The 72,089-nt window shown below is 38.2% G+C and overlaps 2 protein-coding genes across 2 annotated transcripts; both read right to left on the reverse strand.

The window, feature by feature from the left end:
- Nucleotides 1–5,715: 5,715 nt before the first annotated feature.
- On the reverse strand, nucleotides 5,716–57,962 carry NEIL3 (nei like DNA glycosylase 3). Its single transcript, XM_053595774.1, has 10 exons — nucleotides 57,819–57,962; nucleotides 49,073–49,200; nucleotides 27,043–27,177; nucleotides 26,548–26,761; nucleotides 23,508–23,582; nucleotides 21,750–21,916; nucleotides 15,653–15,822; nucleotides 13,439–13,859; nucleotides 8,055–8,229; nucleotides 5,716–6,176 (listed from the first exon to the last, which is right to left on the reverse strand). The coding sequence occupies exons 1-10, from the start codon at nucleotides 57,960–57,962 to the stop codon at nucleotides 5,994–5,996; spliced, it is 1,812 nt and encodes a 603-aa protein (XP_053451749.1). The 3' UTR covers nucleotides 5,716–5,993.
- Nucleotides 57,963–68,537: 10,575 nt separating this feature from the next.
- On the reverse strand, nucleotides 68,538–69,129 carry LOC128588955 (60S ribosomal protein L35a-like). Its single transcript, XM_053595789.1, has one exon. The coding sequence runs from the start codon at nucleotides 69,027–69,029 to the stop codon at nucleotides 68,697–68,699; it is 333 nt and encodes a 110-aa protein (XP_053451764.1). The 5' UTR covers nucleotides 69,030–69,129; the 3' UTR covers nucleotides 68,538–68,696.
- Nucleotides 69,130–72,089: the final 2,960 nt, after the last annotated feature.

Genomic DNA, 72,089 nt, shown 5'->3' on the forward strand with positions numbered 1-72,089 from the left:
GCATTTTCCAATGCACTTATTCCACTCCAGGGTCAGGGGAGCCCCTGCCCTGGCCAGGAGCCATGGGACCCACTCACACAGGGACCCCGGGGGACATGTGCCAGTGCACCTGAGGGCATATCTCTGGGGAGTGGGAGGAACCCCGGAGAAAATCCACGCAGATGTGAGGAGAAAATGCAGACTCTGACAGGGGGACTGGCTGGGAAGTGATTTTTAAAATCAACCAACAAAAGGATGTTGAATTAAAGGACATTATTCAAGGACCAGAAGTATTCTTCTAAAGAAGCTTGAGTGTTTTTGTCTCCTTGGCCAATTAATTTCATTCGATTCAAACCACTGCTACTTTGGTGGCAGAATCAATCTAGCTTAGTTCCCTCCCCCCATATACTTTTTTTTCTCCTTTTATTAAGTCATATACACATAGATCATGAATACATTTGTGCATTTGTGGGGTACATGTTGACTTTTTATACAGTTTAGAGTGCTTACATCAGACTAATCAACATAGCTTTCACCTTATTTGCTTAATGTGTTAAGACATTTATGTTCTATTCTTGATAAATTTGACTTGTACCCTTGCAATGTGCTCCATAGGTGTGGTCCCACCATTTACCCCCCCACACCAAACTTCCCCCTCCCTCCCGTTCCCCTCCACCTCTCTCCTTCATCCTGTGCTATGGTTGTGATGGATCTTTCATAAGAAAGTGTAATTATAAATTGGTTTCATAAACTACTGAGTACATTGGATACTTTTTCTTCCATTCTTGAGATACTTTACTAAAAATGTGTTTCAGCTCCATCCATGTAAACATAAAAGAGGTAGAGTCTCCATCTTTTTTAAGGCTGCATAGTATTCCATGGTATACATATACCACAATTTATTAATCCATTCATGGGTCGATGAGCCCTTGGGCTTCTTCCATGACTTGGCAATTATGAATTGAGCTGCAATGAACAATCTGGTGCAAATATCTTTGTTACAAAGTTATTTTTGATCTTTTGGATATACACCTAGTAGAGGAACTGCAGGATCAAATAGCAGGTCTACTTTTAGGTCCCTGAGCGTTTTCCAAACTTCTTTCCAAAAGGGACGTGTTACCTTGCACTCCCACCAGCAGTGCAGAAATGTTCCCTTTTCTCCACATCCATGCCAACATCTGTAGTTTTGGGATTTTGTTATGTGAGCTATTCTTACTGGAGTTAAACGGTACCTCAAAGTGGTTTTGATTTGCACTGGATAAAAGACTTAAACTTAAGATATGAAACTATAAAGATTCTTGGAGAGAGTGCAGGGGAAACACTTGAAGAAATTGGCCCAGGGAGAATATTTTATGAGGAGGACCCTTGGGCAACTGAAGCAACACCAAAAATACATTACTGGGATCTGATCAAACTAAAAAGCTTCTGCACAGCCAAGAACACAGTAATTAAAGCAAGTAGACAGCCCTCAGAACGGGAGAAGATATTTGCAGGTTATGTTTCTGACAAAGGTCTGATAACCAGAATCCAAAGAGAACTCAAAGTTATCAATAAGAAAAGAACAAGTGATTCCATTTCACTGTGGGCAAGAGACTTGAACAGAAGCTTCTCTGAAGAAGACAGGAGCATGGTTTACAGACACATGAAAAAATGCTAATCATCTTCAATCATCAGAGAAATAGCTTAGTTGTTTTATCTTTAGCTGCTCTGGATTCCATTGGTCCCAAGCATACGTGGTCCAGGGATCAGTAAACAACAAAGACTCAGAGCTCCCCCTGCTCTTAATAGATCTTTTCTGGGGCTCTCTGCTGTGGCCCAGTGACTGATTGCCAAAACTACTTACTCTTCTGGTGAGAAAGACTTTGGGTTTTCTATTGAAATTTTGGGCAGCATGCTCAATGTTTTCTTCTGCTCTTAGGATAAAAAGCTGTAAAAAATGAGAAATCACCTCCAGCTGGTTACTTCCTCCAAATTTCACACCCTTCAAGAACCTGCCTATCTTAGTTAACTCTCTAGTATTGTTTTTTCTTTATTTTATTGTTTTATTTATTTGCTTTTTCTTTATTTTGTTTTTATTTATTTGCCTTTTGAGACAGAGTCTCAAATAAATAGAGTACCCTGGCTTCACAGCTCACAGAAACCTCAAACTCAGGTTTGAGGTTCAAGTAATCCTCTTGTCTCAGCCACCACCCCTTCCTCCCCCATCAGTAGCTAGGACTCCAGGCACCTGCCACCATGCCCAGCTAGTTTTCTATTTTTAGTAGAGACAGGGTCTCACTCTTGCCCAGGCTGGTTTTGAACTCCAGAGCTCAAGTGATCCTCCTGCCAGCCTCCCAAAATGCTAGGATTATAGGTGTGAGCCACCATGCCCAGCCTTGTTTTTTATTTTGTCCAGAATCTAGAGTCATCTGTGGAAAGTTTGGGTTTAGTTAGAGTTTACTACAGCACTATGAAAGCATGAACCAACCCCCTTGAAATTTTGATGGGAAATTTTGTTAAAACTCAAAATTTAGTTTAGGAGAATACTACCTTTTAAACATTCATCCTTTCCATTTAGAAGCCTGTTTTTGTTCTTGTTTGAACCAAAATCCATCTGGGTCTTTGGTCATCACAGTAAAATTTTCTTCATATAGATCCCGAGCATTTCTGGGGGAAAGACTCCCTATTCAATAAATGGTGTTGGGAGAACTGGATGTCTACATGTAAAAGACTGAAACTGGACCCACACCTTTCCCCACTCACAAAAATTGATTCAAGATGGATAAAGGACTTAAATTTAAGGCATGAAACAATAAAAATCCTCCAAGAAAGCATAGGAAAAATACTGGAAGATATTGGCCTGGGGAAAGACTTCATGAAGAAGACTGCCACGGCAATTGCAACAACAACAAAAATAAACAAATGGGACTTCATTAAATGGAAAAGCTTCTGTACAGCTAAGGAGACAATAACCAAAGCAAAGAGACAACCTACACAATGGGAAAGGATATTTGCATATTTTCAATCAGACAAAAGCTTGATAACTAGGATCTATAGAGAACTCAAATTAATCCACATGAAAAAAGCCAACAATCCCATAGATCAATGGGCAAGAGACATGAATAGAACTTTCTCTAAAGATGACAGACGAATGGCTAACAAACACATGAAAAAATGTTCATCATCTCTATATATTAGAGAAATGCAAATCAAAACAACCCTGAGATATCATCTAACCCCAGTGAGAATGGCCCACATCACAAAATCTCAAAACTGCAGATGCTGGCATGGATGTGGAGAGGAGGGAACACTTTTACACTGCTGGTGGGACTGCAAACTAGTACAACCTTTTTGGAAGGAAGTATGGAGAAACCTCAAAGCACTCAACCTAGACCTCCCATTTGATCCTGCAATCCCATTACTGGGCATCTACCCAGAAGGAAAAAAATCCTTTTATCATAAGGACACTTGTACAAGACTGTTTATTGCAGCTCCATTTACAATCGCCAAAATGTGGAAACAGCCTAAATGCCCACCAACCCAGGAATGGATCAACAAGCTGTGGTATATGTATACCATGGGATACTATTCAGCCATTAAAAAAAATGGAGACTTTACATCCTTCGTATTAACTTGGATGGAAGTGGAAGACATTATTCTTAGTAAAGCATAACAAAAATGGAGAAGCATGAATCCTATGTACTCAATTTTGATATGAGGACAATTAATGACAAGGTTAGGGGGGGGGAAAGCAGAAAGAGGGACGGAGGGAGGGGGGTGGGGCCTTGGTGTGTGTCACACTTTATGGGGGCAAGACATGATTGCAAGAGGGACTTTACCTAACAATTGCAATCAGTGTAACCTGGCTTATTGTACCCTCAATGAATCCCCAACAATTAAAAAAAAAAGATCTAAATTTATCATATTAAAACCTATGTGTTCCATTTGCACACTTGTGGACCCCGGGCTTTGCAGTGGCCTTCTGAATGTGCACACTCTGTGCTTCACACCAAGTCAGCTCAGACTGTCAACTGCTCAGTCCAGTTCCTGGTCTGCCCTGCAGTCATTGTCCTGGTGGGCTCCTTGGGTTAAGATCACCGATCTTGGGTTAACTCTGTCCTTTTAGTGTAGCATTAAAGCTCTTTAAAAGACTATGACACATGCTCTGTTCTTGCTGATAACTTCAGATGCTGTTCAAGCCATCTTCAATACTGTCCTTATTATTATTATTAAACAGAACAAACCAGCTCTCAAATGTTCATAGACATACCTTAAAGATCGATACTGTCTTTTTGGAGGCAATCATACAATGACCTGGACTAAATTTTGAATAAAAAAAGGAGAGGGGGCATTTAAAATAAAACTAGAAATTAAAAAAATAAATTATGAAGTTTTTGAAATTGACCTTTTTTTTTTTTTTTTGTAGAGACAGAGTGTCACTGTACTGCCCTTGGGTAGAGTGCCGAGGTGTCACACGGCTCACAGCAACCTCTAACTCTTGGGCTTACGCGAGTCTCTTGCCTCAGCCTCCCGAGCAGCTGGGACTACAGGCGCCTGCTACAACTCCCGGCTATTTTTTTGTTGCAGTTTGGCCAGGGCTGGGTTTGAACCCGCCACCCTCGGCATATGGGGCCAGTGCCCTACTCACTGAGCCACAGGCGCTGCCCGAAATTGACCTATTTTTAAAAGTAACATGATAAAATGAAGATTAGAAAAATATAGGGCGGCGCCTATGGCTCAGTCAGTGGGGCGCCGGCCCCATATACAGAGGGTGGTGGGTTCGGACCCAGCCCCGGCCAAACTGCAACCAAAAAATAGCCAGATGTTGTGGCGGGCGCCTGTAGTCCCAGTTACTCGGGAGGCTGAGGCAAAAGAATCGCTTAAGCCCAGGAGTTGGAGGTTGCTGTGAGCTGTGTGAGGCCATGGCACTCTACCGAGGGCCATAAAGTGAGACTCTGTCTCTACAAAAAAAAAAAAAATAGAAAAATAGAAATCTATATCTTTTAAACATATACATAAAGCCACTTCTGTTCTTAAATGTTACTGTTATAGTGTGAATCCCCACAACTTTTTATGAAAAATGCACATGAAGTTATACAGAGGTTTGGCATATCCCTGGCATTTAATGAGAACGTAACATTTGTTGAACAGAATAAAAAGTGCATATCCTCTTTTTCATAAAATTAAAACAATTTTATTAAAGAAAGTAAGAAGTAGTGTTTTTTTTTGAGATACAGTTTCACTTTGTTACCCTCAGTAGAGTGCCATGCCATGGCATCACAGCTCTCAGCAACCTCAAACTCTTAGGCTTAAGTGATTCTCTTGCCTCAGCTTCCCAAGTAGCTGGGACTACAGGCACCTGACATGAGGCCCAGCTATGTTTTAAAGATGAGGGTCTTGCTCTTGCTCAGGCTGGTCTCAAACCTGAAGCTCGGGCAATTCACTCACCTCGGCCTCCCAAGTGCTGGGATTATAGGTGTTGAGCCACTGTGCCCGGCCAACAAGAAGTAATTTTAATCATATATTATAAATAGTGGTGGCACCTGAGAAAAGTATTCACATAGACCAGAATATCTTACTTTATTTTGCTTCATAAGCCTCTCCTAAAAAAAAAAAAAAAAAAAAAATTGCTGCTTACCTAGACCATAATATCTTATTTTATTGTGTTGCCTAGGCCTCTCCTAAAAAAAAAAAAAAAGGAAAAAAAAAATCGCTGCTTCCTTAAAGATACAGAGACTTAGAACACACTAAAAACACTTTATTGCCATTACTAAACACATGAAATATACATTCTACATGGAATATGCTGTCCAGCTAATGAAACTCTCAGAGCATCCATCAAGGTAAAAGGAAAACACATAGCCACAGCATGGAAAGAAGGCGCACATATTTTAAAAAAGAGTATTTTCAAATATTGCAGTAACTTTTCAATATACCATAGATATCCTACATCCTTTCTATTCAACAAAAGGACAATACACATTATACACAGTTTGAAGAGATTGAAGTCAGATGTTCTATAGAAAGAAAAAATATTAGCATCCTGGAATAATTTTTATTCCTGGCCCATTTTCTTCCCACTGGAAAAAATCACACTGTTTTTCCTTTCCAAGAGGACACACAAAGAAGTTCTTTCCATTATTAGGTCCAATCTTCAACACTGTTCTCATGATGGAGCGTTTGCCATGGCTGCAAAATGGGAAGGACAAATCTGCCCACTGTGGTGGGGGAAAGGATAAGAGAAAAGTTAGAGTGACCTACAGGCTCAGCCTAGGAGCACGTGGTTGTTGCCATTTTGCCTTCTCTGCTGTCACCATTACTTTGATTGCAAAAAAGACATAAGTCATTAGTTACTACCCTTAGAAAAGTCTATGTCCTATAAGAAGCATCTAACAAATTTGTTTGCATTATATCTGAGCTTCCTTTTGTCTAAAGGGATATTTACAGAAGTTCCTTCACATTATTAAGAGTAAATGAAAACTACCAGAATCTTGCTATAATCACCAGTGTCTCTGCTATAGATATGTTTTATTTATTTATTTATTTATTTATTTATTTTGGCTGAGGCTGGGTTTGAACCCGCCACCTCTGGCATATGGGGCCAGTGCCCTACTCCTTTGAGTCACAGGCACCGCCCTATAGATATGTTTTAATTAAAACTGTAAGAGCAAAGATTTCTCATGATTCTAATATTAAACTTCCTTAGTCTCTTAGGAAAAGAAAACCCAATAGGGACTTACTCGGACTAAATTAGGCAGATTGCATTCTTATTCTTATACTTATTAATTTTGGCCTCATAAGAGGTATGAAGTAGGTGATAATACTTTTAGCAATATTACGAATGTTGCTAATACTTTTGTCCATTACATCTATAAAGGCTTCATAAAGAGGAAATCAATGCATTTAGTAGGATAGAGTCACATCCTGTTCAGGGATTGAGATCTAAAATCACTATCCTATTTTCCCTGGGAAATCCTTTAGGAAGGTGTCACATTGAAGACACATTATTTTATCTTTCAATAAGCTCAACCAGAAAATTTTTATTCCTGCACTGAAACAGAACAATATTTTCTTTTTTTCATTTACATTTCTCATAAGGCATAACTTGAAAAAATTCAGGATGGCCTTAAAGTTCATGTGCAATTTTAAATTGGACACTATTTTAAATCGCACGTGAACTTTATGACCACCCTGTATTCATCTTTAAACATTAGAATCACACTCAGCATGGTAAGATGTCACGCTGAGGAGCACAAAATGAAATTAAAAGGATCCCAGGTTTGTGTCCCCCATTTCAGATTCACTTTCAAGGACATGCTCAGATATTGGGATGGCATGAGAAATAACCTATCAGGGTGTCCAACCTTTCTTTTTTTCTCTGCCTCACCTTGGAAGAAGAAGAGTTCTCTTAGACCACACATTAAATACAGAATCACTAACAAAAGCTGATTAGCAAAAAAAACCCAAAAAACAAACAAAAGAACAAAACAAAAGAAACCCATAAAAACAAAATGATCCATGCATACTTTTTATAATATCTCATACCACAGATAAGCAAAAAAGTCCTCATAAAATTGGTTGGACACCCCTACCTTAGCCAAATTGTTATTGTGCCATCATTTTTTTGGTTAAGCTTATATAGCAGGATTTGCTAAGATTATTGCAAATCTTAGATATGTAATTTTTTTTTTTTTTTGTGGGCCAAGGCATAAATCATAGTTTTAGATACAGTGCTGAAGTCTGAAAGCCCAAATTCTTATCCTGGATTATTTAGCCACATAAGTATTACTGATACTTACTTTTTGCTTAATACCTTCTATTTTATTTACAAGTCAAGAGCGACAACACTCCTAGACTTGTGGTTACAAATGTGGCATCATGAAATATACTAATAACCTACTCATTGTTTTATTATTATTATGTTTTGGCTGAACATCTTTGAATTTTCAGTTCTTCAACATTCACATTTTAGACTCAATACCAATATGTCTATTTAAAATTTAAGGGTAAAACTAGAAAAGCACTGCTATTTGTTACATTTTAATAACTTAAGTGGTCAATTACATTGCAGAAAGCTAGATGAATCTTACACATACTTGAAAGAATCCACATTGTGCTTCCCCACGTAGGGGACAAGCATAAAACTGCCTGCCCTTGTTGTTGCCATCTTTCCTCACGACTCGGAGAACGCAGAGGCGGTTGTGTTTACTGCAGTGAGGACTGCCGGAATTTGAGGTACAAGGACCATCTGTCATTTTAATCTGAAGTTCACTGTAATGACAGGTTACAAAATAACTACAGCGTAATACTGCTAAAGGGGTCATTCACATCACCTCATCTCTGCATCTTAGAATTTTGCTCACAAAAAAAAGAAATCATATCAAAAAGTGGGCCATGATCGACTTTAGGTAATTACACAAATTAATTCTTTGTTTCTTAGGTAATTGTAATTTACTTCCAAATCTATCTATGTGCACCAAACAATTTAAATTTCTAAAGGATAAAAACAACCAAAATGTGTACCCAGAAGGTCAGATTTTCTTAGTTTTCATTGGTAATGCTCAGTTCTTGTCTTAGCCACATAAAAGTGTGGCTACTTTATTTCCTCTGAAACATTCTCAAGTCCAACGGTCTCCCATCCCCCAAGGTAAGGAGAGTGACAATCTTCTCTAATTATTTTCTCATTGGTAGCAAACTTTCATCAGTGGCTATGACAAGGCCATGGAGATCACTCTCTCCACTGTCCACCTTAAAGACAATTTTCTATGCTTTTCTTTGATCAAGGCTACTGTAATAGTTGCAATCATATTCCAGCAAGAAACAGGCTGCCTGGCAGGGCAGAAATGTGAATTCTGCAAAGCTAGTGGGGAAGCTTTATTCTCCCCCACAATTAGAATCAAGGGTATTTGGAGGTTTTCCCCACACACCTCGTGCAGAGGCTGGCCTTGGACTGCAGCTGTAGCAGCAGAATTTTCTCTTTGAGAAGGAGCTTTGTTATAATTTTCAATTTCCTGTATTGTGCATATGCTACTAATATCTTTATGAGAGTTAGTCTTTTAATAAACCAGATGAAGAGAAAAAAATGTTCACATTAATTAAAACCAGAAATCCCTTTTAAATATTCCCATTTTTTAACTTTTTGATGACCAAATAGTTTATCTTTTTTATTTCTAAATAAAATTTCACTATAAAATAATTTTTAAAAATACTTAAAAGTCAGAGGTGTTTTCCCTTTTTCCTTAAATTGCATTTTTCACATTTTTTTCCATAATGATGACCTAAGGCATCATATCTAGTTGAAATGTTCAGAGAAAGTCATCTATTGTTTGTGATGAAAATGATTTAAACTCATTTATACAACAATGCTCTGCTCAGTGGACCATACCCTGGGTACAAAGAATAAGAGCATATGGCTGGGTATTGTTATACTATACACCAAGAAAGGAACGATGGTATAAACTTGAAAGAAGACATTTGGGCCTTTCCCTTCCCTTCCACCTCAATCTCACCTTTCACCTTTGTCCATTCCCCCCAGGAAAGTTCTTTTGGAAGTCAGAGTTTCACTCTGTTGCCCAGGCTAGAGTGCCCTGATATCTTAGCTCACAGAAACCTCAAACACTTGGACTCAAGCAATTCTCCTGCCTCAGGCTCCTGAGTACTTGGGACTACAGGTACTTGCGACAACACCTGGCTAATATTTCTTTGCTTTTCTTTAAGAGACAGGGTCCCAGCGGTGCCTGTGGCTCAGTGAGTAGGGCGCCAGCCCCATATGCCAAGGGTGGCGGGTTCAAACCCAGCCCCGGCCACACTGCAACAACAAAAAAAAATAGCTGGGCGTTGTGGCGGGCGCCTGTAGTCCCAGCTGCTTGGGAGGCTGAGGCAAGACAATCGTGTACGCCCAAGAGTTAGAGGTTGCTGTGAGCCGTGTGACGCCAGGGCACTCTACCTGAGGGCAATACAGTGAGACTCTGTCTCTACAAAAAAAAAAAAAAAAAAAAAAAGAGACAGGGTCCCACTCTTGCTCAGGCTGGTCTCCAGTTCCTGAGCTCAAGGGATCCACCCACCTTGGCCTCCCAAAGTGCTGGGATTACAGGCATAAGCCCCCATACTTGGCCTTAGAGTATTTTATTTTAATAAAAATACTACCTGAATTCTTTTCTTAATTAATTAATCACATTGTATGTATTTTGTCATCCAGGATTATTTAAGAGATCAAACAGACGTTAAATGGCTCATCCTGGATGGTCTCAGGTGGTTCTGAAATCTTTAGGGACTAAAAATTCCAAAAAGTGACCCAGAAACAAGTATACAGTTCCAATGCTTACACTCATGATCAAAGTCAGACCTCCAGCCCCCATGATGCAGCAGACATGAGAAAATAGTAACAATTTTGTTAGTGTCATTTCACTTTTTTATATCAGCCTTGGCATCAATTCAGGAAATATTTCAACCTAAAACACATGCTCTTTAAAAATACATCACTTTGTTTGCTGTATTTATAATAATTGGATCAAAGACTTAAACTGTTCCTAGTTGTTTTTCTTAACTGCTTAAAAAAATTGGTTCAATCATCTAATTTACAACCTAGTAGCTAGATGGAATTCACAAATATTTAAAGACCAAACTGAAAATGTGCCTCATCAACACTGTGTGTATTGTGTGGTAATGTGATCCATAATTAAGAGCACAAAAGCCAAATTACCATATAATTATTAAAGAAAAAATAAACTAGCCATAAATTATGAGTAGACTACCTGCTTTAACAGTATTGTGTTGTGAGCTTCTGCTAAGCATCTTGTCCACAAGATGAACACTATAGCTGCCAGACAAGGGGAAAAATGAAATAAATGACAGTAATTTGCAATTTATTCCTTGTAAAGTAGCTGGGTGCAGAAGGGCTACTGGGTGAATTTATTTCATCACTTGACATTTATTCTGCTAGTTGATCTTGATTGATTGTGGAGTCTCAGTCCTGGTGTTCTTATATTCAATACATACACAGGCTGCAGCATTTCTAAGTAATGCTGTGCACTGTGATTAATCATATGGTCCTACTACTAATGGCTTATGAAGAAACCATTTAAGGTTAAATTAATGTTTTTTTTTTTTAATCTCTAATTCATTAGTTAAATTGTCTAAGATTTCCTACAAAGCATGGAGGGGATAAAAATACACCAAGATATTTTGCGTGGGTACAAATACCATAATATTTTAAGATGATCATCTCTATTCTTTAAGCCACAGAACAGAAAAGGCTATTCAAAAATGACCTGCTCCTACAGGACAGCATCCCAACTCAAACACTCTTAACTCCTTCGAGAGATTTCATCCTGAGACATTAATTAGGGTTAAAGTGAAAAACAGGTATATTTACCGAGGAAGTTAAAAGTTTGGCATATAGAGTAATTCAAATGTGAGTACATAGATAAAAGTTAAACTGGTTATCATAAATGATTATGAACACAACATTTACCAAAAAAAAAAAAAAAATCAGTCAAAGATAAATCATTAGGATTAACTGATGTCAGAATAAGAAACCTGGAATAAATTTATCTATTAGGTAAAAACTGCCTCAGAATTGCTAAGAAATAAACTTTAGAGATTCCTAGAGGGTGGTTTGGAATATACACAGGTGGTTCCTCATCCCACTTCCCTGAGGAGCAAGCTCCCCGTCAGTAATGAAGGCACAGTAAGGGAATAGAGGAAAAGGGAGCAACCAGAATCCCACCTGAAGGTACTACAGATTCCACCCGAAGAACAGTCAGCTAAAGAGTATTCACATCCATTGATTCAACTAACATCGAATCAAAAATATTCTGTGAAAGAAAACAGTGAAAAATAACACAAATAAAAAGTATGGTATAACAACTATCAACATTGTATTAGGTATTATAAGAAAACTAGAGATGATTTTAAGTATACAGGATGTGCCACATTTATATTTGGGATTTAAGAATTTGAGAATTTTGGTGTCCTGGTGGTGTGGGAACCAACCCCCATATATATCCAGGGATGACACTAACTCTTTCTCTGCTTGTCTCCCAGTGGCAAGAAAAGACACACATGGGAAGAATCTTTGCTTCACATGTTAAAAATTCTTCACTTCAAAATGCTAGATTAAAGACTTTTGCTTTATAAGGGGGAAAAAGCTTAGAAAAGAAAATTTGGGGGCAGTGCCTGTGGCTCAGTCGGTAAGGCGCCGGCCCCATGTACTGAGGGTGGCGGGTTCAAACCTGGCCCCGGCCAAACTGCAACCAAAAAATAGCCGGGCGTTGTGGCGGGCGCCTGTAGTCCCAGCTACTCGGGAGGCTGAGGCAAGAGAATCGCTTGAGCCCAGGAGTTGGAGGTTGCTGTGAGCTGTGTGAGGCCACGGCACTCTACCGAGGGCCATAAAGTGAGACTCTGTCTCTACAAAAAAAAAAAAAAAATAAAATAAAAGAAAAGAAAATTTGGGGCTGCGAATCGTGTCTCATGCCTGTACTCACAGCACTCTAGGAGGCCTCAGTGGGCTTATCACTTGATCTCAGGAGTTACGGACTAGCCTAAGCAAGAGCAAGACCCTGTCTTTACTGAAAAAGAAAAAGTAGCCAGGCATTTTGGTGCCTGTAGTCCCAGCTACTTGGTATACTATAAACCAACCTCTAGGAATCCTAAAAGCTTATTTCCTAGGGTGACAGAGTGAGACTCTGTCTAAAAAAAAAAAGAAGATGAAGAAAGGAAAGTTTTAGAGAAATGCCTCTCTGATGGAAGCTTAACATCAAGTTGTGACAGTTAGGAAGCTCAGATAAAGAGACTAGGTGAGACAAAGGATGGTCAGAAGAAATTGGTTCAGGAGCTGCCAGTAATCATTAAGGAAAAGGGTTGATGACATTGTGTCTTAAAATTTCTGCAAAAGTTCCATAAAACATATCTGCTCTGGCAGTATTTGTTAACTGGAATCACGACTTCTGAATTTCAGATACAAAAGTAGCAAGGATGCTCTTCAGGACCATCATCCCTAAATGGGTGGGTGTCGAGATGCAGCCAAGTTCTGTAACAGAAAGGTCACCAAAAAAAGCCACTCAAATCCCTCTCTGCAGAACACAGGATACTTACTAAACTTCTATAAATGACAGTTTTCCTTCTATCTTCCACTGGAAGGAAATACAAAAAATGCTAAAAGTGGTTATTGATAGCTGCTATGATTATGAGTGACTTAAGTATTTTTCTTTGTATTTTCCAATCTTTTCCAAATATTCTGTATAGAGCAAGTGTATGTTTGCCATCAGAAAAAAAGAACTTTTTATAGATGGAGGTAAGCAATTCTATTTTTCATTTCCTTCCCATCTCTAACATTTTAAACTAGAGAAGGGAAAGGAATCTTTGAGTGTTGGATTTACATTACCCAAATCAATTCAACTTCCTTAGCAATGGATAATGTTTCTGTCTTCTTACAACTTAATACAAAATACCTAAAAGATCAAGGTTAGAAGCATCATACCTTTTAGATAATCCAGGGTTGCAACTTTTGAGATCTGGTGATGAGTAGTGGGTTGTTTTCAATTTTTTATGTGCTGGACTGAATAATTTAGACTCAGTGCAGACTGCAGGTGATATGTTTACTTTGCTAGATAGTTGAGTTAGACAGTTTCTTCTCTCCTTGGAGGGGTGCTGTGTATCACTAAAACAAACATTAGTAGGAAGAGAGTTGGGAAATTCCCCCTCTGGCATCTGGTTTTGGCTTGTTTTTCTTTCCAAAGTACTGGATTTATTGCTAAAATCACTCAAGACAAGGGTTGTGGTTCCAAATGCAGTTTTCCTGTTGATTTTCACTTCTCTATCTGGTTTTCTGAAGCTATTACAAGGAAATTTCATTAAGTTGTTAAAGGCAATAAGATTTTCTTCACTCTTGAGCACTGAATCTGAAAGAAGACATAAACAGTTCTGTAACATAAATATAACATATTGACTATTCAAAACATTTTTAACTAAAAAAATTAGTTTACTTTCTTACAATGAACTGACATATAAAACTACTATTATGAAGTCAGCTTGAACAGGTCAGAATTAGGTTAGGAAATGAAACATTATTTAAAATGCAAAATTTCAACAACTTTTAGGGACCCAGAGATGGGTTTAACCAAAGATTGGTATTTGCTTTATATTATACTTAAGCATTTAAAGGTCATTTGGCTATCCATTTTACTAATATCAGGCAAGGTATTAAAGCAGTGATAATTAAGAGATGATACCCCATAAATCTTTAGGTCAGCAGTTAGAGGCCTATTTCTAACTCTCCGGGATGTGTCTGTGAATGGCAAGACAAAGTGAAAAGCTTGTTTTAACTAAGATGAATTATAAAGACTTATCATTTATTAAATACAATGTCTCTTGACCTCAAGGCCTATGGGTAAGACTGAATTTTGTTGTTTTTTTTTTTTTTATAATTTTTATTATTTTCCTGTATTTTTTTATTTTTATTTGTTTTTTTTGTTTGTTTGTTTGTTTTTTTGTAGAGACAGAGTCTCACTTTATGGCCCCTGGTAGAGTGCCGTGGCCTCACACAGCTCACAGCAACCTCCAACTCCTGGGCTTAAGCGATTCTCTTGACTCACCCTCCCGAGTAGCTGGGACTACAGGGACTACAGGTGCCCACCACAACGCCCGGCTATTTTTTTGGTTGCAGTTTGGCCGGGGCCGGGTTTGAACCCGCCACCCTCGGTATATGGGGCCGGCGCCTTACCGACTGAGCCACAGGCGCCGCCCCTGAATTTTGGTTTTATCCTAGGATTTTGGATTCTCTATTATAATATGTTCTATATTGTTGTTAAGATACATGTTTTTCATACTCAGAAAATTAGCAGAATAGTTAATGAGATGTGTAAAGGCATTTCAGAATGCTGAAATTTGAGTGTAAACTTGAAGATGGTGGTTTTCTGTGTACTCGGTGGGAAATAGGAGGTGTAGCTCCTTCTGCTAGCAACAAAGCGGTGCAAGGGGTGATGCCTGCCTTTCTGGCCCATGGAACAAAACACAGTATGACAGGAGCACAATGTAGGGGTTCATAAGTCAAGAATGAACTTTCTCATCTCTAATTGAAGAAAGAAAGAACGCTCTGAGAACACAATAGAAGCTGCAGCAATGAGATGGTTCTTAATCACAGGTTTCCTCAGAGGTTTTACATTCTCTAAATGCATGAAATCGTGAGCTTTAGAGAGTTATTTTGAAGGATTTCAATGAAATCAGTACAATTGTCTGGGTACAGATTTTAATAACAAGGGGTAGGAAAGATAAAGAAGAGGAAAAAATCAGCATTTTTCTATTCCACCTGCAAAGATATTCTTACAGAAACCCTCCCTTTCAATTTATGACACACTTGGACTGAATAACAAACTCAAAAGTTGCTGAAATCTGCATAAAACAAAGCTTTATTGAATAATTCATTAGAAACAGTAGAGAACAGATGTGATCATCTCTGCTTTTTGAGATTACAAAGGCACATACTATTTTAGCCCAAGCATGTTTCTCTCCTTGTTTTAAAAAAATATATATTCAACAGAATATTAGCATGGTTTACATAGAAAATCTGGCAATTCCTTTAAATCTTTAGGTAGAAAAAACATTTAACTTAGTTATGGAATATCAAGATGGTACAAGACTTCATATAATTAACCTCTTAGGACATAACACACTCAAAATCAAAATTCAGTCTTACCCATAGCTCTTGAGGTCAAGCAAGCGTCACATGCCTTAGAAGATGGCTTATTTATTAGTGTACATACTCCACATGTCCATTCTTCTTCAGATCTCCGAGCCACAGTGTCCATAAGATGGTCCACCTTGCTGGGTATCCAACTGATTATAGTATTTCTAGCTGGTAAATTGCTACAAAATAATTTTAAAAATTAGTCATTAAGTTTGTTATTATTGCCTTGTTCTTAGACATTCTAAGTTGAAAACTATTATAGAATCATCAACATTCCAATGCTACCTGTTCATCATGGCTTACAAGTTACATCTGTATCTTAGAATAAAATGTTTTCACTTGAACCCTACTGAATGCTGTTAAAGTCAGAAATAACAAATAAAAGTTTTTATTTGGAGTGAAAGAATTGTTTTTTTTAACCAAAAATATTTGACATAACACTAGGTATTGTTCAAATAACATGTTAAGTATTAAAAAATCAAAATTAAAATATCTTTTAACCAAATCAGGCAGGGAGAAAAATGAATTATACAGAAATTAGAGGATTGAAAAGTAAACTGAGAAAGTTTACATTTACTTCATGTGACTTGAAGAGAACTCTAGGCATTCTGGAATATCTCTGCAGTATCCGCTCAGTACTATACCATGTTATCAATTCACTGATCTGTCCTGAAGAACAAAGATAATCTATTCTTGTGTTATTTCCCTTCATGTAAAACTCTTTCCTGATGGATATGTAACTAATAGATTAGTAAGCAAACAATAAAACCAACCGTGATTTTTGGCCACAAATGTAAAACCACAATTTTCCAACTGAAACTTGCTTTTTTTTGAGACAGTCTCACTCCATCACCTTGGCATCTCCGTCACTATGGCATCATAGCCCACAGCAACCTCAAATACTTGGGCTTAAGTGGTCCTCTTGCCCCCACCACCATACCAGGCTAGCTTTTTTATTTTTAGTAGAGACAGGGTCTTGCTCTTGCTCAGGCTGGTTTCCAACTCCTGAGCTCAGGCGATCCACCTGCCTTGGCCTCTCTGAGTGCTGGGATTACAGGCATGAGACACCATAGCTGGCCACCTGAAGTTCTTTGCTGATAATTTATTGTTGCACAAAGTGACTTTATAAATCTCTGATACAGTCCTATTCTCCAATGCCCACCCATAGGTTGCCCATCACATGGTTCAGCATCCCTGGCAGTACCATGGATTCCTTGCATGACTCCAAACATGCATTCTGAAAAAACCTCTTCCAGAGTAAGGGCTATGTACCTTACATTTCAGAACACAAGTGCTTTAACTTTCAAAGATAAGCTTGTCTTCTGCAATATTTTGTTCCTTACATAAAATTACACCAGTTTTTAAAATCTGGCATGTCAGATAAAATAATAAATAGCATAAGAAAATCTGAAAGTCAGATACATCTCAATATGATTCTTAAATCTTTATTTACCTAGCCAGGGGTCCTCAAACTATGGCCCGCGGGCCGCATGTGGTGATGTGATTGTATTTGTTCCAGTTTTGTTTTATTACTTCAAAATAAGATATGAGCAGTGTGCATAGGAATTTGTTCATAGTTTTTTTTTTTTTAAACTATAGTCTGGTCCTCCAACAGTCTGAGGGACAGTGAACTAGCCCCCTGTTTAAAAAGTTTGAGGACCCCTGATAGACTTTTAATGGTACTCAATATTTCTCATTCACACCTTCTACAGAATTTAACTTATTTTAAAGGCAACATGGTGCGTTCATTATAGTTAAGCACAAGTTAAATGACCTTCTGATTTCACTACTTTTATCTTCTTTTGTCCTACAGGCTTCCCTAATCATAAGGGGATATTTATTGTTACATATAGAGGCTTTGGAAGCATTTTTTCCCCACTGCTCTATTTCTTAATCATCCACTTGTAAATTTTTCCCAATCTCCTCCTGGGTAAGTAACAGGAATCTTAAACTTGACATATTGCAGTAGGCCAAATGATGGCGTCCCAAAGATACTAGGCCATAATCCCAGGATCCCATAAATGTTACTTTGTAAAGAAGGCCTTTGCAGATATAAAGAAGATCTTAACATAGAGTATCCTGGATTGTACAAGTGGTCCCTTAACCCAATTACAAGAGTCCTTGTAAGAGAGGCGGAAATGGGAGTGATGCAGCCACATAGCAGGAAGGCTGGAAGCCACATCAACTATACGAAGAAGGGACTCTCCCTTTGAGCCTCCCCAGGGAGCATGGCCCTGCCCACACCTTAATCTCGGCCAATGAAACTGATGTTGAATTTCTGGCATCTAGAATTTGAGCAAATACATTTGTTACTTTAAGCTACCAAGATTGTGGTCATTTGTTCCAGCAGGGGCAAGAAACTGATAGAAATAAAATTCATGATCCTCCGATCTGCAGCTCCACTGGCTTGTCTCCTCTCAGTAAAAGGTACCAGCATCACTCAGGAGATCTGGCCAAAACTTCTGAGCTGTGATTTAAGATGTTAGAAACAAAAAGTGATTCTGTATTATAAGCAGCTGAGATGAGGAGGGGAGAAAGAATAAAACAGACTGAATTTGAAACAATTGGAAATTGAGACTGGGAGAAATGAATCAGGGAACAGCTACTATGTTAACACACTGTTGACCAGTAATTTTACTCAGAAACTATCCAGGTTACTGGGTAACTCGTGACTGGTCAACAATGTGTTAACATATAGTTATTTTATGCCTATTCAAAACCCTCTTAAGACTTCCGGTTATACTCAGAATAAAATGGAAACTTCTTTTATAACCAAGCAGGTTCTGCCTGTCCTCCAGTTCTGGCCAGGCAGATCATCTTTCTGTCCTTCATTCCTTCTGCTCTGGTCAGTCTCACAGGCCTTCTTATCTTTCCTGGAGCAAGTCAGAGGATTCGGATTTTCTGGGCTATTCTTTGAAAACTTTCTCCCACCCCCAGATCTGGACAAATCATCAGATCTTTTCAACAGTCTCTTCAGGGACTTATCTGCCCACGCTGTCAAGATAAGTCTTCCCTGTCACTATGCCCCACTGTGGCCAATGCTCTGGGGAGCCCAGAGATTCAGCAATCACTCACTGTCTGTCTGGTATCTTACATGGATAGACAGGTTTTTCTTAAAAATATCTCTTTCCACTGGAATATAGTATTCTATCAATATTCCATAAACGTAGGTTTAATGAGCAAATTTTGTTCCTTCATACCTATTAAAACTTACTAAAATTGACTTCTTGGCCAGGTGCAGTGGCTCACGCCTGTAGTCCCAGCACTCTGGGAGGCCAAGGCAGGTGGATTGCCTGAGCTTAGGAGTTGGAGACCAGCCTAAGCAAGAGCGAGACCCCCGTCTCCACTAAAACTAGAAAAACCAGCTGGGCATGCTGGTGGGTGCCTGTAGTCCCAGCTACTCAGGAGGCTGAGGCAGGAGGATCACTTAAATCCAGGAGTTTGATGTTGCTGTGAGCTATGATGATGCCACAGCACTCTACCCAGAGTGACAGAGTCACGGTCTCAAAACAAACAAAAACTGCCTTCTTGAAAATCATTTACCCCAATTTCACAGTTAGCAAATAAAGTGGCGTTCCTCAGCAGCCCCAGCCCCTCTTAACTCAGCTGAATCTGACTGTCTCAACCACTTCCTATCTTTATTCATTCCCATGATCATGGATCCCATGGGCACCTTTTCTTCTTTTAATCACCAAAGTTAAGGCAATAGTGGACTCTCTCCTGGGCATTCCTCCCTTTCCTCTGTGCATTCTCTCAGCAGTGTAAATACTGCCTAATTCAATTGCCATCTCAGACTAGGGCAGGTGGGGATTGGGGCATGGGAATGGAGGACAACGGGGTCTCCAAGGAATCTGTACTTCTCCATGAAGACAAGTTACTAGCATGGGAAGAAACTGATTTTTTTTTAACAAAACAAAAAAACAAACAAAAAAAAACACAACTAAGTGAATAAAACAGCATTTAAAGAACTTCCAAGCTGCTGCTGAAGTTGTTTCAGTTGAGGCACTGGCTTATCTCACTTGGTCCACTTTGAATCCGTATTCTTGGAGTACTGAAAGCCCTTAAGAATGTAGCTCTTCTGCTAAAACCAGAAGGAACTTATTAAGGCGAGGCTTGAGGCAAGCAGGAAGTGGCTTAGACTTGCCTTTACTCTTCCTATTAATTCCACCTGTAAAGAGTCAGCTGCAGTCTCTAAGGGTCTGGTTCCTATAGCTTTTCCATTAATTAAGCTAATAGATACTTATTCTGGCTACATGACCCGTAAACTAACATTTTAGTTTATGATAATTTGATCTGAGTTTTTCATTGTAGTCAAAAGAATCCCTTTTGAATTTTGTTGTAAATATAGCAACTATGCAATCAAACCCTCTTCCCAGAACAAGCTTATCCTACCAAGCATAGCCCATCAGAGGTTTTCTTATGTTTCTTTCCCAAGTGCCCTCTGATTACTCCATGCCCTCCAAAGGCTGTGCCAGGTCATATACCTACTCTGAGGATTAGTGTGCAAACACCGCTGAATTCTCCCTGACTGGCAACCAGTTAACAGTACGTTTCCAAACTAGATGGCTTTAGAGACTGAATATGTTTTCTTAAAGATTAAAAACACCCATATACACAAGACCCATATACACAAGATATTCCCTCTGTGCCATTTCCTCTTCCAAGAAATCCTTGTCCTACTTCTTGTCTTCGACGAATTCCTATTTCCTTCTACACCAAGCTCAAATATCACCTCGTTCAGAAAGACTTTCTTGCCCTTCCCAGGCTTATTTAAGTGTTTGCTCCTCTATACGTCCACTGCCGTTAGTATAAACATTCTCCTTTACAGTGCTTCTGTTGTGGGGTCTTCACTGTTTACTCCTTTACTACCCACACTAGATCTTGTGCATGTTGAGGGCTATATTCTATTTTGTCTTATTGCCAAGACCTGGCATGTAGTAGACCCTACTAAAGAAAGTAAATAATAAATTTTAAAAAGTTAACTTTAAAAAAATTATTAATAAAGGAATACCTCAAGCAGTTTCCCCTAAAGGACACAATATTCACATGCATACATGATGCTGGAGTATGGCAGGATTAATGAAAACTGGAAAATTGGGGGCAACTTCACAATTTAGCAACTGAAGGAACATGAGGATTTAGCTCATGGCTCTTGAGCTTTTCTAACTTCTTTAGTTGACTTTAAAATGAGATAACTTAGTCAACAAATAAGTGTTCAAATACTCATCAGAAAATAAATGGAATATATTAATCACAGAAAAATCTAAGAATAGAGCAAATAGAACTGGTTTTCAAGCATTTTTATTATGTAAACATTTATTTTGCACTGTATAATTGGTTTTCCAAACAAAGACTTCAGCTGAGTACCTACATATAAAACAGAATGAAATTAGGAGGGAGGAGAGCTTACAAGGCCCAGAACACTGTCAATATAACATAGTTTAAAATGTTTAGATAATTAATTGTATATATTGCATACATATATGTATCTATACTTGATGTATCTCTAGAACCAGATTTTTCAAGGATTACTAGACATTGGCTCTGAACTGACAATAAGTCCAAGAGATCCAACATATCACTGTAGTCCACCAGACAGGTCAAGCAATGGATGGCGTTTTACCTTAAGTCCATCTATACTATGGCCCCAAACCTCTCCTGTGGTCATTTCTCCAGTTCCAGAATGTATAATTAATTGGAAGAGACATACTCAGTGGCTAAAAGAATCATACCACATATGTGCTTAATAATAGTGTGTTGTTTTACTGACAAGACATAAATTCCCCATGTTTTATAATATTATTTCTAAATAAAGCAAAAACTTTTGGATAGTTGGGTTTTTTCTAATTATTGATACCTCCTGGAATAAAGCTAAAGGCTAGGTATTATCTAGAGATTTCCTATTAGGATTCAGAAGTGGTTCATAAATCATCATTGATCCCTTCTGGTCTTTTGATGATGTTACTATTTTCATTCCCGCATTTAAGTACTTTGAGTTATGTTTCATCATGAATAGCCTAATGGTTCTTCATTTTTATTCTCTGATTATTAGCCTTATAGTTAAATGACTAGGGCAAATGGTATCTTTTCAAATCAGCCATCTTACCAAATGTCAACATGTCGAGGATTTTCTTTTTGACACTGAGGACAGAAATATGTCATTCTGTTGTTCTCCCCGAAGCGACACACAGTTATTTTGCAGTGACACTGACCACAATTAGGACGCTTATAAACCTTATAATGTTTAGAGACAGCAGATCCTGCTTTATGGCACTAAAAAAAAGAAATAAATTTTAAAAACAAATTATGTTATCTATCCATAAAACAGTGTTGCTGAAGAGCCAAAGACAAATTCTTCAGTTATCTCTGAAAATGATCTATTAAAAATTTACATATGTTTGTACATATGTCCATATAATCTTTTCCTTCATCTGAGAAAAGGGTATTGACAAGATTCAGTATTATCTGTCAAAGATTTGTAGGAAATAATTGTCATTATTTTATAACTTATTAGTATTCAAAACTGTTCTTGGAATAGCTTTATCCTCTTATCTAAGTGAGATATTAAAAAAAGGCCTATATTTTAAAATGTCTTTTATCCTTTTAAGGTTTTTCTTTAATTAAAGGTAATTACGTGGTTATAAGAAAAAGCAAAGATTAGCTTTTAATCTGATTATTTTTAGAACATTGAAGCTGCTCACTCAGTTTTACCAGTCAAAAGGCTTATTTCTAGGGGACAACATTTAACAAGAGCATCTTCTTTGTCAACTTGAAGGACAATTTTTTAACCTTAGAGATTCACTAAAAAAATAAATAAAATAAAATAAAATAAAAATTCAAATACCATCCTAGTAAAGAACACGTCCCATTTTGGTATAATTTCTGTTTTCAAAACATATTTTGATATTTTCTGTCAATTTTATTCTAAATAAATGTTCACAAACATTTAATGTTTCTACAAAGAAAATATTTTGGGCTTCTGTCAGCATTGTAAAAATTCAAAAAGCCAGAAATATGGCTCACCATGTGTGAGCTGAAAATTACACAGCTTATATTAAATTACACAAAGCATTACAATACCCAGTTTAATCTGGGCAAAAAATGAGCAGTTTTCTGTAGTCACTTTTGTCTGGAAGAGGGGAGCACACATAATTCAAAAACAGCCAACGTTACTCAAGGCAAATCGATAGAGCAAGAGGTTCATTAACACTTTAGGTCAATTAATGAAGAATGCTAAAACCCCTGACTTTCTGAACATAGTAAAAACAAGAAGTTTGAATGCAGAAAATGGACGGTGGAATAAAAACTGGAAATATTTATGATACTTTCTTTAAAAGATAAAACGTATTTATTGAACTCTAAGCATATAGTGTACAACTTTTAAAATTTACAAGTTAGCAAGTACTTACTTCATTCCTAAAACTCTCTTTGTAGTAGACAGAACAGTATCATTCTATTTTGCAGATGAACTAAACTTAAGTAGCTATCTAAGTAATCTAAACCACACAAACAGTAAGTGGGAAAGCCTGAGTGAACTAAGATCTATTTGTTCTGCAGTATTATTATAGGCTTGTCTCGACTTTCTATAACCTATATGTCCAAAAACAGAACAAGAATGTGTAAAATGCTAACATTGCTGCTCTTCAACTTAGTATAAAGATAATTTAACATAATCGTAATTAAACACGTTTTAACTGACCTGTGACCTAGAATTTCAAGATGTTAATTATACCCACAAAATGTCACTCTCTTTATTGCGTCTCCATACACTTACCACTAGATGGCTACATACAGCTTTGACATTCCTGGTGCAATTAAAAGAGAAACCACTAATATTTTACACAGTTGAAAAATTTGCTCTTACCCTGTAAAAGAGAATGCTGAAATCACGTACCATTTTCACAAGGTGATGGGTCTGTTCATCTGTTAACTGATAAGCCTTAAAATGAAAAAAACTGAGTGTAGTTTCATAATTTGCTAATTATTTTAAAAAAATAAACACTTGCTGATTCTGTTAAAGATAACTATAAATTGATTTAAAATACAATTGATCCTTGAACATGGGTGTGAACCGAGAGGGTCCGCTCACCTGCAGGTTCCTTCCCTCTTGGCTCCCCTTGGGACAGCAAGGTCAGCTCCCCCCCCCTGCCCCGACTCCTCCTCAGCCTACTCAAGGTGAAGCTAATGGGCATGAAGACCTTTATGATGATCCACTCCATGAATAGTAAATATGTTTTCTCTTCCTTATGATTGTCTTAATAATGTTTCTTTTCTCTAGCTTACTTTAAGACTACAGTTCATAACCCAGGCACAAAATTTGTGTTAATTGACTTTACCTTACCAGTAAGGCTTTTAGTCAATAGTAGGCTATTAGTAGTTAAATTTTTAGAGTCAAAAGTTGCCTGTAGATTTTTAACTATGCAGGTCAGTGCCCCAGCCCCTGAGTCATTCAAGGGTCAACTATATATGTGTATCTTCTAGAATTCTATTTCTCATATATGTAACTTTTAATTGCTAGTGCTAAAACCACCATTCCTATTTATACATTTTAACTGTAAATTCAAGTAGTTATTGAATATTTTTTCTGTATTAAACATCTTCAAAGTCCCAGAATTGTCCATGAGGCACCTTGAAAAGTCTTGCTGGATTTGAAAAAAAATGAAAAAGAAAAACGTAAAACAGAATGAAAGAAGAGAGAGAGAGAAAAAATAGGCACAGGAGTAGAAAACTATCAAGTTCACTCTCAGGCCTTAAAGAGGTATGAATTTATGTACAAGCATTAATATCAAAGTGCTTATTGATACATGGAAGAACTCAGAAACAGAAGTTACTAAAGCATTTTTTTGTGACCAAGGCTAATTAATTATTATTTCACACATGTCCTTTCAATGGTAATTCTGGAAGAAATCCTGGCTAGTGTCTTACCCTTTCTGTATGTGCAGAAATATGTGTATGTACAGTTGACTCTTAAACAACATAGGTTTGAACTGACTAGGTCCACTTGGACATGGACTTTTTCAATCAAACAAGATTGAAAATACAATGTTCCCAGGATATGAAACCCACTTATATAGAGGGCCAATTTTTTATACATGGGTGTTTCACAGGACTGACTGTGCATCACACATAATAATACCTGTGTTCTTTCTTCAAAAACATTTTCCACAAAGGTCTAAATGATTTTAGAAGGCTCATTTCTGTTAAAATTCTATTTCATTATTTCCACACTGAACTACCTAATTTAAACTGTCATTAATTTGTTTCTTATAAAACTTAATTGCTACTGGTTTATGTTTTCCAAAACTATCTAGAGGTATCCACACAAAGTACAGAGTTATCTTTGGATTTATGCAAGAAAATAATTCAGTCAACAGAGTTAATTATTAAGTAAAAATAATTTAGCTAATAAGAACAAATCTAGATAAAAGACTTAGAGACTTAATGCAGAGTTCTTACCTAGAAACTAAAATATATACATTCCACCTGGGTTTGGATTCTAACTCTGAAGTTCTCAGAACCTTGCCCTGTTAATTACCACCATTCTCTTTTCTGTAATTTTAACCTCTCCTGCTCTACCAGTTTTTTTCTTTTTTTCTTTGCTGCAACATATAAATAGATTCAGGTCTTTCCTGCTGAAGAAGGAAAAAACCCCACCACAACAAACTCATTCCTTATCTTGGTATCCCCTCTAGCAGTCTGATCTCCGCTTCAATCTAACTGATTTGAACAAGAACTCTAAATTTTGTTTCACAGATTGCTCATTCCTCAGTCCCTACCTGACTTCTATGCTCCTCATTCCACTCATACAGCATTTTCAAATGTCACCAATAGCTGTAAATAGGAGCGTATGAGTGTGTACAGAATGTGTATTTAGCATGTATTTGATAGAGAAAAAGGAAGCAGTGAGTTTAGTTCATTCACACATTTACACAAATACCTTCTAATGGCTACCACGTGCCAGACACTGTATTTATAAGTTTGGATATGTCAGTGAATAAAACAGACCCTTGTGGACTTCAGAGATTGCATTCTAGCAGGAGGGGATAGATTTTAAACCTGCAGTCCTCAACCCTTTTGGTACTAAGGACTGGTTTCATGGAAGACAATTTTTCCATGGATAGGGAGGCAGGAGGTGGAACTCAGGCTGTGAGTGATGTGAGAGATGGGGGGTGGCTGTAAACACAGCTGAAGCCTCACTCCCTTATCTGTCGCTCACCTCCCGCAGTGCAGCCTGGTTCGTAATAGGCTATGGACTGAACCATTTTGGCACCAGGGACCAGTTTCATGGAAGACAATTTTCCACTGACAGGGTTGGGGAGCTGGGAAAGTAAAGGGACACGAGGTAGGTTTCAGGTGGTAATGCTGCGTGGCCTGCTTCCTAACAGGCCACGTCCATGGCCTGGGGGTTGGAGACTGCAGTTTTTTTTTTTTATAGAGACAGAGTCTCACTTTATGGCCCTGGGTAGAGTGCCGTGGCGTCACACGGCTCACAGCAACCTCCAACTCCTGGGCTTAAGCGATTCTCTTGCCTCAGCCTCCCGAGTAGCTGGGACTACAGGCGCCTGCCACAACGCCCGGCTGAGATTGCAGTTTTAAACAATAAATCTAACAAGTAAATATTATGTTATATATAAAGGTGATAAATGGTATGGAGAAAATAAAAAGCAAGGCAAGTTAAATTAGACTGGGGATGTGAGGTGTGGAGAGGAAGGAGGGGATGTACATGGTAATTTTAAACATGGCTATCAGAGATGGTGAGCTGAGAAGTGAACACAAAGACGGGAAGAAAGACAACTCAGGCCTGAGAAGAGGGTGTTACTATGACACAGGTTTAAGTACTCACACTGGTCCCTTCACAGTACTGAAAAATAGAGACATAATTTTAAAAAACACTTATAACTTACTTTAACAGCTGGGTGGAGACCACTGTCAAAGAGAGCTTCATTTTTGATGATGTTCCCTACGCCAGGCAACACTTTCTGATCCATTAACACATCACATAGCATGCGACCTTTCTGCTTTTTAACTTCACTTTCTGCTCTTGAGAAACTAAATTTAGGTGAACATACATCTAATTCTCCCATCATTCTTATTCTCTGTTGGCTCTCCACTGAGTTTCTATAGAAAGAAATATAAAACACATTAATCATAAGTCTGGTTACAATTTCACAAAGTGTCACTTAAAATGAGCTTTGGTATAAATATCAACACTTTATGTTAATCAGGGCATAAGAGTTATATATGCAAACAATGAAAACCTTAACAAATTATATTATTTGAAGCCTCCTTTAAAATGGGTTTTCATTCATTCATTTATTTATTATTATGATTAATACATATGACATCCTAAAACAAGTTCTGCGGTTTTGCAGCTGGAGCACCTTTATTTTATTTTTTACCTTAGTTCTACCGCTGAGTCAAGGAAACAAATCAAATCTTTGGAAAGCTGTATTTCAAAAACAGGAGAAATTCCATTTCTGTTTTTATACTCAAGAGGATTAATCATGATTGAGCCTTTCATTCCAAAATGAATCCTGAAAAAAAATCAAATCCTTTTTTTGAGCAGCAGAAAGTATAACATATATCATATTTTTTTCCTTTTACTTCATTTTTTGGGTTTTAAGTAAACAAATGTTAACCAGGATAGGCACCTTTAATGGGCAAGAAATGGTAGCTGATACAATTATGGATTTCTCTGTTATGGCTTTGTATCCTTACAAAGCTACCATCAGTTTTTCAACTCACAAATAAAATAACTTCTCAGGGAAATAATAAAGCCTCAATAGTAAGCCAAAGAAAACATACCCTTGCTCTTCTTTTCTTGTCAGATGAAGTATCTTTCATTCACAGAACCATCTAGCATTTCTTGGCTTTTTCTCAGATTCAAAGACTTGGGATGAGATAAGGCTAAATTTAAATTGCCTGTAGTTTGTGTTTTTATAAATTCTACAAAGCCACTAACATTGAAATTCCTTATTTCTAGCCACAATGGATTGAAAATGTTTGTCTATTGCACAATAACATCTACAGTTTCAGATATTCTTTACTAAAAAAATTATTGGAACAATTTTTTGCACAATCTTATATATCAAAAAATATTAAAAAGAATAAAAAGAGGGAGAGAGAGAATAAGTTAAAATGCTATTGTCTTCAATTCTTTTTGTTTTCTTTTACTTTTATGTATGTTGGAAAGAGATTTATAAATATTTACAGTTAACTTTAAAGCTACAATGTAGTGATGAAAAATTCATAACCTTTCAGATTTTATAGAATTGATTAGCAGGTTCAGTAAAAAAAAAAAAAAAAAAAAAAAAAAAAAGGTTCTGTGAGACCACCAATGATGATCAAAAATGATTCTCAAGATGAAATGTACTGTGTCCTGCCTTTCAATTCCTTCTCCTTATGGCTTTGTTGAGTTAATAAATATGGCTCTTTTGGCAGCAAATGTTACTACTCTATGCTTCTAATTCCAAAGCACCATGTTATAGTATTGTACAAGGTTAACCAGTATAACTTCAAAAATGTGGGTTTTAAACTCTGCGTGCCCTACTATCAATCACAAATGCATTTTACATGCCCCGTGGTGCTGGACAGGAAAAATGTGTGCCTGTAAGTACTCCATAATTTAGCTCAGGGAGCTCCAACCCCAGTGAAAGGTGTACAACTGTTATGCCTAGAAGCCATCATATCTAAAATCTTTTCAGCTGCATGGCTCAGAAAGTAGATTCTAAATCACTTTCTATAATGAAATCACATCTACATCAAAACTCTCAAAGGTTAAGACTCAATTGAAATGCAGGACTAGCCCCAATAAGAACCCTAAATCAAATAAGTATATGCCTTTCTCATATAATAAATTTATTCAATTTAGAGAAAAATGTGCATAAAATAACTGGTTATTTCATTTTAATTTTGTTTCTATTTAATAGCTAAGTATTATAATTGAGCTCTAATTAATCTTAAATTGTCAAAAATATACACTGCCATGAAAAATTTTGAGCCACTGAAAACATTTATTGTTGTAATAGCTGACATACTGATTTTTATAGACCAAGAAATAGGTCCATATTAAAATACTTTCAGGAAAGAGATTTCAAGTGTTTCACTTGCTTTTCAAGATTCCTTATAACTAACTTAGAAAAATGTTATTAGACACTTATTTCTACCTCAATCCTCCTCAAGGTCCTTCTACCCTTAATCTAAAAAGTTACCTGAGACCATTTACTCTGCATAACTTAAGTCTGCTTGCAACCACACCTGCCTGGTCCAAGGTGGGCATTAGCTCCAATTGGACTAGTCTATTTCTTCCTCCGATCTCAGGCTTTTCATATAGTTCATTTAGGAAAGGACACCTGTCCCAAACTGATCCATTAATACCCAAGCTAGATTCATTACATCTCCTGATGAATCCTGATCAATTATTAGGATGCAGAGTGATCAGTTTCTACTTACTATTAAGAGATTTAATATGAAAGCTGTTTATGGAAATGCTTCCCAACATGGGCCTGGAGAAGCTAAAGGTGGCCCGACTGCAGAGACCAGAGCAGATTTCAGTGAGGAGCAGACTGAAGAAATGAAGGCAGTCTATGCATCTAGTTCTCTTGGAACCCCACCAGTATCAACTCTAGGTTTCATTAGACATCCCACATTCCTATAACAGTTATTGAACTTGCTGGAGTTGGGTTTTCTGTCATTTACAACCAAAGTTCTAATGTAAAAATTATGCCCAAGCTAAAAACTTAATTGTGGTATGAAAATAGTTAAGAAATTGCTTCCTAAAAGAAATGCATAAATAAGTCCTGATCTTATTATAAACATCAGCCACATTCTTCCAGGCTATCATTATTATTACTATATATATATATATTTTTTTTTTTTTGAGACAGAGTTTCACTCAGTCACCCTGAGTTGAATGCCATAGCTCATACCTCACAGCAACCTCAAACTCTTGGGCTCAAGTGATTCTTTTGCCTCAGCCTCCCGACACAATAGCCCTCCTGGCTATTTTTAGAGACGGGGTCTCACTCTTGCTCAGGCAAGCTCAAACTCCTAAGCTCAAGCAATCCGGCCTACCTCGGCCTCCCAGATGCTGGGATTACAGGTGTGAGTCACCAAACCCGGCCCATCTTCCAGGCTGTCACTATCAGACTAACCTGAACATCCTTTAGGAAGCACACACAGCCATGACAAAACAGGTTCAGGTTAGAGGCTGTTATAGGTTTATGTTAATGACACTACATCTTGCAAATAAGACAACTGCTTATGAAAATCATCAAGTGATCAAAGTGTCCTAAGGATAACAAGGAGTAGAAAATAGTTGAATAATTGTAAAATCTCTGCTGGAAATTCAAAAAAAGAGGATGTAAAGATATGATTTTGCTAAAGAAGGAAAAAGGAAGTTCTGCTTCTAGTTAGGCTACAGAAGGGGACTGAAAGTGAACATAGCTCTCATCCTAACAAGGAGGGGGAATAAGTAACATTATTTACAAAATCATACATTTCCTTAAGTCCATCAGAGACATGGGGTTGTAAGGCAACCAGGTGAGCTAAATTCCAAAAAGTAACAAGCACCTCCAAGGAAAATGAAGTCAGAATGCACGAAATGTTTCACCTTTGACAGGGCACAAGAGGAAGAGAAGTCTACCATAAAAATAGGCAAAAACAGCTGGGCATGGTGGCTCACGCCTGTAACCCTGGCACTCTGGGAGGCTGAGGCAGGTGGATAGCTTAAGCTCACAGTTTGACATTAGCCTGAGCAAAAAGGCGAGACCTTGTCTCTACTAAAAATAAAAAAACAGAGGCAAGAGGATAGCTTGAGTGTAAGAGTAGGAGGTTTCTAGGAGCTATGACGTCATGGCACTCTACCCAGGATGACAGCTTGAGAAAAAAAAAAAAAAAAACAGGTAAAAACAGCAAAGTTTTCAACAAACTATTAAATACTGAACTGGGGCTAGCAATTTAGAATCCCCAGAGCCCCAGATATAAGGAAAGTATACACTTGTGAATGTCCACCAGTTACCTGCACACAAGAAAGATGTGAGTCATGGTAGGTGACCAAAAAAGCAGCCCTTGGTGGCATGACATGTGCCTATAAGAAACACTGCTTGCTTTTTTAACACTTCTCTCATGTAAACAGAAACCTTAAAGTCTTAAGCTGCTCTAGCTGAAGGAGAGGCAGAAACATGATGGAAGAATAGGAAACCTCCTCTGCCCAAACAATTTGTCTTACACCAAACAGCAAGCACAAGCAGTCTGCTATGGGAGGTGAGCAGGAAACCCTTCTGGCACCAGGCCCAGGCAAGTTGCACTGCTGTTGAGGGTGAGGTAGAAGCAAAAGCCCTAGGGCTGAGACAGAAAATCAGCTTTGGCCCAGAATCAGGATATGTAAAGAAATCTCTTATCACTGGGAGGGAGATAGGAAACTCTCTGACCCAAGAGCATCTACAGATGCAGGCCAGAGTTTGGCTGCCACAGGAGAGGGAGAGGGACCATAACCCTGAGAAAGCTGCAACCCCGAGGTCCACGTACACAAGGCCTGCCCAAGACGCAGACTGGTCCAGAGAATACAAGGACCTCCCACTATTCATATCAGGAGCTTCTTACTGAACAACAAGCACTAGGGGTCTCCTATGGGGGAGGGGCAAAACGGAGACCAACTCAAGGATGACTGTGCAGGTGTACACTCAGTGTGTCTGGGGCTCCAGAGATTCTAACCTGTCAAACTAAAAAGTAGGAGAGGAGCGGGAACTTGGAGAAACCACTCATAACCAGACTATGTGTAAAATAGCAGCAGCAGTTAGAATTATGACATAGTGCATTCAAACAAAACCCAAACCAAAATAAATTATTTCATATCGATCCCCTAAACTAATGACCCAATAGGAGAGGCACTGCCATTTCTGGGCTAAAATACTATTTAGCTAGTCTCTTCTATACATGATGTCCGTGACTTAGCTCTTGTTCTTCTACACATGCTGTCTAGAAGTTAAAAAAAAAAAGAAAAGAGAGACCACCCCCACCCCACGCCCAGTATCAAGAGATAAAGGATTTAACAGAGCCAGACCCAAAGCTGCCTCACATATTGAAATTGAGCATGTAATTCTAAAGTAATTTTAATATTAATTATTAATCATTTTTATTATGTTAGTCATTAATATACTAATAATTAACATAGGAAAAGGTTAAAGTACAAAGGCACATGAAAAGATAGGATTATTTTAGCAGAGAAATAGAAAACAAGATGATGTCAGAGGCAAGAAATGTCTTCAATGGGCAAGTAAGTAGACTGCTCATTGCAGAGGAAAGAACAGGTGAACTTGAATGTAGATTAATAGAAATAGCAATTAATAGAAACTTAAAAAAAGAGAAAGAGGTAAAAAAATGAGACTGTTCCTGAAATATACCTAGTTTTATTTCTTGAAAGGTTAACTATGAACTTGATTTCTTTAAAACATAGATGATAACTCAGATTATTGACTTTTTCTAGAGTGAGCTTTGATAATTTGTTTTTCAAAAACTGTGTCCATCTACTTTAGTTGCTAAATTCATTGACATAAATTTGATATACAACATTCCAGTAATTTTTACTCAATTACTGAATTAAATGAAATTGAATTAGTAAGTTCAATTTTATTCTTTTTTCAAGTAATGACTTAACAGTAATGTTTTCACTGTCATTCCTGATGGTCTTGTGTCTTCTCTCTCTTTTTGTCAGTTGACAATAGAGTTGCACTGTTCGATATGGCAGCCACCAGCCATATGTGGCAACAGAGAACTTGAAGTGTGATTATTGGTTCAAATTACTACGTACTGTACATGTAAAACACACAGGAGATTTTAAATACTACTTACAAAAAAAAAAGAATACTTCATCTCTCATCAATAATTGTTTATTTTTTAATTTAATTTTTTTTTTTTTTTTGCAGTTTTTTGGCCAGTGCTGGGTTTGAACTTGTCACCTCTGGCAGATGGGGCTGGCGCCCTATTCCTTTGAGCCATAGGTGCTGCCCTTTTTATTTATTTATTTATTTTTTTGAGACAGAGTCTCAAGCTGTCGCCCTGGGTAGAGTGCTGTGGCCATCACAGCTCACAGCAACCTCCAACTCTTGGCTTACGCAATTCTCTTGCCTCAGCTTCCCATGTAGCTGGGACTACAGGCGCCTGCCTCAATGCCCAGCTCTGGTGTATGTTGCTGGCATCCAAGCCTCTGAGCTACAGGTACCAAGCCAATAATTGTTTATATTATTTACAATCACATTGAAATATTTTATATAGCTTAATAAAACATATGATTAAAACTGATTTTAACTGTTTCTTTTTGCTTTGTGGTAACTGGAAAATTTTAAACTATATTAATATTTGTATCTCCCATAATTATATTGAACAGAATTGAGCTAAAAGTTTACCATTTTAAAACTTTTTTAAAACTAGCTTTTGATTTTATTCATTTTATTATGCTTTTCAAAGAACCAATTATTTACGCTTCATTGACTTTTTATTCTCTATTGTTTTAATTTTTCAGTTATATTAATTTCTGTTCTTTATTAGTTTCTTCTGTCTGATTTGGGTTTAATTTGCTTTTATTTTTCTAGTTTTTTAAGTGAAAGCTTACATCTTAGAGAGAATTTCATTCATTTCTAATAAACATTTAATGATACAGCATTCACTGAAGCACTATTTTAGCTGTGTTGTACAAATTTTGATACGGTGTTTTCATTTTCAAAATATGGTCTAATTTCCTTTGTGATTAATTCAACACATAAGTTTAGAAGCATGTTAATTTCTAAATATTTAAGATTCTTCTAAATATCTCTTATTGATTTCTAGTTTAATTCTATTGTAGTCAGAGAATATTTATTAATGATGTCAGTATTTTAACTTTGTGGTTCAGAATATTGCCAGTCTTGCTGAGTATTCTATGTCCACTTGAAAAGCACGTGTTGTTGGGTGGAATGTTTCCTAGTGTCAATTAGGTCAAGATGGTAGGTAGTATTGCTCAGATCTTGTATCCTTACTGAATTTTGCCCATTTGTTCTATCAGATAACCTAGAGAAAAGTGCCGAATTATTCAACAATATTTACTGGTTTGTCTCTTTCCCCTTTCCATTCTATTAACTCTTGTTTTATGTATTTTGAAGAGAATAGGCAGTCCCCAAGTTATAAACATCCAACTTAAGCATAACTTGCACTTATAAACGGAGGTTATTACAGTAAGTCCCTGAGTTACAAACATCTGACTGACACACAATTCGCACTTGAGAATGGTGGCCATTACAAGTAATAGGAAATGTTCCTGTTGCAACTTACATACAAATCCAACTTAAGAACAAACCTACAGAACTTATCTTGTTCGTAACCCAAGGACTGCCTATATATTTTTTTTAATGAATTGACCTCTTTATCATAATTTTATGTCCTTTATGCTCAGAAATATTCCTTAACCTGAAACATACTTGGTCTGCTATTACTCTAGCTTTTGGGGGGATTAGTGTCTCCATAGTATTTCTGTGTCCATCCTTTTATTAATACTTTAGTCTATTAGTTGTCTTTATATTTCAAGTGATTTTCTTGAAATCTTATAGTTAGGTCTTGCTTTTTTATTCAATTAATTTCTTCCTGTTAATTGGGAGAAACTATTAGCATTTAATGTGGTAATTCATATGCTTTGATTTAAATATGTCATATTACTACTTGTTTCCTATTTTCTTTGTTCTTTTCTCCTCTTTTAATGCCCCTTCTTTTATACTGAGTTTTTTTTATAATTCTATTTTATCTCCATTACCAGATTACTTACACCAATTTTTGAAAATTCTTTTAGTAGCTGTTATAGGGTTTACAATATACATCTCTGACTTATCACAGTGTAACTTCAAATGACATACAACATGTATGTTGGAACAATCAATCTTGAAGTAGTATATTTCCATTTCTCCATTGTGCTATTGTCGCAATAAATACATTTTACTTCTGCATATGTTATAAAAGCCCACAGTATATATGGTTACTATGTTTGCTTTAAAGCTATTAGAGTGAAAAATGGGGAAAAATGCTAAACAGTAGGTGCTGTGGTTTGGTTTAGACATGATTTGTTTGTCCCCACCAAAACACAGACTGAAATTTGATCTCCAAAGTTAGAGGTGAGTCCTACTGGAGATGTGTGGGTCCTGGGGGCAGATCCTTCATGAATGCCTCAGGGCCATCTTTCTGGCAGTGAGTTCTGTTCTCAGGGGAATAGATTAGTTCCCACTAGAGGTCCAATTTCAACATACGTTTTTCCTGTATTGGTAATGTTTGCATCCAAAGTCAATAATGATTATATTTGGTGATAGGACTGAGAATTATTGCTTTATTATTTCTCAGTTTGTTCTAATGAGTATTTGTTACATTTATAACAAAAAAATAAATGATTTTTGTCACATTTTAGTTGAAGAGCTACTCTAACGAGTTCAGAAGTAATACAGGTATTAATCATATAACACTTCAAAAAGAAATGTATTTCAAATAACCTCTAGCATTCTATGGCACTATTACAAGCACGTAGGCACTTGGCTACCTCATTTAGTAACAAATAATCACTCTAATTTGTATCTTTTTGAAGTGTGAATTTTTACATAGCAGATTCGTTTATAGAGGGCAACGCTTATGTTATATTTTCATAAACAAATTAACCCTGGAAGATTCATGGTCTGCCCTGGGATGCACATGCATTATGACAAAAATCTGTGAGCAATTTTGATTCCAAAAAGCTGGGTATCAAGGAAAAACTATAAGCAATCTTTAAGCATGTTTCCTGCTTGATGCTCTCTAGAATGTAGACAAGCCTGGTGGGTAGGAAACTAAAGTCAGAAATGAAGATTACATTTCTATCTGATGTTCACAAACCTGCACATTCCTTTGACAGACTCATCCATTCTCCCTAAGCTTAAACCACAGATTAGGAGGGTATTTTGTGTCCTTAAGGTTATACTGTAAAAGGGGATACAGTTGATTTTAGGTTGCTGAGTTCACATTCCAAAACCTGATCTGCTACTGACCTTGAATTTGTTATGTTGGATAGTTGTTAAGGCTGCAAGAAATTCAAAGGAAGCAAGCCACCTCGTGTTCCTTACCTATCCACCGAGATATGTACTATCCAGTTTGAAGAAATGATTTATCTTGTTTAGAACTTCATGGAACACTTACTGACAGCCCTAGGCTGAGAAATGACACCCCCATAATCAGTCTGGTGGAGAACACTTGAGCAAAACCTCCCTCGCATCCTACTGAAATAAATCTGCATGTAACACGAATCAGTAACGTATCAATGTTCGTAACTATTGTGCAGAGATTCTATCATGTACTACTCCGTCCACAGCTATGAGCTCTCAATCACATTATCTACTACAGCAGTGCTGTGGCCTGCAATGTTATCATTACTCCATGAGCCAGTGGGCGTATGCTGATGTTATCAAGTCCAGACTAAGGAAAATTGTGCCGTGACAACGTTGTCCAAGGACAGCAGCTGCTGACAATGAAGAGAGAGTATCTCAAAGGAAAAGCAATCACACAAACCCTGAAGTACTCTAAATACACAGTAGACGAGCAATAAACAACAATCATATAGCATATCATCTTTGTGACTATTACTCACCTTTGGTTAGAACCATGGGGTCCAGAAATACTTCTTTCTTTTAGAAAAGTGACAACTGTGACTATGTTAAAGAAATTCTAGGGGGAGGAGCAAGATGGTGGTCAACTAACAGTTTCCTTTCAACCAGGCATGGTAAGATGGGGAGGGAAGACTCCAGGCATCTCTGGCTGGTGGGATCTGCCCAGAAACATCCCTCTGGAGACACAGGGGGTCAGTGAGAGACTTCTGGACCCCATGAGGAGGACAAAAGCAGTGGAGAACTGGCAAGTGGTTGAATGTGTTTGTTTGGTCTAATCCCACCGGCAGCTATAAGTATAGCAGGAATGAGATTGCAAACTGAAAAGGTCTTACCTATGAGCTGTTTTGGTTTTTTGGACTTGGTGCTCAACCACGCTGGGAGAACTTGGGCAAGAGTGTGGAGGAATTTGAGTCTAGGGCCCCAGACTGAGCCACTGAGCCAGATGGAGCTAATACTGTTCAGTTGTGGGCTGCACAGAGCCAATGTGGGAGAACTGCCCCAGCAAGCTCCACCCTCAGGGTCCCAGAGCAAGGATCAGGTGGGAGACCTTGGGTGAGTAATTTAGTGACTGAGCAGCCTAAAGGCAGGGACTTAGATGCCTCATAGCCTTGGCCCTCGGGGGCATAGAGAGACTGGTTTTGGCACACTGGGTGAGGGGATAGACACTTCAGGAATGATCCCAGTGAAAAGTGCTTTCTGTAGAAAGCTTCTGCTTAGCCAAGGTTAGCAATTTAAAGTGTCTTTTAAGCAGGTTGAGGAGAGATATAGGTTCTACACACTGTGAGGTTTGAGAATTCAGCAGAGGCCTCTAGTCTCCATCTCATACAGCTGTATCAGCATTGTGATTAACATCTCATACGCCAGAAGATCACCTTTGCCCAGACAATATTCAGCAAGATATATACACTGCTTTGTTTTGTTTTGTTTTTTTTTAATTTCAAATTTCCCTCTAGATTTTTCTTTTTTGTTTTCTTTTCTTTCATCATATTTCTTAAAGTTTAAATATAATTTTCCATTGTTGCCTTCTTTAACAATTAGAACTTCATTTTTCCTAGTGTTTCTACACCTATTATTTGGTTTTCCCCCTAATTTTATCCAATAAAGTTTACTGTTTGCTTGTTTTGGTTTGATTTACATCATTTTTCTCTTTCCTCGCTACTTGGTGGAGGTGGAGTACTATGTCCGATCAGGCTAGCAAAGAGCTGCTGACCTCAAGGGAACCACCCAACGTGGCACCCCCAGAGGTTAGGGGGGTTTTAACATCGGGTCAAAGTACCCTACACCAGTAGGGTTAAAATACACCTATACTACTCCTGTCTCCAACTTTCTGTGCTCTCTTCTTTTTGTCAAAATATTTCCTTTTAGTCACCCCCTCTCCTTTCTCTATATTCTTTTCTTTTATCCCTTCTTGCTCTTCAATCTTCTCATCCTTTGCCCTGTACCAAAAGGACTCATCAAAACCCTAGGACAGAGGCACAGTAACTTAAAGAGCAAGAGGAAGTGAAAGGAAAATTAGGGAAAGGAGGGGGTGGAGACAAAATAGTTGACTGAAGCTAGCTTTCCACAGAGGCTCCCATCCAGAAGGAGAGTTAAAGGACAGAAATTAAGCAAGTAACCTGGTGGATTAGAGCTGCATCAAGAGAGAAGGTTGAAGAACGCACATCAACCCCGCTGAGGCAAGCTGCGACCCCAAGGATACAAACAAAAGGTACAAAATCCATCACCAAGTGGATGGGAGTCCCCTTTCCCATGAGAATGGCTCGGAGCGCCCCACAAACAAATAAGCACAGTTCAAAGGTCCTCCCACTACACTCCACAGGAGAGACCTTCTAAAACCTGGACCTACCTCCCCTACTAGGGTGCCACGGCATTCTCCTGCCAGGCATAAAACTGTATAAAACCGTATATACTCTCTACCTGCAACTCTGAGCTCCCAGCACTCCTCTCCACTCTCACTCTGAGGTCTGGAGGCCTGTCCCCCAGGAGTCCAGATTCTTGGGTGATTTCTCGAGGGATGTGGACAGGGCCTAAACTGCACCTGGTCAGTGCTGACTCTGTAGCACAGGAGTGAGAAGAGGATGGTCGACTGAGAGAAAACCACACCAGAGCGGTGGTGCCCCGAGGCACAGAGCAGCAGCCATCTTTTGGCAACAACAGGGCTCACTCTCGAAAATTCTGAAGCCACACCCCAAGTCTTCCTGGACAACAAGAGGAGGCCGGGCATCTACTCAGGTGGCAACCACCATGGAACAGATCTGGGATGGAAACGCAGGCCCCGTGAGTAAAGGGTTTGCCTGAGGGGGTAACGGATGGGTGGAGCGTGGGGACTATAAACGCACACGCAGACCCGAGAAGTTCCCAGGGTGGAGCTGACCCAGAGGATCGCTTTACTGAGCCTAAGACGCACCCGGCCCTCAGGGGATCATCAGCCTATAGATAAAGGAATACAGGAGGCTAGAACTAACAGGTAACCGAATACAAACCTGCAGGAGCAAAGACAGGGCCTAAGCGCAGGCTCTGGGAACTCAAAACAGTTTCTTTTCTGCAGGGGAATTTAGCAGGGACAGAAACAAATTCCCGCAAAGTTGTTCTGTTCTGTTCTGTTCTGTCAGTAACATCAATCAGGGGCAGGGCTGGAACTGAGTGAACACTCCCCCAGCCTCCATCAAGCCCGTGAGGTTGTCAGGCCTCACCTCTGCCTGCTAGATAGAGGCAGACCGCAGCAGCCTAACTCAGTAGAAATAGATTTCCTTGTGATTTAGGCAAGTAGAAACCCCTGCAATATCTGTTCACTACAGGCAACTGGGTCACAGCCCTGTGGGGCTATCAGTGACTGGGTGTCACAAGAGGTTCAAGGTGGGGAAGGAGGCATCAACCTTTCCAGACTGATCTATTTGCTGGGTGGGTCCTCCTGACTCCACGGAGCACTGTAGCAAACCATATCTGAGTAGTCACCAGACCTGTGCGATCCAGTTGCCAGAGCCCTTTTAAACTCTCCCACCTGAGACAGGTGCTGACTGAGCCAATAGATTTGGACCTTTTGAACTGAGCCAATCGCCCGAGGACTATTCAGGTGGTGCCCTGGTTGTGTGGTTGTAGGAAGGTTTGATTTTCCTTTTCCAATTGTTGCCTGTGGGGGGCAGTGTGACTTAATTGCTGGTATTTCTCCACAGCTGAGACTTCAACCCAGAGTAAGTGTTTCACTAGGGTCGAACAGAGACCAGCTGAAAACAAGACAGAACCACTTAGCCCCACCACACCAAATGGATCCCTAGTTTCTCAGGCCATACTACTATATGGGTCCTGGACAAAGCTCCAGGAGAAAAATCAAATGGTGTAAAACAATCATGGGGCAGAATCAGCAGAAAAACTCTGGTAACATGAATAACCAGAATAGATCAACCCCCCCCAAGGAAAGATATGGCAGATGTAACTGAAGATCCCATACATAAATAGCTGGCCGAGATGTCAGAAATCAAATTCAAAATTTGGATTGCAAACAAGATTAATAAAATGGAGGAAAATTTGGAATTAGAAATTTGGGCAGCAATTCAAAAGTCGGAATTAGGAATTCGAGGAGAAATTCAAAAGTTGTCTGAAGAATTTAATGAATTTAAAGACAAAACCACCAAAGATTTTGACGCACTGAAGCAAGAATTTGCAGCCCTCAAACATCTGAAAAATACAGTAGAATCCCACAGTAACAGAGTGAAGCAAGCAGAAGAAAGAATTTCTGACATTGAAGACAAAGCCTTTGAACGCTCCTAAACTCTCAAAGAGGGAGACAAATGGAGAGCAAAAACGGATCATTCTCTCACAGAGCTCTGGGATAATTTCGAAGAAGGCTAACATCTGCCTCATTGGAATCCATGAAAGTGATGAAGTGGCCTCGCAAGGCACAGAGGCCCTTCTCCATGAAATTATGAAAGAGAACTTTCCAGACATTCCAAGAGATTCTGAAATTCAGATAGACAGTTTCAGAACCCCAGCACGACTCAATCTGAATAAGACATCCCCCAGGCGTATCATAATTAACTTCACTAAGGTTAATATGAAGTAGAAAATTCTGAAAGCAGCCAGACGTTAAGAAATCCATTACCTACAAAGGAAAGAATATTAGAATGACTGCATATCTCTCTGCTGAAAATTTTCAAGCCAGAAGAGGGTGGTCATCGACTTTTAATCTCCTAAAGCAAAATAACTTTCAATGCCGGATCCTGTATCCAGCTAAACTGAGTTTCATTTATGATGGAGAAATTAAATATTTTAATGACATTCATATGTTGAAGAAATTTGCCATAACCAAACCAGCTCTTCGGGATATTCTCAAACCTATCCTCCATAATGACAAGCTGAATCCTCTACCACAAAAGTAAAATCACTCAGAAACTTTTCATCAAACTCCAACTTCCACAGTGGCAAAAGGATTAAAAATGTCCACTGGACTTTTGAAAAACTCGATACCCAAAATTTTACCAGACTTATCAATATTCTCCATTAATGTGAATGGCTTAAACTGTCCTCTGAAGAGGCACAGGTTAGCTAACTGGATACAAAAACTCAGGACAGATATTTGCTCCATACAGGAGTCAAATCTTACCTTAAAAGATAAATGCAGACTCAGGGTAAAAGGATGGTCATCCATAATTCAGGGAAACGGTAATCAGGAAAAAGCAGATGTTGCAATTCTATTTGAAGACACAATAGACTTTAAACCAACAAAAGTAAGGAAGGATAAGAATGGTCACTTCATATTTATTAAGAGTAATACTCAATATGATGGGATTTTCAATTATTAATATCTATGCACCCAACCAGAATGCACATCAATTTATAAGAGAAACTCTAACAGACATGAGCAACTCGATTTCCTCCAGGTCAATAATAGTTGGAGATTTCAACACTCCTTTGGCAGTGTTGGATCAATCCTCCAATAAGAAGCTGAGCAAAAAAATTTTATTTTTAAACCCAACCATCCAACATTTGGATTTAACACACATCTACAGAACATTTCATCCCAACAAAATGGAATACACATACTTCTCATCGGACCATGGAACATACACCAAAATTGATTACATCTTAGGTCACAAGTCTAACCTCAGTAAATTTAAAGGAATAGAAATTATTCCTTGCATCTTCTTGGACCACCAAGGAATAAAAGTTGAACTCAGAAACAACAGGAATCTGCATACTAATACAAAAACATGTAAGTTAAATAACCTTATGCTAAATGATAGCTGGGTCAGAGATTAAGAAGGAAATTGGCAAATTTTGGGAACGAAATGACAATGAGGACACAAATTATCAGAACCTCTGGGATACCGCAAAGGCAATCCTAAGAGGGAAATTTATAGCACTTCAAGCCTTCCTCAAGAGAACAGAAAGAGAGGAAGTTAACAACTTAATGGGACATCTCAAGCAACTGGAAAAGGAAGAACATTACAACCCCAAACCAGTAGAAGAAAAGAAATAACCAAAATTAGAGCAGAATTAAATGAAATTGAAAACAAAAGAATTATACAACAGATCAATAAATCAAACACTTGATTTTTTTAAAAAACCATCTATTTTTAAAATAGATAAAACTTTGGCTAATCTAACCAGCAAAAAAAGACTAAAATCTCTAATCTCATCAATCAGAAATGACAAAGACAAAATAACAACAGACTCCTCAGAAATTCAAAAAAATCCTTAATGAATATTATAAGAAACTTTATTCTCAGAAATATGAAAATCTGAAGGAAATTGACCAATACTTGGAAGCACGTCACCTTCCAAGACTTAGCCAGAATCAAGTAAGCATGTTGAACAGGGCCACATCAAGTTCTGAAACAGCATCAACCATACGAAATCTCCCTAAAAAGAAAAGCCCGGGACCAGATGGCTTCACGTCAGAATTCTACCAAACCTTTAAAGAGGAAGTAGTACCTATATTACTCAACCTGTTCCAAAAGGTAGAAAAAGAAAGAAGACTACCCAACACGTTCTATGAAGCAAACATCACCCTGATCCCCAAACCAGGAAAAGACCTAACAAGAAAAGAAAATTATAGACCAATATCACTAATGAATATAGATGCAAAAATATTCAACAAGATCCTAACACACAGAATCCAGCAACATATCAAACAAATTATACATCATCACCAAGTAGGTTTTATCCCAGGATATCAAGGCTGGTTCAACATCCGTAAATCTGTAAGTATAAATCAGCACATAAACAAATTAAAAAACAAAGACCATATGATTCTCTTAATTGATGCAGAAAAAGCTTTTGATAATATACAGCATTCCTTCATGATCAGAACACTTAAGAAAATTGGTTTAGAAGGGACATTTCTTTTTTGTTTGTTTGTTTTTTTATTGTTGTAGATTCATTGAGGGTACAATAAGCCAGGTTACACTGATTGCAATTGTTAGGTAAAGTCCCTCTTGCAATCATGTCTTGCCCCCATAAAATGTGACACACACCAAGGCCCCACCCCCCTCCCTCCATCTCTCTTTCTGCTTTCCCCCCCATAACCTTAATTGTCATATTTCTTAAACTGATAGAGGCCATCTACAGCAAACCCACAGCCAATATCGTATTGAATGGAGTTAAATTGAAATCATTTTCACTCAGATCAGGAACCAGACAAGGCTGCCCATTGTCTCCACTGCTCTTTAAGATTGTAATGGAAGTTTTAGCTACCGCAATTAGGGAAGAAAAGGCGATCAAGGGTATCCATATAGGGTCAGAAGAGATCAAACTTTCGCTCTTCGTAGATGATATGATTGTACATGTGGAAAACACTAAAGATTCTACTACAAAACTCTCAGGTTACAAAATCAACATTCATAAATCGGTAGCCTTTATAAATACCAACAATAGTCAAGCTGAAAAAACAGTTAAGGACTCTATCCCATTCACAATAGTGCCAATGAAGATGAAATATTTGGGAGTTTATCTAACAAAGGACGTGAAAGATCTCTATAAAGAGAACTATGAAACTCTAAGAAAAGAAATAGCTGCTTGGGAGGCTAAGGCAGGAGAATCGCATAAGCCCAAGAGTTAGAGGTTGCTATCAGCTGTGTGACGCCACAGCACTCTACCGGAGGGTGGTACAGTGAGACTCTGTCTCTACAAAAAAAAAAATAGCTGAAAATGTTAACAAATGGAATAACATACCATGCTCATGGCTGGGAAGAATCAACATTGTTAAAATGTCCATAATACCCAAAGCAATATACAATTTTAATGTAATCCCTATTAAAGCTCCACTGTCATATTTTAAAGATCTTGAACAAATAATACTTCGTTTTATATGGAATCAGAAAAAACCTCAAATAGCCAAGACATTGCTCAGAAATAAAAACGAAGCAGGAGGAATCATGCTACCAGACCTCAGACTATACTATAAATCGATAGTGATCAAAACAGCATGGTACTGGCACAAAAACAGAGAAGTAGATGTCTGGAACAGAATAGAGAACCAAGAGATGAATCCAGCTACTTACTGTTATTTGATCTTTGACAAGCCAATTAAAAACATTCAGTGGGGAAAAGATTCCCTATTTAACAAATGGTGCTGGGTGAACTGGCTGGAAACCTGCAGAAGACTGAAATTGGACCCATACCTTTCACCATTAACTAAGATAGACTCTCATTGGATTAAAGATTTAAACTTAAGACATGAAACTATAAAAATATTAAAAGAGAGTGCAGGGAAAACCCTTGAAGATATCAGTCTGGGTGAGTATTTTATGAGAAGGAACACCCGGGCAATAGAAGCAGCTTCAAAGATACAGTACTGGGACCTGATCAAACTAAAAAGCTTCTGCACAGCCAAGAACACAGTAAATAAAACATGCAAATAGAAAAAAAAAAAAATGCAAATAGCCCTCAGAATGGGAGAAGATATTTGCAGGATATGTCTCCAACAAAGGTTTAATAACCAGAATTCACAGAGAACTCGAATGTATAAATAAGAAAAGAGCAAGTGATCCCATTGCAGGCTGGGCAAAGGACTTGAAGAGAAACTTCTCTAAAGAAGACAGGGGCATGGCCTACAGACATATGAAAAAATGCTCATCATCTTTAATCATCAGAGAAATGCAAATCAAAACTACTTTGAGATATCATGAACTTCAGTAAGATTAGCCCATATCACAAATCCCAAGACCAGAGATGTTGGTGTGGATGTGGAGAAAAGGGAACACTTCTACATTGCTGGTGGGAATGCAAATTAATACATTCCTTTTGGAAAGTTGTTTGGAGAACATTTAGAGATCTAAAAATAGATCTGCCATTCAATCCTATAATTCCTTTACTAGGCATATGCCCAGAAGACCAAAAATCACATTATAACAAAGATATTTGTACCAGAATGTTTATTGTAGCCCAATTCATAATTGCTAATTCATGGAAAAAGCCCCAGTGCCCATTGATCCATGAATGGATTAATAAATTGTGGTATATGTACACCATGGAATATTATGCAGCCTTTAAGAAAGATGGAGACTTTACCTCTTTCATGTTTACATGGATGGAGCTGGAACATATTCTTCTTAGTAAAGTATCTCAAGAATGGAAGAAAAAGTATCCAGTGTACTCAGCCCTACTATGAAACTCATTTATGGCTTTCACATGAAAGCTATAACCACTTATAACCTAAGAATAGGAGGAAAGGGGAAAGGAGGGAGTGCTGAGGGAGGATATTTGGAGGGAGGGTGATTGGTGGGATTACACCTGTGGTGCATCTTACAAGGGTATATGTGAAACTTAGTATATGTAGAATGTAAATGTCTTAACACAATAACTAAGAAAATGCCAGGAAGGTTATGTTAACCAGTGTGATGAAAATGTGTCAAACAGTCTATAAAACCAGTGTATGGTGCCCCACGATCGCATTAATGTACACAGCTATAATTTAATAATAATAATAATAATAATAATAATAAAAGAAAATTAGGGAAAGGAAACAGATAAAAGAAAAAACTCATGAGGAAGAACCAGCAGAAAAATCCTGGCAACATGAAAAACCAGGCCAGAGCCACCCCTCCATGGCACCGTGAGGTAGCTACTACAGAGGATTCTACCTATAAAGAACTGTTAGGAATGACAGAAAGGGAATTTAGAAATTAAAACAATGAAGGAAATCATGGAAACAATGAAGGAAACTGCTGATAAAGTGGAAAATAACCAAAAGGAAATCCAAAAACAGAATCAAATAAGAGATGAACGATACAAAGACTATAGAAAGGATATAGCAAAACTGAAGGAACTGAAGCAATTAGGGAACTTAAAGATGCAATAGAAAGTATCAGCAACAGATTAGACCATGCAGAAGAAAGAATATCAGAGGTAGAGGACAAAGCTCTTGAGATAGTTCAGAGAGTTAAAGAGGAAGAAAAAAAGAGAGAGAAAGCAGAATGCTCACTGACAGAATTATAAGATTTTAAGTGAATATTTTATGAGGACCACTGGGGCAATGGAAGCAGCTTCAAAAATACACTACTGGGACCGGATCAAACTAAAAGGCTTCTGCACAGCCACGAACACAGTAAGTAAAGCAACCAGACAGCCCTCAGAATGGGAGAAGATATTTGCAGGTTATGTCTCCAACGAAAGTTTAATAACTAGAATCCACAGAGAACTCAAACATATTAGCAAGAAAAGAACAAGTGATCACATCTCAGGCTGGGCAAGGGACTTGAAGAGAAACTTCTCTGAAGAAGACAGGCACATGGCCTACAGACATATAAAACTACTTTGAGATATCAACTAACTCCAGTAAGATTAGGCCATATCACAAAATCCCAAGACCAGAGATGTTGGTGTGGCTTTGGAGAAAAGGAAACACTTCTACACTGCTGGTGGGAATGCAAATTAATACATTCCTTTGGGAAAGATGTTTGGAGAACACTTAGAGATCTAAAAACAGACATGCCATTCAATCCTATAATTCCTCTACTAGGTATATACCAGAAGACTAAAAATCACGTTATAACAAAATGAAATACCTGGGAATATCACCAGCAAAAGAGGTGAAGAATCTCTATAAAGAAAATTATGAAATTCTAAGAAAGGAAATAGCAGAGGATATTAACAAATGAAAGAACATACCATGCTCATGTTTGGGAAGAATCACCATTGTTAAAATGCCTATACTTCCCAAAGCAATCTACCAATTCAATGCCATCCCTATTAAAATACCAACATCGTACTTTCAAGATTTGGAAAAAATGATTCTCTGTTTTGTAAGGAACCAGAGAAAAAACCGTATAGCTAAGGCAGCTGCTAGTAATAAAAACAAAGCTGGGGGCATCAGCGTACCAGATTTTAGGATGTACTACAAAGCCATAGTGGTCAAGATAGCATGGTACTGGCACAAAATTAGAAACACAGACATTTGGAATCAAATAGAAAACCAGGAAATGAAATAACATCTTACAACCACCTAATCTTCGATAAACCAAACAAGAATATACCTTGAGGGAAAGACTCCCTATTCAATAAATGGTGCTGGGAGAACTGGATATCCACATATAAAAGACTGAAACTGGACCCACACCTTTCTCCACTCACTAAAAGTGATTCAAGATGAATAAAGGACTTCAATTTAAGGCATGAAATGATAAAAATCCTCAAAGAAAGCACAGGAAAAATACTGGAAGATATGGGCCTGGGGAAAGACTTTATGAAGAAGACTGCCATGGCAATTGCAGCAACAACAAAAATAAACAAATGGGACTTAATTAAACTGAAAAGCTTCTGTACAGCTGAGGAGACAACAACCAAAGCAAATAGACAACCAACACAATGGGAAAGGATCTTCGTATATTTTGAATCAGATAAAAGCTTGTTAACTAGGATCTATAGAGAACTCAAATTAATCCACATGAAAAAAGCCAAGAATCCCATATATCAATGGGCAAGAGACATGAATAGAACCTTCTCTAAAGAAGACAGACGAATGGCTAACAAACACATGAAAAAATGCTCATCATCCCTAATTATTAGAGAAATGCAAATCAAAACCACCCTGAGATACCATCTAAGTCCAGCGAGAATGGCCCATATCACAAAATCTCAAAACTGCAGATCCTGGCATGGATGTGGAGAGAAGGGAACACTTTTACACTGCTGGTGGGACTGCAAACTAGTACAACCTTTCTGGAAGGAAGTATGGAGAAACCTCAAAGAACTCAAACTAGACCTTCCATTTGATCCTGCAATCCCATTACTGGGCATCTACCCAGAAGGAAAAAAAATCCTTTTATCATAAGGACACTTGCACTAGATGGTTTATTGCAGCTCAATTTTCAATTGACAAAATTTGGAATGCCCACCAGCCCAGGAATGGATTAACAAGCTGTGGTATATGTATACCATGGAATACTATTCAGCTATTAAAAAAAATGGAGACTTTACAGCCTTTGTATTAACCTGGATGGAAGTGGAAGACATTATTCTTAGTAAAGCATAACAAGAAGGGAGAAGCATAAATCCTATGTATTCAATTTTGATATGAGGACAATTAATGCCAATTAATGACACAGTTGGGGTAGGGGAAGGGGAGAGCAGAGAGAGGGAAGGGGGGGTAGGGCCTTGGTGTGTGCCACATCTTTTGGGGGCAAGACACAATTGTAAGAGGGACTTTACCTAACAAATGCAATCAGTGTAACCTGGTTTCTTGTACCCTCAATGAATCCCCAATAATAAATAAATTAAAAAATAAGAAATTCTAAAGATTCGAGGAAGCAGTACCAGTCTTACAGTTTGCAAAAACATAGGCTAACCTCAGAGAAGACAGAGATTCAACAGAGACATTAACTAGGACCATTTTCATTTTCTTACAAAAATTAAATATGTGATCAAGCATTGCAATTACATAAATTTTGACATATATTATCATATGTCAACCAAGGTAGCAAACTGCTTGTCTTTCTTTGTCAATGTATTAGCCATGAATTTTCATAAGAACTGTGAAACAGTGGAGAAACTGGTATTTCTGTGGAAAATTTTAAAACTCTATAAACATGGCTTGGCACCTGTAACTCTGTGGTTAGAGCCCTAGCCACATACACTGCGGCTGGCACGTTCAAACCTGGCACAGGTATGCTAAACAACAATGACAACTACAACAATAACAATAAAAAAAATAGCCAGGTGTCCTGGTGGGCACATGTAGTCCCACCTACTTCGGAGGCCGAGGCAAGAGAATCGCTTAAGCCCAAGAGTTTGAGGTTGCTATGAGCTGTGACGCCAGGGCCCTCTACCAAGGGCAACATACAGAGACTATCTCAAAGAAAAAACAAAACACTATGTAATTAAGTTTGTAAATTCTATTCAAGGCTTCAGAAAGAAGGCTGACTGAAAAATATTACAAAAAACTAATGATAGATTTAAACCAAATGCGGGCCTGTCAGAAATATAAAGTAGCTGATGTCACTGAATGCAACAAACATTTGGTGAAAACAAGACGGGAGACTAGTGGTGTAGGTAGTATGGGTAATAGCAACACAAAGATACTGTTCTAATACATCTTGGGAAGCTGTGCTAGCTTATCAATTTTTTAAAAAGAAATAAATTGACTACCTCCAAGTAATAGTGACATCACAATTTATTCTTCTGCTTGTTGCTTGCCATAATAGAATCACAACCTCTTATATTAGCATTCTCTCAAAAATAGAGCACTTCTACATGATTAGATGTGACACCTGGCAAACGCCAAGAAATGCCACCTATGCACCTTTAAACGTAGAGAGATAAGATGTATTGTACAGGTTTCTTTTACCGTAAAGCTTTTGGTCCAAAGTACATAAAAAGCTCCTTCCCCAAAGTTTCCACTCCACTGTAAACATATCCTTTTAACAATTCCAAGAAATTCAGGCTGGAATCTTCATTATTATTCAGTGCAGCAGCCTGGTAGAAAATACATAAACACATGTAAATGCAAACAGAAGTTTCTAAACAAAATTATAATTTAATTCTTAAGTATATTTATATAATATCATATTCAGGTATATTCCAATGAGAAGAATCATCTCCAACAAGTCAAGTACAAGTGATATGCTCAGCTGTTTACATACATCTGTCTAATAACTATGCAGTCATTTAAAAAGAAAGCACACCCCCCCAAAAAAAAATTAAGTACAAAGGTTAACTGTCAGACGATTGAGATGAGTTTCTTTCAGGACCACATAGATCTGTGCATATGAAAATAAAACAAGAATACAAAGTGAATGTTTTAAAAGTAAAATCTGAAATAGATTCTTCCATTTCCAGAAGTATTGCTAAGCTCCTTGAACCTATATAGCCCTGCCTCAGGATTATACAGAACCTGTACCGGGAGATTTAGTTCCAGGTCTGCCTTGTGAAAAGCACAGCTGAAACATCCCCTCTAACCAAAGCTGAGGGGTAGGGTTAGAACAAAAAGTTTTAAGCTCAGCGCCTATAGCTCAGAGGCTAGGGGGCCGGCTACATACACTGGGGCTGGTGGGTTCAAACCCGGCCTGGGCCTGCCAAACAACAATGACAACAACAACAACAATAGCAAAAATAGCTGGGCATCGTGGCAGGCGCCTGTAGCTACTTAGGAGGCTGAGGCAAGAGAATTGCTGGAGCCCAAGAGTTTGAGGTTGCTGTGAGCTGTGACGCTATGGCACTCTACCAAGGGCAACATAGTGAGACTCTGTCTCAAAAAAAAAAAAAAAAGTTTTTAATTCCAAGATTAATCCCTCAAGGCATGAAAAGGCTTTCATGGAGCTTTCTATATCTGTAAATCTATTGTTTTGGAAGATGATGTTTGGAAGATGTTTTAGGAAGATCTAACCATAGCAAATTTGGCTATTTAGCTAAAGAAAGTTTCAGTGGATGCCCCTTTAAAACTTTATGGCTACTTATTAACAATGCAAAGGAAAGTCCATTGCCTTATAAATTCTGTTGTGTATGGGAATCCCAAAATACAAAGGCCAATGTACCAAAACTGCATAAGACCATTATACAGGGTGGTCATAGAATTCTTATGCAATTTAAAATGGTTTAACATACTAAACTGCACACAAATTTTATGTCCAGCCTGTATATCCTCAAACACCTGTCAATGAAAAGTGAAATACATTGTCCTGGCTGACAGAGCCTCACAGAGAACCTCAAACCAAATCCTTAGAGGTGTAATACTGTCTTACTTGCTCTATTGGAGTTTACCCCATTCTCCACATTTAAAAACAATATATTACATAACATCAAAAAAGAAAAACTGAAACAATATGAAATTAAAGTCTTCATAAATGTTGAAAAAAGCATTTTATGGCCTGATGAATGTGAATATTATAACACAATGTCAGTAGAAGAGTAGACAAATATTCACTTATGTAAAATATTGACCTGAAACTATCAAATGACCAGTGCAACAGGAACTGCGCCAGCCGAACATGTTGTATGACCTTGGCTCGAATATGTTTGAGAATTAAGTTTTTGACTACCTGATGAGGGTTTGGGAATTAAAACGAGATGTTAGTGTAACCTCTTCCTTACTGTCCTAGATGGGCTGTAATTCTCTCTGGTACTGGAGTTCTCCCACCTGGACAGCAAAATGATGTTCAAGCTTTCTACCTGCCAAGCGTACCACAGTGTTTTCTAATCATGGTCATAGTACTTACTGCACCAAATTATTATTTGTCTCTGAATTATATTTCTCCCCTATCTGTCTGTAAGCTCCCTGGGGACAGTAACTCATATTTAGCTAATATCCTAGAGGGCTTTACATAATACCTGTGGTTTAAGAAGCATCGGTGGTTCCCCCCCTTTCCTCTCTCTCTCTCTTTTCTCCCCCCCCCTTTCTTTCCTCACTCCTCCTTGGTGTTGTCCTGCAACATCCCCCCTTCACCAATAAAGACCTTTTGTACAAAAAAAAAAAAAAAAAAGAAGCATCGGTGGAATTCAACATACTACCCTCCCTTCCCCAGTGGCCCCCAAGACTGAGTGTGGCTTTAAAGTATAGGCTACTGCCTCCCTACCCATCATCCCCATCCTGCATGACTTTCCCAAGATTTCTTAGCAAAAACTTCTACTTCATCTCCTTTTACAATTTATTAACACTCTGGTCTCTTATTCTCCAATTACCTGCAATGGAGTAAGATTTAAATATGGGAGGAGCAAATTCTCATAACTACCAAAAACTATATGGAAGTAAAACACTCTATTTATCAGAATTTCCCAGAAAGTAAAAAGAGCTATATGGGAAGGTTAAGGAAGGGACTGATGTATATTCAGCAACCAGGTCTAGAGAGCCCGGTTTTCATTTGACAGGTCTACTTAGCATTTAAATGGTTGCTTTACAAAGATCTATTCCAATACAGTAGCCCCCCCTTAACCTGTGGTTCCACTTTCTGCAGCTTCGGTTATCCAAAGTACCAGTATAGTAAGTTATTTTGGGAGGAAGAGAAAGGGAGAGAGACCAAACACATTCATATAACTTTTATTACAGTGCAATGTTATAACTGTGTGCTATTACTGTCATTAATCTCTTAGTGTGCCCAAATTATAAATTAAACTATCATAGGTCTCTATGCATAGTGAAAAACACAGTATATATAAGGTTTGACATAGGTAGTATGGTTTCTGGCATGCACTGGGGGTGGGGGGTGGGAATCCTTTTTTTTTTTTGAAACAGAGTCTTAGTCACAGGTAGAGTGCTGTCACATCATCATACCTCATAGCAACCTCCAACTCTTGGGTTTGAGCAATCCTCTGGCCTCAGCCTTCTAAGTAGCTGGGACTACAGGCATCTACTACCACACCCAACTAGTCTTTCTGTTTTTAGTAGAGATGGGGGTCTCACTCTTGCTCAGGCTGGTCTTGAACTTCTCAGTTCAAGCAATCCACCAGCCTCGGCCTCCCAGAGTACTAGGATTACACACTTTACCCTCTAGCACACTGGGGATCTTGGGATGCCCCCATAAGGATAATGGGGGGCGACTGTACTTCACTTTGGTTTGGAGGGAAATGACATGCAAAGATGTCTTTATTCAGCTGTCTATTATAAAAATGCGTTACTCAAGTCAGCTAATTATTTCCAGAAAAATCAGCTTGATAATATAGTTAGGACAAAATAAAAATTTCAACTTACGATTGGCCATCATAAGCACCTACATGTATTTTTCACTGTTTTTTTAAAACTATCTTAAGGAGAAATTTTGATATACCAGTAATGGTTTCTTCCACTTGTTTTGAGAGCTGCTGTGTACAACTGGGCAAGGCTTTTGCAATCAACCTAAGATTTACTAGATACTCATACTCTACTGCAGAATGTGGGGTTTCCACCTTTTTCTACAAGCTGTTGCTGCCCAGGCAAATTCAAAAATTAATTTCCACAAGCCTATTATCTTTGCTATAACTATCCACAATTGTCTAATATATACTTGACTTTCTCATGTTGACCCTTATAATCCTGTTATTGTATTATTTGAACATTTCATCCTTTTTTCTCCCTGAACTACAGACAAAAATCTCCTTTGCCAGAATTCTAACTATGATTGAGAAGGGTTCACCTTCCCATTTTCAAGCAGCTTAATAATATGAAATCTTCAAAACAACATAAATTTTCAGAGACAGCACATGATTTATTGTGCTGATTACCATTTATCCTGACCATCCATGGGTAAATGAGGAGGATAAACTTTTCAGAGCAGAATAAGACTTTTCCATAGATAAATGTTTCAACTCTAATACAGTTACTTATTTTCCCGATAGAGAAAATACCATATTTACTTCTATATTGTAAAAGTTTTCCCCACTTTTGCCACATACTTTTTCCTCCTAATGCAACATTTTTCTTTATCAGAGGTCACTTATCTAAATCATCAAAGAATCTAATTTTAAAATGGTGCTTAGAAACATACTCTACAGTTTTGTAAGAGCAGAACCTTTGAGCACTTAACCAAAAACTAAAACAGTTTTTTCACCTCATTTGAAGGCACTAAATGACTACAAACCCTTAATGAGAGGGTGTTCCTCAAATAAATGGACCTGGTGAGAAAGCTCTGATCTAGGAGAAAAACAATTATGAGGATGTTATTTTGTTAAGCACTAAGCAATAGTTTTACTTGTTCCTTTATTTAATCCTGACCACATAAATTAAGATGGGTGAATAGGCATCTCCAGATAGGGTGGTAACAAAGGAAGGGGAATTCAAAATCAAGATGATCAGATCTTCTTTTCTCTACTGAACACTTGGATAAAAAACTACAATGGCCATGGAAAATCACCTCCTGTAGTTTCCTCATCTGAAAGAATGTTATCTATTCTGTTATCCTGTTTCATGATCCCATGTAATGCTGGTTGCCGATAATGATCTTAAGTCATTTAGGAGAAATCATGATCAATACCCATTTTATATAATGCATGTTCTATAAATTATTTAGAAAACTCCCTTGGATATTTAAAGGGATGAGCTTCATTTAGCTAGAAAATGAATCTCCATGGATTAGCTCATTCCTTTAAGTAAGAGCAATAAAACAAGCTATGAATTGTTTTCTCTACTCAGAAGGTAGGAGGAAAATATGTATTATGAATTTTCATCATTTTCATTTCATAACATGTACAACAAAACACAAAAATTCTCATACTGAAAGATTCTAAATGGAACTTCTTTCTAAAGCCTTAATCATTTTGCACTACCTAAAACTTTCTCTTCCTCAGCCATTCAACTTTTATTGAATGGCTGTGAAGTATATATAAAGATGAATAAGGGTAGCTAGCATATTAAATGCACGTATCAAATCTTGAGGAGCAATGGGAACCAGATCATGTTTCAAATGAAACGAATACTTATAAACAAACTGTTTCATATCCTATGTTGTTAAAGGAGATTGAAAACACATACAGATTACATATAATTTCCCTAAAATATGGTATCTACCTAACAATTAAAATTGGAGAATTGACTCTTCGAAGCTCATTACCCAGACACATTCATTTATATTCCAGTATTGTTTCTTACCATAAGGTTCCATAGTCTCCAGCAGAGTTTTATGCAATTTACTTACACAATGCATAATTTTATGCTGACAAGACACTGGATCAAAATTCAGAGAAATAATAGAGAGCATACATGGCTAGCAGATGCTGGGATCTTCTACAGCTAGGCTTTCTTTTTCAAAACGAGGATCAGTTGTCACAGTGTGAGGACCCCCAGTAAGTGTATTCTCTATGAAATCTACACTGGAACAAACAGGAGCACTATCCGATAAGAGTCATTGCTTCCTTGTGGCAGTAGCCACAAGGGTAGGTTTTTTGCTTGTTTTTCTGGTACAATGATTATCTGAAGTTTAAATCTTTTAAATACCCAATTAATATTCCTTTAGCTCTTGTTTGTAATTTTTTTCATGTCTACTGCATGGTAAAGAATATAATATGCAGTTATTAAATTATCTTTAAATGCTGCCTTGTGAAAACTAATCATTTCAAGCCAGTAGCAGAAACATTTAAATAGCTTTATCTCTGGCATAAATGCCTACGAAACATGAAATCGTCTGCTACAGTAACCATCTTGCCAAAGGTTTGTGACAACCTACCATATTTTTAAAAAAATTTACTGCAGATTCAACATCTCCCTAAAATGCAAAAGACCATTCACATTTAGAAATGGTTACTTTTTTTTTTTTTAAGATTAAAGGTGCAGAAAATGAAGCCAGGGCAAGTTAGTTAGATGTTTACCAATAGCCACAAAGAGATTACATTCTGAAAATCAGAATGCCGTACTGATTTTCAAATCCAGCGTCCACAGTACTAGATTCCTCACCTTAATCACAAAGACCTTTTCCAATTTTTAATTCCTCTTTCTATCAAGGTATTAAACAACAGCTTTAAAAGCAGGGTGTATATGTGGGTAGTACAACTTATTGGGTACTGCTGCTAAGTGATGTTAATAACTGCCCACCATTTGGTAGCTTCCTTCCTGAGTAGGGAACACACACACACATTCCTTGCCTGAGGCAAAAACTGCAAAAATCTATTCCTGTGCTAATTTTAGGAATATTTTAGGATTATTTTCTGTCCACAGACCTCTGGCCAATTGTGACACCCTTCGCCAAGACCCCCTGCCCACAGGATAGGAAAATCAGGATTTAAACCCCCTACCAGGGGTCCTCAAACTTTTTAAACAGGGGGCCAGTTCACTGTCCGTCAGACCGTTGGAGGGCCGGACTATAGTTTAAAAAAAAAAAAACAACTATGAACAAATTCCTATGCACACTGCACTTATCCTATTTTGAAGTAAAAAAATAAAACGGGAAGTACAATCACACCGCCTCATGTGGTCCACGGGCCGCAGTTTGAGGACCCCTGCGCCTAGACTGAAGACTGGGAGGGCTTCCCACTCGGATCCACCCCCTCCACTGCTAGAGATTCTCCCTCTTCCGTTTGCCCTCTTTTGCTTATCAATCTTTCTCACTGTCAATAAACTGTATTATGTTGCTTAAAAAAAAATAATTGCCCACCATCAAGGAGGCATTTATATTACCAGGCTGCACGTTTTTGTGCAATCTCAACACGAGAATGTTAGCTGTTAGAAAAGAGTTATCAGAGTAGATAAGAAAATTGACTATACTGGACAAAACTAAAATTGGTAGCAGATACAGCCAAAACCCCACCATCATACTTCTCTAGTTAACAAATAAGCACTAGTACATTCTGAGGATTGTTTGTATCAGTCACTTCCCTACTGAATCTTTTATTACTGAGAGGAGCTATAGCATGACTAAGAGGGTAAGCTTTGTTTGTTCCAAAAGGAACAAACACTGGTTCAGTCCCTTACCGGTCATGTGATCTTAATGTGATCTTAGACTCACTCTGAGTTTTGAGTTCTTCATCTGTAGAATCAAGTAAAATCCTTTTTCACAGGGTTATTCTCTTTTATGACTCCATGAAAAGTAAAAGCATTTCATGCCTTGCCACCAGAGATAATCATAACAAACTTAACAGGAAGTGTTTCCGTTATTTTGCCTAAGTACCAATGAGATGATATTTATTTAAAACATGAGGTTGGATCCTTATGGCAGAAATCTTATCTTATTCATCTTTGTATACGCAGGACCTAGCAAAAAAACCTAACACACAATACGCTATTTTTGAATGATGTTAAGTCTTGATATGCATACATATACTTAAGGAAAGTCAGTGTAATCTTCCCAACCAAAGTATAGGCTACATAAGACTGTTTGTTTCCACTCCCCAGGTACCTTTGAGTATTCCAAATTTTGTTGAATGAGTTGATTTTCATAGACATTAATATTCTTAAGAAACTTAAACCCATCACTGTGGTACCCTTAAGTGCTGAGAAACACCATAATAAATAATAGATACTGGCATGGTGAGTCAAATTAAGTAAAAGTGCAATTGGAAGGAGATACAAAACTTATCCTTTTCTCACCCTGGTTATGAAGTTTTGGGTCTTAATAAAACTTATTCTTTTTGCAAGTTTAAAATGTATTTTCTTAGACTTAGAACTTAATTTCTTTCACATTGTAAACCTATGCTAATTTCATAGCAGGCAACCTTTTCTTCCAGGACCAAGGGCTATGAGGCAGCTTTACAGAATAAATTGAAATCGCGGATCATGACCTAAACATGAAATACAATCATTCACACATCTAAAGGGCTTTTAAAGCATTATAACTTCATTGGAATATTTTTAGCACAAGTTCTTACCAAATGAATATCACGCCCTGTGCAATGAATGTGTGAGTGGCAGAAGCTGTGCTACAATTTGCTTTTAGAGAAAGAAATTCATTTAAAGGAACCTACACGGACTGGGTTCTACTGCCCCTGAATTAGATGGCAATGTTGAGTGAGAAGTTAGTGCTAACTTTTCCATGTGTGATTTCAGGATTATGTACAAGGCGGCCGTAAAGTTCGAGTGCAATTTAAAATGGTGTGCAATTGTTAATTGCACACAGACTTTATGGCCACATGTATTCGTTGCTGTATATTTATCAGTTGTAGAATATTAGGCAAGCAAGAAGCTAGGATTTTATGCCAAAAGCTTATCATCTGAAAAATGGGAAGAAAAAACATATTAGAGTTGGCAGAAACGTGATAAGATCAACAGTAGAAAACGCAACTATGGACATAAGAAACCATCTTTTAGGACAACTCGTCAGGACCCCTTCCATTGTATTTGAAGCTTTTCTATTTTCTAATAAACTATTGCTCTATCACTTCAGTTAAAAAGAAAAAAAAAAAAAACATACCTTGCTGAGTGATGGAGAAGTTAAGCAAGGTGACATTATACAAACGGCTTCAACGGCTTCTCCTCCCCTCCCTTCCTCCCCCCGCACCTTGCCCAGGCAGCATCTTTAGCTCAGCGCCAGGGCCGCCTCGTCCCACGCAGGCGCTCTAGAGGCGACTTCTCCCTCACCAGAAGTTAAGATAAAGTTTGGGAAACGCAAGGCCCCAGGGAACCTGGATCAGTGCGAAGATATGACACCGGTGGCGTCAATTCCCCTAGCTATCCCCCGGGCCAGGCACAGGTAGCTCACCCGGGCAGAGGCTGCAGCGTGTGACGGCGCGCGGCCCCCCGGGCTCTGCAGAGCGCTTCCCCGCACGTCTGTCACCGCCTGACCTGGGAGCACACGCGCCCGAATTTTTTCCCCATTCAAAGTGCATCCCGGCCCTTCCACCATCTCCTCAGCGGGCACAGAAGCCGACTACAGCTGGTACAACTCCCGCTCGCGCTAACGCCAAGAAGCGGAAGTTTAAATCTCCCGCGCATCGAGCCCCGCCCCGCCCCGTCCCCGCCCAGTTCACCCTGGAGCCGCCCAGCCCGCGCGCGGCCCGGCCCCGACCCCACCCAGCCTGCGTTAGGCCCCGCCCCGTCGCCCCTCCGGTGGGTCCGCCCGCTCTCCTGCAGCGCATGCGCCATGACTCCGCCTCTGGGGTGTGAGGCGGGATTGTTGACAAATGGCGCGCCCTCGCTGGTTGAGGAAGAGTCAGGTCATCTAGGTTGAACAGTAAGAGCCCAGAAGATGGGGACTTGAGAAGCTCCTCAGTTTTCTTTGCACATACGTTTTGTGACCTTATCCTCTGTTCCAGCGTCTGAGGTTGTCACGTCTGACAGGCCTACCTATTTTTGGTATGTTGTATTTGGACTGCGTGGGAGTTGAGAGACTAAAACGAGGGGTTTTAGAACAAATAGCTTTAATTTAATTGTAATCCTATAGGTTTAGCATGTCCTGGAAAAGTAGCTTTACAGGCCAAGTCAATTTTAGTGTCTGTATTATAAAAACAAACAAACAAAAAACTTTCTTTCAAATGTACCCACAATCTGAGATAACTCACATGCATGAATCTTGGCAGGAGACCTCAGTTTTTTACCTTATAGGTCTCTCCATAGGGCTGCTTGGCTGTTCTCATGACATCGCAGGTGACAAATTCCTCCACGGTGTGAGATCCAAGAGAGAAGGCCAAGAGAAAGCTGCAAAACCCTTAATCACTTATTCTCCCTTTATTATCCAGTCCATTAAGGTAACTAACTCCTTATTCCATTCATTGGAAGTTAGTCATTAAGTATAGTTCATCCAAAGGATCCAAAGGGCAGGGGAATTAAGCTTTGTGTCTTGATGAAAGGATATCAGAGTTCGCAGATATATTCTAAAACTATCCAAAAAATCTTCATTTGTCTACTTCATCTCATTTCTTTTTAAGGTGGTGTATACTGGTGCTTTTTGGATCAAATGTGGTATTTTTTTCTGGAGACAGAGTTTCACTGTTGCCTTGGGTAGAGTGCTGTGGTGTCATAACTCACAGCAACAGCAACCTCAATCTCTTGGACTCAAGCAATCCTCCTGCCTCAGCCTCCCAAGTAGCTAGGACTACAGACTAAATATGATCTTTGAATAGTAAGATTTGGGCACTGACCTTGAAGAGATTTAATTAATATGACTGAAAGCCAAGTCAGATTTTGTTTGTATGTGACTGGCTTCTGAATCTTTTGGCATATCTCTTTGTTCTTACTTCTTAACATACAATCAAAAGCCAAATCACATGGATTGTGCATCTGCAAAGTCCTCTCACCATTGCAAACAAACATGTCCTAGTGTAGACCCTACATGCTTTTTGACCTAGACTGTGTCAGTAACCTACTACTGTGATCCCTCCTGATGTCCATTTTCATACTATTATCACAGTAACCTTCACAATTTCTTCTTAAGCACAATTTACTAATTGATCACTTTGTGCAAATCATTTATTTTCTCCAAACCTCATTTTCTTCACATGTACAATAAAGAATTCCTTCCCTGTATACTTCCTTATGATTGCTCTAATTCCTCAATAATGGAACATACAGGAAAGCGCTTTGAAAACTATGAAACACTCTTCAAATTCAAGAAAATAAGATAAATTGTGCTTGCCGTTCCCAGAATATATTCTACAGCTTTTGTGTTTTGGCTCATGCCATTATTCTCACCTTTTTAAAACCTCTTCCTGGGCCAGCATGATGGCTCCCACCAGTAATCCCAGCACTCTGGGAGGCCAAGGCAGATGGGTTGCTTAAACTCAGGACTTTGAGACTAGCCTGAGCAAGAGGGAGACCTCATCTCTACTAAAAGTAGAAAAACTAGGGGGGTATTGTGGAGGGCACCTGTAGTCCCAAGCTACTCCAAAGACTGAACCAATGTGATCTTCTGAGTCCCAAGAGTTTGACATTGCTGTGAGCTATGATTCTTGGCACTCTACCCAGGGTGACAGAGACTCTATCTCAAAAAAAAACAAAAAACAAACTCTTCTTCATCCTGGTTAACTGAGATCTTCCCAACTTTTAAGATCCAATTGTATGCATATCCTCCCAAAAGCCTTCAGGTCCAGTCAGAATTAACCTCTTATCTTCTGAAGTTGGTCCTTCTACAGAATTTACCAAATCATCTACTGGCGTTAGAGTTATTTGTGTACCTACTGGTCTTCTATGAGACTAGGTCCTCGTTGCTTAAAGACAGAAGTGGCAGTGACCTGCTCATCTTTATACTTCCGTCACTCCGCATGCTCATTTGCGCTTAACCGACATTCACCAAATATGTGTTGAATTGAATTATTATTATTAGCTTATTGGACCTTTCTGTGCCCAAATGCTGAGTTCATAACCCTTCGAAGAATCTTAAGTACAAAATTCCTCTTGTTTTCTCTCATAATAATCCCAGATACTTTAGTGCTTCCTGTGCCAGGCAAAGTGTTTTGCAAATACTAACTCCTAATCCTCCTAGTAACTCTCTGTGGTTGGAACTATTATTGTTATCCTCATTTTACAAATGAAAGAACTGAAGCACAGAGAGGGGGTAAATTTAGTTACTGGCTCAAAGTCACAGAGTTAGAATTTAACCAGCCAAGCTGCAGTCTTAGCCACATGTTTTCAGCAACATTAATTATGTTACACTGGCTCTCAACCAAATATTTTCAGCAACAAGTTAAGAAAAGATGGTTTAAAGGAAAAAGAAACCTTTTAGTCAGCCTTATAAGGGAATTAAAGACAATATGAAAGTCTTACTGTAGTATAATATGTTTTGATATATTTTAAATAATGCCACTTTGTTTATCCCCTTCTTTCTTACAAAGTCTGTAGGAGATTTTTAGCTGTAATGATAAAAATATAACACAAGGGAAATTTCTTTAATTTTAGTATTTTGCATAAATTACCTGAATATAGTTAACAAGCTCAGAAATGACATCCATCCTCCTTCAACACCCTCTTAATTTGAGCTTTGAATTGAGGAAATCATCATTAGTGAACATTATATGCAGGTGTTTTCGGTGGTATTTACTAAAATGTCTCTGGTTTCTAAACATTAAGAGAAACTTTTAATGTTAGAGTACCAGAAGAATAATAAAATGCCTGGTGACAGAACCCATTTTGCCACTTTTATAGTTTGAAGCATACAGACAAATGTTGAGACTTTGCAAATCCTTTGATTTTGTTCCATTATGGAGGCTGGAAATGGCTGGGTGACAGTTTTCAGCATGCAAAGTCAAAAATCTAAATTGCAAAATCAGCCATGCCCTCTGATCCAGGAAACTTCTCTGACATGGCTAGCCTTTTTATAAGTATTATGAAATCTATGCTTGTGGTGTTTATTTTAATTTTAGCTTTGTTTCACGAGATGCTCTGTAGGAGGAATTTCTTTCTAATCTATTTTTTTAAGTTTAAACACATTAAATAAGTAAAAGCTTCTGAGCATGAACCTTTGGAATAGAAATTTACCTTTTTATTAAATACTCACAAAAGAACCCAGATGATCTTGTTTTTGAAAAATTCTCTCCATGAAAGATGATAAGAGAATTAATTCCTTTTCTATTTTGAAATAGAAAAGCAAATTACCTCCTGTTACTATCTAGGAGTAATGTTCTTCATCAGTCTCCACCACTGGGGAGTGTACGGAAGTTGAGGCATGAAATCCACCATTTACTCAGTCATTGAAAAGACAATCATCAGACAACTAACATATTCCAGGAAGAGTGCTAAACGCCTAAATACAGATAATGGCAAGAGCTATAAACAGCTCATATACTAGATCAAGGAAAAGAGGAATAGATACCAGGTCTCTATTAGAAGTAACTCCCAAAGTATTCAGAGCATATCTGGGAAGGGCACTGCTTCACCGATCTCTAATCTGGATTTTAAGGGGAAGTAAGAGTTCATCAGATGACAAATAGATGGAGCTCTTTAGATGGATGGAGCAAAAAATATATACAAAGCCATGAATTGTGAGAGAACCTCATATTCTGGGGAACTATAAGAATGTCTAGAGAAAAAGAGTATATGAAGACTGAAAAACAAGCAAGACAGGGAAATAACCAAGAGAAATAAGCAAAGCCATATTATGAGAAATCCATATGCTATACTAGGAAATGTGTATTTTATTTTGAACATAAGGCGAATGAATAAAGAAGAGAGAGTGATAAATGCAAGAGAGTGATATGATTGAATTAACTTTCTTTTTTTTTTTTTTTTTTAGATAGAGTCTCATCCTGGCACCCTGAGACTCCCGGGCTCAAGCAATCCTCCTGCCTCAGCCTCCTGAATAGTGGGACTACAGGTATCCACCAAGAAGCTTGGCTAATTTTTCTATTTTTAATAGAGACAGGGTCTTACTCTTGCTCAGGCTCGTCTCCAACTCATGAGCTCAAGAAATCCACCTAGCTTAGCCTCCCAAAGTGCTAGGATTATAGGCCTGAGCCATCACCCATGGTTGCATTAGCTTTTTTTTTTTTTTTGAGACAGAGCCTCAAGTTGTCGCTCTGGGTAGAGTGCCGAGGCATCACACTCACAGCAACCTCAAACTCTTGCCTCAATCTCCCGAGTAGCTGGGACTACAGGCACCTGCCACAATGCCTGGCTATTGTTTGGTTGTAGTTGTCGTTATTGTTTGGCAGGCCTGGGCTGGATTCAAACCCTCCATCTCTGGTGTATGTGGCTGATGCCTCAGCCACTTGAGCTACAAGTGCCGAGCCTGCATTAGCCTTTTAAAAAGCTCACTAGACTAGGATGAGACAGTGGGTCTCAACCTTGGGTGATTTTGTCCCTCAGAAGACATTTGGTCACAACTGAGGGAGGGGGATATGCTTCTGGCATTTAATGGGCAGAGGATGGGGTTGCTGCCACCTACCCTACAATGCGTAGGACAAGCCATGGTAAGAAGGAATTTTCAAGCCAAAAATGTCAACTGTGCTAAGGTTGAGAAATCCTGGTGAAGTAGACTAAATAATAAGCCTTTGCCCCCACACAGGCATCATCTTCAAGCTGATGCCTTTGAAGAAGTAGGAAGCAGCCAAAAACGAGGGAATGTTAGTGACCTCTAGAAGCTAGAAAGGGCAAAGAAACAGATCCTCCCCCATAGCCTCCAGGAGGAACCAGCCTTGCTGACATCTGACCTCAGTCTGGTGAGACTGATTTTGAGGTTTTGACCTCCAGAACAGTTAGATTAAATGAGTATTGTTATTAGAGAATAAATCTGTGTTGTTGCTACTGAATTTGTGGTAACAGGTTACAGCAATAACAAGAACCTAACATATCAGCTATCAGGTAGGGGTAGCAATATTGCCAGGTGCTCACATGAGCACTAGAGATACCCACAATGACTAAGACAGAAAATAAAATTCCCACTCTCTTGAAGTTCATGACCTAGTGATTTGCATGAGTTCTTGCTGTACTGTAGAAAATAGTCTCTTGAACAATGGGACTATTTCCTTTCTAGTGGGAAGTAAAAATTCTGTTCAGGATAGAAAAAAATAGCTGATATGCTGTGAACAGAAATTTTTACTTTGGATTTATTCAAATATATTGATATTAATGTCTATTTTGATTTGTACTTTCTGCTAAATCTAAACTCATCTCAATGTCATTAAAATACCTTCTTGGTTATGATGTGATTTTTGGTCTTCTGGGTATATGCCTAGTAGAGGAGTTATAGGATTGAATGGCAGATCTATTTTTAGATCTCTAAGTGTTCTCCATATCTCTTTCCAAAAGGGATGTATTAATTTGCATTTTCACCAGCAGTGCAAAAGTGTTCCCTTTTCTCCACATCCATGCCAACATCTCAGGTCTTGGGATTTTATGATACAGGCTAATCTTACTGGAGTTAGATGATATCTCAAAGTAGTTTTGATTTGTATTTCTCTGATGATTAAAGATGATGAGCATTTTTTTATATGTCTGTAGGCCGCGTGCATGTCTTCTTTAGAGAAGTTTCTCTTCAAATCCCTTGCCTAACCTGCGATGGGATCACTTATTCTTTTCTTGCTTATACGTATGAGTTCTCTGTGGATTCTGGTTATTAAACCTTTGTCGGAGACATAACCTCCAAATATCTTCTCCCATTCTGAGGGCTGTTTGCTTGGTTTACTTACTGTGTTCTTGGCTGTGCAGAAGCTTTTTAGTTTGATCAGGTCCCAGTAGTATATTTTTGAAGCTGCTTCAATTGTCCAGGGGTCCTCCTCATAAAATACTCGCCCAGACCTATTTCTTCAAGGGTTTTCCCTGCACTCTCTTCTAGTATTTTTATAGTTTCATGTCTTAAGTTTAAATCTTTAATCCAGTGAGTCTATCTTAGTTAATGATAAAAGGTGTGGGTCCAGTTTCAATCCTCTACAGGTTGCCAGCCAGTTCACCCAACATCCTTTGTTAAATAGGGAATCTTTTCCCCACTGAATATTTTTAATTGGCTTGTCGAAGATTAAATAACGGTAAGTAGCTAGATTCATCTCTTGGTTCTCTATTCTGTTCCAGACATCTACTTCTCTGTTTTTGTGCCAGTACCATGCTGTTTTGATCACTATGGATTTGTAGTATAGTCTGAGGTCTGGTAGCGTGATTCTGCCTGCTTTTTTTTTTTTTATTTCTAAGCAATGTCTTGGCTATTCGAGGTTTTTTCTGATTCCATATAAAATAAAGTATTATTTTTTCAAGATCTTTAAAGTATGACAGTGGAGCTTTAATAGGGATTGCATTAAAATTGTATATTGCTGGGCGGCACCTGTGGCTCAGTCGGTAAGGCGCCAGCCCCATATACCAAGGGTGGCGGGTTCAAACCCGGCCCCAGCCAAACTGCAACCAAAAAATAGCCAGGCGTTGTGGCGGGCGCCTGTAGTCCCAGCTACTCGGGAGGCTGAGGCAAGAGAATCACTTAAGCCTAGGAGTTGGAGGTTGCTGTGAGCTGTGTGAGGCCACGGCACTCTACCGAGGGCCATAAAGTGAGACTCTGTCTCTACGAAAAAAAAAAAAATTGTATATTGCTTTGGGTAGTATGGACACTTTAACAATGTTGATTCTTCCCAGCCATGAGCATGGTATGTTTTTCCAGTTGTTAACATTTTCCGCTATTTCTTTTCTTAGAGTTTCATAGTTCTCTTTATAGAGATCTTTCACATCCTTTGTTAGATAAACTCCCAAATATTTCATCTTCTTTGGCACTACTGTGAATGGGATAGAGTCCTTAACTGTTTTTTCAGCTTGACTATTGTTGGTATATATAAAGGCTACCGATTTATGAATGTTGATTTTGTAACCTGAGACGCTGCTGTATCCCTTGATCACTTCTAAGAGTTTTGTAGTAGAATCCCTGGTGTTTTCCAGATATACAATCATATCATCTGCAAAGAGTGACAGTTTGATCTCTTCTGACCCTATATGGATAGTGGTTAAAACTTCCATTACAATGTTAAAGAGCAATGGAGACAATGGGCACCTTGTCTGGTTCCTGATCTGAGTGGAAATGATTTCAATTTAGCTCCATTCAATATGATATTGGCTGTGGGTTTGCTGTAGATGGCCTCTATCAGTTTAAGAAATGTCCCTTCTATACCGATTTTCTTAAGTGTTCTGATCATGAAGGGATGCTGGATATTATCAAAAGCTTTTTCTGCATCGATTGAGAGAATCATATGGTCTTTGTTTTTTAATTTGTTTATGTGCTGAATTATACTCATAGATTTATGTATATTGAACCAGCCTTGAGACCCTGGGATAAAACCGACTTGGCCATGATGTATAATTTGTTTGATATGTTGCTGGATTCTGTTTGTTAGGATCTTGTTGAATATTTTTGCATCTATATTCATTAGTGATATTGGTCTATAATATTCTTTTCTTGTTGGGTCTTTTCCTGGTTTGGGGATTAGGGTGATGTTTGCTTCATAGAACGTGTTGGGTAGTCTTCCTTCTTTTTCTACTTTTTGGAACAGGTTGAGTAGTATAGGTACTAATTCCTCTTTAAAGGTTTGGTAGAATTCTGACGTGAAACCATCTGGTCCTGGGCTTTTCTTTTTAGGGACGTTTTGTATGGTTGATTCTATTTCAGAACTTGATATGGGCCTGTTCAACATTTCCACTTGATTCTGGCTAAGTTTTGGAAGGTGACGTGCTTCTAAGTATTGGTCAATTTCCTTCAGATTTTCATATTTCTGAGAATAAAGTTTCTTGTAATATTCATTAAGGATTTGCAGCCCTATTCATAATTGCTAAATCATGGAAAAAGCCCAAGTGCCCATCGATCCACAAATGGATTAATAAATTGTGGTATATGTACACCATGGAATATTATGCAGCCTTAAAGAAAGATGGAGACTTTACCTCTTTCATGTTTATATGGATGGAGCTGGAACATATTCTTCTTAGTAAAGTATCTCAAGAATGGAAGAAAAAGTATCCAATGTACTCAGCCCTAGTATGAAACTAATTTATGGCTTTCACATGAAAGCTATAACCCAGTTACAACCTAAGGATAGGCGGAAGGGGAAAATGGAGGGGAGGGAGGGGGGAGGTGGGCAGAGGGAGGGGGATTGGTGGGATTACACCTGCAATGCATCTTACAAGGGTATATGTGAAACTTAGTAAATGTGGAATGTAAATGTCTTAGCACAATAACTAAGAAAATGCCAGGAAGGCTATTTTAACCAGTGTGATGAAAATGTGTCAAACGGTCTATGAAACTAGTGTATGATGCCCCATGATCACATTAAAGTACACAGCTATGATTTAAGAAAAAAAAAAATTAAAAAAAACCCTTCTTGGCTGGGTGTTGTGACTCACACTGTAATCCCAGCACTCTGGGAGGCAGAGGCAGGTGGGTTGCCTGAGCTCAAGAGATTGAGACTAGCCTAAGCAAAAGCGAGACCAGGTCTCTACTAAAAATAGAGAAAGTAGGCTGGGTGTGGTGGTGGATACCTGTAGTCTCAGCTACTCGGGAGGTAGGAGGATCAATTGAGCCCAAGAGTTTGAGGTTGCTGTGAGCTATGATGCCAAGGCACTCAACCCAGGATAGAGTGAGACTGTCTTAAATAAATAAATAAATAAGTTATTAGACTTCTTTCTCTGAACTTTGTAGTTTTATTATGCTAGATTGATTATTATTCTCAGTTATCCACTTGCTCCCTCACAGTGGTTCTATTAACACCATCTTTGACAAGACTTCCTTTAGAGCAGTGATTTTCAATGAGTGTGCCATGAGAGGATCTTAGGTGTGCTGCAATAATTTTTAAAGATCATTAGTTAAATTATTTTCAAAAGAAGTTCAAAGCACAGTAAGTATATTTCTTTTTTACTCTTTTGTTTGATGAATATAATTTAAGTGTGCCACAGAAGTTTAACTATAGGTTCCAGTGTGCTGTGAGATAAAAAAAAAAAAAAAAATATTGAAAACACTTCTTTACAGGAATAGACTTCACCAAAGCGTTCTCAGGATACCCATTTGACTCCCTGCGGAATCAATGTGAGTGAGTTCTCTTCTCTTTTTATAAACTTGGAACTAATAAATAAAAGGTATATTGTTGGGAGCCATTGGGACTTTAAGATGGTTTGTTATGCAGCATAACCCAGGAAAATTTGATTGTTTACATTTATGTTTACATTGAGCTCTTTTATCTATGATGGCATCCGTGCTATGTGAAAAGTTCACATTTATGCATCATCTGTTCCATCTTTTCTTTTTTTTTTTTGAGACAGAGTCTCACTATGTTGCCCTTGGTGGAGTGCCGTGGCAACATGGCTCACAGCAACCTTCAACTCTTGGGCTTAAGTGATTCTCTTGCCTCAGCCTCCCAAGTAGCTGGGACTACAGACAGCTGCCACAACACCCAGCTATTTTCTGTTGCGGTTGTTGTTTAGCCATCCCAGGCTGGGTTCTAACCCACCAGCCTCAGTGTATGTGTATGTGGCTGGCACCATAACCATTGTGCTACAGGCGCCAAGCCTGTTCCATCTTTTTCTTCTGAATCCTTGGTCTATCTGTTCTTTCCCCAGGTCTATAATATTTTTATTACTGTGATGTTTTGATATGTCTTACTGTCTTGGAAGGTGACTTCCCACTTTTACCCTTCCTTTGCAAAAATATATTAGCTTTCTATGAGCGTTTAAACTTCTGAGTTATATTTAGAATAAATGTTTTATATTCCTCCTGAAATTCTGGTACAATGTTAATTATAAGACATTAAATTTGTAGATAAACTTGAGGAAAAAATTAATAGCTTTACCAGGCTAATGTGTCTTCCATGAAGGTCTCATTTAATTAACCTTAGAAATTCTATAAGTTTCTCTATGACAGTAGTATGCTTTCCTTATTGGTTTAATTTCTAGCTATTTTACAATGTGGGTTGGTATTTTGTATGGTATTATTTTCATATATATATTTTTTCATACATACCTATATGTGTATATATATGTGTGTGTATATATATATATTTATATATATATATATTTTTTGAGACAGAGCCTCAAGCTGTCACCCTGGGTAGAAGTGCTATGGCATCACAGCTCACAGCAACCTCCAACTCCTGGGCTCAAGTGATTCTCCTGCCGCCTGCCACAAACCCCCAGCTATTTTTTTTTTTTAAATACAACAGCACAAATCCACTTTTATTTACTTTCCATCACTTTAAATCCTTGAGGGGTACAGCATCATACAGATTCTGTGTCCAATGGCCTTAGCAGGAAGGTTGCTTCGGAATTTGGCATGAACCATGCCACTGTTTCCATGGGCTTGAGTTATCTTTCCCCAGATTACTCTGGTTTTGTTTGGTTTGCTGCCAGGAGTCACTGTGTTGTTCTTTGCTTTGTATACATAAGCACATCTCTTGCCCAAATAAAATTCAGTTTCATCTCGGGCATAAACACCTTCAATTTTAAGAAGACCTGTGTGCTCTCTTTGGTTCTGGAGACCTCTCTTACAGCCAGCAAAAATGACCTTGGACCACAGCCTTCCAGACATATTTGCCTTTTAGACATCCTGTTCCCCGCAGACCTCCACAGGCCCCAAGATGGTGGAAAGAGGAAAAAAACCTGTCGTTGTTGTTCGGCCGTCCCTGGCTGGATTCGAACCCTCCAGCTCAGGTGTACATGGCTGGCACCTTAGCCTATTTTCTATTACATTTTTAATTGGTTTCTGCTGTGTAAGGCCCTGGACTCCAATGTCAAATGTGTACACCCAATTGGGCAGGAGAAGAAAATATTAGCACTTTTACATAGGTTTATTTTATTTTATATTAGAAACAAAAACCTCTGAAGGACAATGAACATAAATACATTCAGAAAAGGAGACAATCACTACATCGAAATATTAAGCAATAATAATAATGCAAAGAAAGTAACAATCACATTGTCAAAGAAGAGTATGTCTATTATAGAATGCTTTAACTCTGAGATTCAGAATAGAGTCATCAGTTAACTTCTTATTTTTTTTAAATATCAAAAAATAGACAACCAATATTTATAAATAAAAGTAAAAGATAATTTCAAAAAACAGATCATGCTAAGTCTTGTACACAATAGAAAAAGAAGAAATATATCAAAATCATTTTACTTGATCTGGGTACCCATGATATTAAAGTTGGAGAAAATATATTATTATAAAGGAGAAATTACAAATATATGTCACTTATAAATGAGGATACAAAATCCTAATATTGTTTTTTTTAACTTAATTTTAATATTTTTAAATTTGAGGGAAATAGTCTTGTCACTTCCCAAACAGAAGAGCTCGTTTGTTTGGCGAACATCAGGGCAAATCAACACAGCGGAGTTGGTTACAGTAAACGGATCTTATTTAACCAGTGCACTAGGGCTAGTTTCCAAAGCAATATGTACCCAAACAAAGGGGTTGGGCTGGTTTTTATAGTCAGTAGGTAATGTGGTGTGATCTCATTGGACCTTTTAATGGAGTGATGCCAGGAAATGTAGTCTGATTGGATCCTGCCAGTCAGTGACACCCTGCTCTGCAGGGTACACTTCGTAATATAGTGCCCATCCTTGGTCCAAGCACTTAGGTTCTGCCTGTGGGCATGAACTTGGTTCTTCTGGGCATGCTCAGGCTATGTGACCTTCAACAGGGGGGACATGGCAACTGTAAAATAGCTCCTAATTTTTTTACACAAAAGTTGTGCCAGATAGGTCTGATGTGGATAAATATGTTAGCTCTATAATAATAAAAACAGTTAACGTTTGGGAGGGATGGACTTTGTACCAACGTCCTATTTAGTTGCTTCCCAAGTGCTTTTCACTTAATTCTTCCAACATCCCAATTGGTAAATAGCATTATTCTCGTTTTACAGATGAGAAGACTGAGGCAAAGGGTTGTCACGTGACTTGCCTAAGTTCACACAGGTGGTGACACAACTCAGCTTTGAATCCAGTTAATTCTGCTCTTAGGCTCTTACACTATGTTGTATGTGAAGTCCAAAATTGCATTTTATAAATAAATAAATCTTAGGGTCATGATAAGCTCATAAAATGAGTTAAGTTTGCTTTTTAATAATAATGCTTTTTTGTTTGTTTGTTTTTGAGAGAGAGTCTTTGTCACCGCTGGGTAAAGTGCTGTGGTGTCATCATAGCTCACAGTAAGCTCAAACTTGTGGGCTCAAATGAGTCTCTTGCCTCAGCCTTCCAAGTGCCTGGGATTCCAGGAGCCAGCCACAACACCCAGCTATTTTTAGAGACGGGGGTCTTGTTCTTTTGCTTAAGCTGGTCTCCAACTCCTGATCTCAAGCAATCAGTCTGCCTGGGTCTCCCACAGTGCTAGGATTACATGTATGAGCCACCAAGCCCAGCTCCTTTCCAATTCTTATCATTGGTAATTTCTTTGGAAGAGTTTTCTAACATAAAGGTTATCAGGTTTAAAAAAAAATTTTTTTATTTATTTCTTTTTTTAAGAAACAGGTTCTGACTGTGTTGTCTAGCCTAGAGTGCAGTGTGGCTATTCACAGACGCAAACATAGCTCACTGTGGTCTCAAACTCCTGGCCTCAGGCAATCCTCCTGCTCAGCCACCTCAGTAGCTGGGATTACAGGCCCTTCTGCCATAATTGGCTTCTTAAGTGATTTTTAAGGTTTCACTTACCAACCTTTAAAAGTCTCTATTTCAACTAAGTATTAGGTACTTAATTAGCAAGGTGGAAAAGGAGGGATACCAAGGCTGTGTTATGGCATTTACTAGGGGGAGCTGACTTAGTTGGTTAAATATTTTCTGTATTTCATCATCAATAAACTTTAAAGCATCATAGCAAACTTACAAAATTTGTAGCATTTGGCAGTTTTGGAAAGGACTAGAAACATTATCATTTTGCTCTATGTGCCTCATTTAACACTTATTTTGGTTGCCAAACACTTTAGAAGACAAGTTTTCCCCCAATTCCTGTCATATTCATGCAAATAATTAAAATAACTGTGTCAACATAAGCTATGTTTTGTTGGGCAAATTGAAAGATAAAAAGGGACCAGGTTACAGAAGGCAATTACTTAACAAAAAAAAAAAAAAAAAAAAATCTAGTGAGGACTACATTTGTTCAAGTGAAAAGATACATAAAGCTAATTATTCTTCAAAAATCAGAATTTGGGGGGCGGTGCCCGTAGTTCAGTAGGTAGAGTGCCAGCCACATACACCGAGGCTGATGGGTTTGAACCCGGCCTGGGTCAGCTAAAACAACAGTGATATCTGCAACAACAACAACAAAATAGCCAGGCATTATGGTGGCACCTGTAGTCCCAGCTACTTGGGAGGCTGAGACAAGAGAATCACTTAAGCCCGTGAATTTGAGGTTGTTGTGAGCTGTGATGCCATGGCACTCTACCCAGGGCAACAGCTTGAGACTCTGTCTCAAAAAAAAAAAAAAATCAGAATTTTGGGCTAGGTAGAATGGCTCATGCCTGTAATCTTAGCACTCTAGAGGCCAAGGCAGGAGGATTCCTTGAGCCCAGGAGTTTGAGGTTACCGTGAGCTATGATGCCACAGAACTCTACCTACGGTGACAGAGTCTCACTCAAAAGAAAAATAAAAT

Source organism: Nycticebus coucang, chromosome 1 (assembly GCF_027406575.1).
Source record: "Nycticebus coucang isolate mNycCou1 chromosome 1, mNycCou1.pri, whole genome shotgun sequence".
In the NCBI taxonomy this organism is placed as follows: Eukaryota; Metazoa; Chordata; class Mammalia; order Primates; family Lorisidae; genus Nycticebus; species Nycticebus coucang.

Excerpts from the sequence above, each read along its gene's own strand:
- NEIL3 (XM_053595774.1), bottom strand. The coding sequence starts at position 57,962 with ATGGTGGAAGGGCCGGGATGCACTTTGAATGGGGAAAAAATTCGGGCG. Across the intron at positions 26,762-27,042 it reads GACTCAGCGGTAGAACTAAG|AAACTCAGTGGAGAGCCAAC; the intron begins GTAAAAAATAAA and ends TTCTTTCTATAG. Across the intron at positions 23,583-26,547 it reads GTCTCCACCCAGCTGTTAAA|GCTTATCAGTTAACAGATGA; the intron begins GTAAGTTATAAG and ends TTTCATTTTAAG.
- LOC128588955 (XM_053595789.1), bottom strand. The coding sequence starts at position 69,029 with ATGTCTGGAAGGCTGTGGTCCAAGGTCATTTTTGCTGGCTGTAAGAGA.